Genomic DNA, 72089 nt, shown 5'->3' with positions numbered 1-72089 from the left:
ACAAAACTTCTCTCTGCACCAGAGTCGAAAAGAATGCATGCATAAGAGTTGTCGAGGAGGAACGTACCCGTAACAACTGTGGGATCAGCAACTGCCTCCTCCTGGCCCATTGCCAGCACCTTCCCTGTGTTACCGCCTGTTGTTGCCTTGGGGCAATTTCTTTTGAAGTGCCCAACCTCCCCACAGCCATAACAGGCTTGACCCACACCTGCTTCAGTAGCCTGGTTGGTTGGTTGGTTGAGCTGGTGTCTTGCAGAATCGCGTTGTATGCCCCTTTCTGCCACATTTGTTGCATTGCATTTCTCTACGAACTCCCAAATGATGGAGGTTTCATTTGTTGCACAAAGGTAGGTTTCCAGCATAGCGGCTGGGAGTTGTTGGAGTAGTGGGAACTTCAGCAGGAGTAGTAGCAGCGTGGACTGCCACTGTTTGTTGTTTCTTGGAGGGCTCCTGCGAAGACTGGCCCTTACGCTTGTTCCAGAATTTCTTCTTCCCACCACTCTCCTTTGGTGGCTCGGGAGCGGCTGTTACTTCATCGAGATCAACCCCATGGTCTATAAGGGTCTGCGCCAGGCACTTGGCGCTGTCAAAAGTGGTAGGCTTAGCAGCCGGGACATTTCCTTGAGTTGGGGGCGTCAATCCCCAAATGTACCTTTCAATTTTCTTGCTTTCCGGGATGACCATTCCCGGACAGAGGAGAGCCAGATCACAGAATCTAGCTGTGTAGGCAGCAATGTCGGAACCCTTCATCTTCAGGTTCCAGAGCTCGTGCTCTAACTTCTGCATTTCGCCCCTTGGGCAGTACTCCGGTAGCAGGAGTTCTTTTAAGCTTTCCCAACCCATGCCATTTGCTACCGGCAGGGTTAAGTATTTGACTCGACCATTCCACCAGGTCAGTGCTCTGTCGGTGAAGGTGCATGCGGTAAATTTCACCTTGTTGGTTTGGGAACAGGCACAAATTTCGAAGATGGATTTGGTCTTCTCGAACCATCGAGTTACGGCAATAACTCCACCATTGTCGTCGAAGGACTTGGGTTTGGCATTCATGAAGTCTTTATAAGAACACTCCTTTTAATGCCCCTAACCTCCATCATGACTTTGAGAATCGGGTCCACCTCCAGATCCACCAGAGCTGCCCTGATTTATCTGCGACATAGCAGCAGCCACAGCAGCCGTAACTGCTGCCTGGAACATAGCTAGGTCGAACTGAGGAGGTGGTGGCGGCAGAGGATCGTTGTTCCTTCTGCTGGGTCTCTTTCGGGGAGGCATCTTGTTCTAGAACCAATTAGGAAGAAGAGGATGGTAAGTCCCCTAAATTTTAAATCAAGAGATATGAAATAAGATACATCTCATCCTGATAAATAGAGGGTTCTACTAAGCGATGAACAGAGAAGGGTTACTAATGCAAGTAACTATCGCTAGAAAGATATAAGTAGCGACACTTGAAATGAATCTGTATACTGTATTCGGCTCTAGCTAAAATACCCCTATAGTATTTTAAGTTGTATGTTCTGTTCTATTGGTATCTTGATGGATATGGCTTGGTATGTTTTAGGCTTGCTGAAACACCATGGTCACTCCCGCACACATGTTGGTCATGTCTCAAATAAATATAGTTGATCAGGCTATACTGATCCAAGACATGATTACATAACTATCCAGGTTTAACCGCAACGTCCAACATCCAAATACTTTTGTTTTGCTCTACTTATGACACTGTTTCTGGTACTTATGTATACTTGTATACTTCTTATAAAAATACTTATATTTTAAAAGTATACTTTTAGTTCAGAGTACTTCAGCCCCTTAGTGTTTATAGTTGTATACCATGTAAGGTTCGGTATACTTAGTTCACTATAAACAAGAGCTCTGTACCAATCTGTCACACCCCCAAACCGGAACGGCGGAAACGTTCGGGGGTGGATGACGTCATGTATAGTATCACAACCATTGCATTACAGTAATCAAAGTAAACATAACCATTACATTGAATATATATAAAAAGGTAATTACATCTATTTAGTTCTTGACTTTATACAATCAAAAGTATAATCAAAGGAAGAAGACGTGACTCTATACGCTCCGTCTTCTCAAAACTCCAGGAGGTAGTTGTCTACTGTTTTCCTGAGAATACAAGCAGTTTTGAAAGAGTATCAGCATAAAGCTGGTGAGTTCATAAGCATGTTTTTGAAAATCTGTTGATGAATCTATAAAATATTCATATGTTTCCAAGAAAATCCATTATTTTCTAACATATGTATTTTGTTACTGAAACTCATTGAATGGATTGTGCATTGTTTGATTGAATAAGAAATCTTTGTTTGCATGAAAAACCCTAATCATCACTAGTATGTATAGTGCGTTCGGAAAGTTCTAAAAACTATAATATGTATAGTAGTTCTATTATTTTATAATAAAACTAATTCAAGTTGTTCCCATTCATACATTAATCTTATATTCTTAGTACCAAATTTCTGAGCTGTTATAACCATACTTGACCGTTGAATTTCCTGAACGATGTTCTTCAGGCGTCGGAATCGAAATGACTTTGTCACCCAGGCCTGCCGGCCTAACTGTAGCTAGCAGTAATGGTGTTGGATTGTCAATCACGTATAGATCTATACACAAACTCATGCTCTCCCTCTAGGAGACTCTGGTTATAATCTCAGGGATTTTGTTAGTACTTAAATAAGTACGCGAAGAATGCTTACTCATAAAATGATATACTAACGATTTCATGCAAAATAAAATGAATCCATTGAATTTAGTTTGTTGTCTACATAGTTCATAAATTACACTTTATATAGTTTCTATGTCTAGTTGCATTGAATCTTTGTCTTGTACCTTGATACGTTAATTGTTCCATAAACTATACCTAGTATAGTTTATATGTTCATTCGTGTATTCGATTCATGTTTTACATTGAAAGTTCTGTGATTTCGATGAAAAACTCCCCTTATGCTCAGCATAATACAAAAAGGGATAAGATATCTATATGTTTTATGAAAGTATAGGAAAATGTATGTTTGTATCCATTGTATCCGTGTTATGTTTATTGAAATCCTTTTGTATAAGTTTCACAAATCATTTATGTTTGGCTTGTATCCCCCTGAAAACGTTAAGAACAGTAAAGACATAAGGGGTATGAACTCACCTTAGGTGGGTAATTCGATTTGAAAGTTCGCGTGAGTAGTTCCACTAATGACTTCCCGAGACACAAACGAGTCCTAAAGACATATATAGGCATGAAATTAGTGTATAACGCACTAGTTATGATAGGGAATCACCCTAGGAACTTGGAGACACTTGAAACTAAGTGTCAAAATCATATGTGATCGAATGAGGGAGGTTTACGGCCACACAAAGGTGTATACGGCCATGGGTGTATGGCCCATGAGTGTACGGCCGTACACTCATGAAGAAGTGTGTATTTGAGGTGTTTTTAAGGTCCTAACTAGCATCAAGGGAGGGTTCTTGGTCCCATTTTAGTTTTAATGCAAGTTTAAGGCCAATAATGAGCACCAAAGAGGGTTTACGACCCTATGAGGTGTGTACGGACGTACATCCTTCATGTTCTTGCTAAGATTGTCGATCTTAAGGTGAAAAACAAGTGTTTCTAGTTGGTAACAAGCATAGGAAGCAGTTACTCATGATTTGGAAGCTTGAAGAGGGTTTACAGCCACCAAGAACTAGTGTGTGTTCTTGGTAAAAGATGAAGATCTAGCCAATGATGAAATTAATGAGATGAAAACATGGATTCACCACTAGATAAAGTAATGTAGCAACAAATCAAGGTGGGAAACACTTACATCTTTGAAGATCTTGGTAAGAAAGGTGATGATAGTTGAGAGAAAAACCCGAAATCTTGGCTTGGGAGTGTGTAAAGTGTTGAAAAATGGCTAAGTACCACTTATATAGGTGAACGTGTATGGCCATGAGGGGGTGTACGGCCGTACACTCCTCCTGAAGGAGTGATTGGCCCGAAATGCAACTTTATGACTTTGATAACACATCCCTAAACCTCAACCTTGATTTTACTAAGCTTAGGACACTCAAACAGACCCTAAACAATGCTAAAAGATAGCATAAATGAGTCTGACTTTGATTGAATTGAATGGCTTATACAAAAGAGAAATTTCGGGTTGTCACAATACAGCTCACAAATACATGAGCTAAATATCTCCAGTACGGAGGTAGCAATTTCTTAAGAGTAGGAGGGAACACCCCTTCATATCCCATTTTATCCAATATCTCTTGAGTGTGATCCATTTCAATCTCCTTTGGAAATTCTGGTTCATCATTAATCTGCAAAGCTTGACGGAGAATCTGCTCATTCACCAGGATCTTCTTTCCTTTGACAGTTGATTCAAGGGACTTTGTTTCTTTCTCATCCTTAAGAACAACAGCATTGCTTCAGAATTCTTTTATCAACTGCTGATAGATGACAGGACTGGTGGTGAGAGCAGTAGACAAACAGCATCTTCTCAGTCCATGGATCATGGATTTAAAATCGGAGTGAACTTCTGGAGGATCAACCAGGAAGATGGTCAAGTTGTGAACTTCAGCAAACTTAAGTCCTGCCATAATGATCTGCACAAACCAAGCTAAGTGAGAAAAACACAAAATTTAATCAATAAATATCAAGTGTTTCCTGTTTAATAATTAAATTTAAGCTTTCAATTGTGAGTAAAAAAATAAAAAAAATTATTTTAGGGCAAAGTTGGGGGTCTACGGCCGCACACAGAGTCTACGGCCGTACACGGGTGTCCGGCTGTGCACGCGAGTCCCGCCGTACATGCGAGTCCGGCCATACACCCTTCATCAGCCGTACAGCTCAGCAGCCTCGCACGTGTACAGTCAGGCGGGTTTGCGGTCCGAGGTTTACAGCCTGCTCGTTTGCGGTGCTCGGGTTCACGACTCAGCCTCGGTGCTCGGTCCAGCTTCGTTCTCGGCCAGCAGCTCCAGCAAGTGTCCGGTCATCTTCGCACATGTGCACGTCCTCGCAGCACAGCATCTTATTAAAAAAACGGGATTTTGGGGGTGCCAGGCTTCGAACCCTGGTCACCCGCATTCACAACAAACGCACCTTACCAATTCAACTAGCAAGCGCTTTGTTACAAACCTTTGCGATTTAATTCAAAAGGCATCCCTACTTCGACCAATTTCTCATTTTTAACAATTTTAGCCCAAAGTTCAAAATCTTTTTATTTTAAAAAATTCTATTTTCAACCAAAAATTTTAGTTTTTAATTTTTGACTTTTTCCTAAAATTTTGACTTTGACTTTTAAAGTTTGACCTTTGACTTTAAACTTTGACTTTCTCGTTTAACCTTCAAATTTTCAAATTTAGATTTTCGGTTTGACTTTTAAGTTTGACTTTTTAAGTTTGATTTTTTTAAATTTGACTTTTAAGGTTGACTTTTGAGTTTTTAGTCAAAGGGCATATTTTTTATAAAAATGAGTTCCTCAAACATTCCGGTCAATGAAGTTTCATGCTCTCAAACTTGCATTAAAACTGTTAAAAATTTACGTGAACACATCGATTTATTAAAAAGAGAAAATGAGGAACTTAAATATGAGGGGTACCAACTTAGGAAAGGCCTAAAACCATTAAAAGAACAATTAGAGGCCAAGACTAATGACTTTAAGAAATTACAGTCAGAGTACAGTGACAAATGCGTTCATTATAGATATCTTAAGAAAGATTTTGATGTTGTGACTGTCGAACTTGATGCATTAAAAGCAAAATATAAAGATGCTGAAATCAAAAACTTTAAGAAATTTGATGTGTCAAGTGAGGTAGTTGTGTCCATGATAGAAAAACAATTAACATTTAAAGATAATCAAAACAAGGGTCTAGGGTATCATGATGTTCCACCTCCTTTCAATGATCACTACACTTTCACCCCTCTAACTAAGGAAGAAATTGAAAATGAAGAACACCTTAAGTATGGACAACCCCTTGCTTCAGCTTCAGTTAAGACTGAACAATCAGGGCCAACTGAGGGTGTTGAGGTGAAGAATTCTAATATTTCTACTTCTTGTGCAGGTAAAGTAGCGGAAGATGAGAACAAGGAGAATACTGTTGAACAAACCAATGTCTCCTTGAACTCTGGACCTGTTGTTGTTGGATTAGTGTCTAAGTCCATAAGTATAATTGGTATATACTTGACCTGACCCGGCATGGTCCATTTGGGTTGCATGGCATCGGGACATTTGGATAGACCTTTTGTGAGAAAAAGATACTTGTGACATATTAATATACTATAAGTTCTAATATATTAATATGAAATCATATTATTTATTTAGTATTGATCAATAATTAATTTGGAATTAATTTAGTGATCAAAAGAGACTAATTAAATATATGGGGATTGATTGTGTAAATCATTGATTCTTATATATGTGGGCTTATGATCCATGATTCCTTATGTTGGGCTAAACCCATGGAGTGATCCATGGATGCTCCATGGAGGTTAAAACCCATGGAGCATAAGGAATGGGTAAAGTCATTGGTTACATGGTGTAACCCTAATGTGCACACTATATAAAGACCCCATTGGTTGGTGAAATTGGTACTAGTGCATACACAAGAGGGCAAACCAATTTATATGAGTCAAGTATCCTCTCTCATGGTTATTCCAAGATGTTCATGGTGTTGTGTGAACCATTTGAGGTGTCACACTTGGGGCACTAGGCTCTTAAGCTCCATGGAATCAAGCTACAACAAATAGGTATGTATTCTATCTAGTTTTGTTATTCTAGTACATATGATTGTATGCTAGTTAGGGTAATGCCTTGGAAAATTGACAATTGCATGTATAATAGAGAAAACATAGATCCAAGGTATTTAGGGTTGCATGTACACCATAGGAGTGTTAGAATGCTTAAAACCCATCAGTGGTATCAGAGCCTAGGCTTGTTTTCTTGTTATACTTGCAAAATCTACTTAAAAATCAAAGTTTTTTGCTGTCTGAACAGCAGACTCGCCGAGTCCATAAAGGGACTCGACGAGTCCAAGGAAAAATTCATCCAACTCGCCGAGTTGGTTTATGCACTCGACGAGTTGGACCCCCAGACAATATATCTTCGACTGTTTTGACTGGAATTGGACTAGGAACATTACCCTAAGCTGTTTTTGGACTTGTAAACCTGTTTTTGATGTGGTAATGTTCATGCTAATCCAATTTCAAAGATAATTGTCATAATTTCAAGATTTGTATTAGTTTTATGTTCATGCTAATTTCTTGAAGATTGATGATTTGAATTATCTTGTTCTTATGAGTTAGCTTAGATTAATAGGAAAAATTATCAGATAATGTGTTTTCAATCCATATTGATCTAAAAGTTATTCATAAAATGTGCTTTTGTAACTTGTCCTCAAGTTATATGAAAAGTCACATTTATGTTTTTTAAACACTCATAATATTTCCATAAGTTATGAATAAGGAAGAGTCACATTCTTTTCATGGTTTAGAGTCTTCCATAACTTGTCCTCAAGTTATGGAACTTGAAGAGTTTTTTAATTAAAACTACTTTAAACTCATAAGTTATGGAATTGAATAGTTTTTTAATAGTTTCAATACTTGCCATCAAGTTTTGGAATTTGTAATGTTTTGCTTATGAATGCTTTAATTCCAAATCAAACCCTAGAATTTTAAAAGTTTAAAATTCAACCCTTATACTATTATTATAATTTTAACTATATAGATATGTATAAGATAAAGTCAATGTTACCGTTAGTAGGCCTCATTCACGAAGCCGATCTATAAGGGGGGTATAAGGTTACTGCCTATAAAATGGCAGTTTAATGGGTGTCCACTCTAACCCACTGTTTCCTTGACTGGTGGAGGGTCGCTAGCCGAACGGGTAGGATAAGGACTATAATTCTCCCTTCATTAAAAGTATAATGATAGATACTAAGTAATTAAACACTTATAAATTCCCAATCTTAGTTACTTAGGAAAATGTGAAATGGTGCTAACCCATGAAATTACACTTTGCACCTTTGTTAAGTCGTTAGTGGAGCGTGTGTGGTTAACCGGCACACTAACATGGGACTGACAATGTGTGGCGAAGGGTAACATAAGTTTATCATAGATTGGTGGAGCGTGTGTGGTTAACCGGCACATCAATTAGGTGATAAAGTTGAGGGTACTAAGTCAATTTGCATGGTTATTCACACCTTGTTTGTGATCCTCGGCATCCCAGTCACAAATTTGAGAGGGCACAATCGAGATTCAAACATGCCATTGAAAGTTCAATGTATCTCAAAAGATCTAGGAGTTTCAAATTCAATTAAAACTTAATTATATTTCGTTTTCATGGTGGAAATTGGTAAATCGTTATTTACCTACCTTCAACTATTTTATAGCTTGGATTACGACATCCCTCTTCCGGTTATAAATAGGTTGTTAGATCCTAGCCTTAATATTTCATGTTGGGTGTTATATTAAGGACTTTAAATCAACTAAACTTGAATTTCTCCCATTATAGATGTCTAGTAAAGACAACTATGGTCTTCCCAAATCTTTAGGAACAAGCTTTCCTATTGAAGATGATATCCCACATGGCAATCAAGGTGAAAGATTAATCCCTTTGTTGTGTGTTAATGGGATTGGAAATCATGCTTCACTTCCTCCACCTCCTCCAATAATTCTCCCTATCCTACAAGTTTTAAGACTTGAAAAGTTCTAAGTCACTCAATTCCTATTGGCAAGCAAAGACTATATGTGCTTACATCTTGGAGGTTAAGTAACATATTAGCAAGCCGGGAGAGTCGGGTCTCGAAGTCTCTAGGTAGCTGGCTATTGACTTGGTTCTTCAATCACTCCCTGATGACAGATCACGACATGACCCTTAGTGATCTTACCTATTTGCTTGATGCTGCTAAATCAGCAATGATTTGGAGCATTGGTAAAACAAATTAGATTGGAAGATCTACTTCCCAAACCTAGTTGGACATTGACAATGGTGAAATTGGAAGTCCAGAAAAAGCTTTTTCTTCCCAATGGAAAGGGATTGGCCATGGTCAAGACATTTGGCTGATGGTAAAGAGAAAGGCTAAGTCTGAGACAATCAAGTGTACCATTTCCAAAGAGTCCATATGTTTCTTTTGCCAAAAGAAGGGGCATTGGTTGCGAAGCTGCCGAATTTACCTGAAAGTTCATAAGGATGGTAAAAGTAAAAAAGGTTTGACTTTGCTTCAGGTTAAAGTCCATTATCTAACTCTATGAAGTCTCTTTTGGAGATTCTTAATACATGATGTAATGTAATTACATTGATGTTTTGGAAGAATCAAAGGAAGCTTAAAGAAAGAGTGTGTTGATTCTGATCGCGAAGATGGATTTCGATCGCATGGTTTGATGATCAGAATTTTGAGCTGCTGCTTAAGAGTTATTATATGTTCCTTAGGAATAGATAACAACATGTTTTTCATATGTATTTGCATTGCAAGGATAATATTTTTCCGCAAAGGTTAAAGAATAAAAGAAAATTTTGATTTATTTATTTTAAGTATCCTTACAATGGCATTTGTGAAAAATTGTTGTTTATATTTTTCCATTGATAAGCATTATTGGAAAATGGATTTGATTTTTCCATTTGTGGTTGTGTCATAATTTACCAAATAAGGAGAGATTCTCATCACCCAAGTTTCAGTTGGATAGAAACTTGGAATCATGCAACTTGTATTGTGTGATGATTGAGAACTTTCATCTTTGGAAATTAAGACTAAGTCCTTGTTCACATGTATATGTGAGTCAAGAGAAGGACTAAAGGATCGGGTGCACTAGGGTGTGCGCTGATCAGGTCCACCACAAAGATTGATAAGATTATTCGTCATGATTTACTAAAGTTTAGTAAATATGATTATGCTTAAAAGTTTAAGTGTAATTCTGGAACATTGGAAAAGTTTCAATGTATGGCAGAACGGATGAGAAGAATCAAATAAGGCAGAAAGATAAAAGTTTCTCCAATCTGAAGAGATGGGAGAGTACTTGAGTATCTTGTTTTATGATTATCTTAGTGATTATGAAACCATATCATAATTGATCCTCTAAAGACTCCTTAGTGTATTTGTTTGACTAAGGAGAGGAATCATGAATTATTGAAATGGTTAAATCAAAAGATAAATCATACTTCGTTCCAAAATCAACACTTAGAGTCATACTCCAAGATTGTAACTTGAGTGACATAATCTTTAGAAAGTTTATAACACTTGTCAAATGTAGAGTAAGATGTTTCCTATTCTTGTACATTTGAAGTTGGTTAGTTGTGATGTTTTGGATAAAACAAAGACCAACTAAGACCAATTGTATGAAGTGTTTAGCTTGAAAAGAATCCGCACTAATTCTTGAATATTTGTTTTGTCAAGGAATGGTTCTTGACAAAGAGAATCTTATATGTCAAGAGGTCAGTGGGAGTCTTAAAAGATATTGAGATAGTTTCAAGAACTAATCAAGAGTATTGTTAACCACTAGCCCAAGACTTGAGATTTGTAACCTATCGTGTTGACATATTCTTATTTCTGTGTCTATTCCAGATAAAAGTTGACTTTGCATATGAGTTCTATAAGTTCTCAATTGGTTGCATAACAACCTGGAAGCAATGGTAGGCCCTTGTGCTGCCTGGTGGAAAGAAATTAAGATTGAACAAGTTCAATCCATATGAGTTTGGATTTGTCACTAACGTTGTCGTGTGATTATGGTTTTGACAAATTCACATGGATAGGAACACATGCACCATAAAAATCTAAGTGTCATAAGGTTTCTCTCCGATTCATGAAAATGATGGTGAGGAAACGCTTTCACTAAGTAGAACTTAAGTAGATAGTAATTGTGAGTTTTGCATTCTCAAAGTCATTAGTGGAGCGCGTGTGGTTAACCGGCACACTAACATGGACTTGTGAGAATGGAAAAAAGGTCTAAACATTATGATTACGGCATCCCTCTTCATAACTGTTTAGACACACATGTGAGATATCTAAGGAAAGGTGTATGTTTTTTATAAAATCTTATCAGAGCATCTCGTATCTAGAATCTGAACTTTGGTAAAGAAAGTCAATAAAGTATTGATTTCTAGAAGTCCAGTTGATTTCTGAGTACATGTCAAAGCTAGTGGGAGCATAAGTGTTGTGCTAGTAAGATAATAATCATTGTGCTAGTGGGAGCATGATTATTATGGTTAGTGTTGCAAGTTAGCAATGTTAATTATAGAAAACAAAAAGTTCAGTTTGCTTTGAAAAGTTGTTTTGCTATAATTAAGGGAGAGGATTTTATACTTCATTCTAATTCTACAAGCTTAGATTGAGATTTTAATCAACTTTAGTCAAGGATATATATGAATGTTATGTTGGAATGGTTCAACATAAGGAAATTCTATATATGTTGCATTCTCAAAATTCGATTATGATTACGGCATCCCTCTTCATAGTTCGAATTTTGAGAACATGGCAAATAAAAAATTTTATAGCATGAATCGGGTCCCATATGCTTCGGGTATAGGATCGATTCATGTCATATAATATTTATCCATTCTAAATTTTTCAAATGCCCAGGGCGTTAAGAGGGAAAAAGGAATAGAACTGGGTTTGACTAAAATGATTAAACAATTGTCGAGGACAATCTGAGGTTTACCAAAGATTGGTTGCTCATGGACAATTGGAAGTATATAGTTAGGACCATATTGACATATTCTGAAAAGAGGCAACTCTTGTTCAGAAGTGATGGTCAAAATGGAAATATGGAATTGTTTCCATAGGTGGAAGTTATTCTTTGAATCTGTGTAAGGTTAGAAAACTTAATGCAAAGAAGGATGTTCAAAGGAATGTACTTTGAATGTGGGACTTCGTTTCCATGGAATTGCTCTCCATTGGAATACTTTGTAATGTCTGGTGACAAGTGTTTGTGACTTTGTGCATAATCATTACAGAGGATCAGTGCATATAAGTTGAAAATCTAACAGATTTCGGTAAATGGCAGGAATTTGGAATTCTTACATTTTTCGATAAGGATTTGGGAGTGTGAAATGAGAATCATTGGAATTATGTTCAATCGATCTATTTCACAAAGTAAGGATCGTAAACAAACATAGTGTGCCTACTTTGTGTATGGCATAACTGGTGTTTAGAAAAACATAGTGTACATGCTTGGAGCATGGGACAACTAGTGTTTTTAAATTCAAGTATAAAGTTGATAAAATCGAAACAATGAATAATAAGTAATCAATATGGTGCTTAGATAAAAGGGTTTTTATTCACACTCAAGAGTTTGGGGCCATATAGGATTAGTATTATTCTTGTGTTTCACTTTGCATGTTTTGACTTCCAGGATAACTAGGTCGTTCTTCCGGAATGACTAAGTTATTCAAACCAACCACAGTCGATAATACGATGGAAGTAGGTATTAAGGCAAGACTGTCATGAAGCTGGTTTGTAGATGTCCAAGGCAGTGGACATAGCAAGAGTTGCTGCAACATTCATGAGTGCTCATAAGTTCTGAGTATTGGATTAAACCCATGCTCATTTGAATCACTTCATGAATTTTATCACGAGTGAATCATGAGACGATAATATCTTATATTCTTCAAACCTAGAGATATGAGTTGTTGACTATGGGTTGGTTATACATTGATTGCATGAAAACGCATTGGTAACTCGATGTTATAAAATGTGCCTTTGTGTATGATTCAACAAGTAGTTAGTACAAGCATATGAGTCAAATTTTATCCATTCCTTTTACCCTTAAAATGATAAAAGCGATATATGTGGGATCCTCGATGATTTATTGATGACACCCTAAGTGCTTGGCCAAGCCTGGACTGATTTGATTTGTTCAATTAGTCGGTCGTCATAAATCGGAAATCGGGAAATAACAAATGGACCGAGAGAATGATTATAATCCATGTCTCAGTCCATATGATATCTAGAATGGAGGAATATATGATCACTTATCTAATGGACGCGTCATTGATTTGTTCAGAGTTCGACAACGGCTTTTAAGAGCTACGATTGCTAGTCGGGTTATGAAGTCATACTTGCAATAATAGTTATTAGACTTATCCAAGTGGGAGACTGTTGGATTAGTGTCTAAGTCCATAACTATAATTGGTATATACTTGACCCGACTCGGCATGGTCCATTTGGGTTGCATGGCATCGGGACATTTGGATAGACCTTTTGTGAGAAAAAGATACTTGTGACATATTAATATATTATAAGTTCTAATATATTAATATGAAATCATATTATTTATTTAGTATTGGTCAATAATTAATTTGGAATTAATTTAGTGATCAAAAGAGACTAATTAAATATATGGGGATTGATTGTGTAAATCATTGATTCTTATATATGTGGGCTTATGATCCATGATTCCTTATGTTGGGATAAACCCATGGAGTGATCCATGGATGCTCCATGGAGGTTAAAACCCATGGAGCATAAGGAATGGGTAAAGTCATGGGTTACATGGTGTAACCCTAATGTGCACACTATATAAAGACCCCATTGGTTGGTGAAATTGGTACTAGTGCATACACAAGAGGGCAAGCCAATTCCTATGAGTCAAGTATCCTCTCTCATGGTTATTCCAAGATGTTCATGGTGTTGTGTGAACCATTTGAGGTGTCACACTTGGAGCACTAGGCTCTTAAGCTCCATGGAATCAAGCTACAACAAAGAGGTATGTATTCTATCTAGTTTTGTTATTCTAGTACATATGATTGTATGCTAGTTAGCGTAATACTTTGGAAAATTGATAATTGCATGTATAATAGAGAAAACATAGATCCAAGGTATTTAGGGTTGCATGTACACCATAGGAGTGTTAGAATGCTCAAAACCCATCAGTTGCTTCTAACTCAGTCACTCCGAACAAACCTGTTGTTGAGAAATACGGGCCACCAATTCCAGTGAAACAGAGTGCCCGTTGCAAGTGTGCTTGTGGGAACAATAAAAGACAAGGCAAGGATACGCCACCAGGGGCTGGAAGAAAAAACTTCCCAGTAAAGAAAAAGACATGTTTTCACTGTGGAACACCTGGACACATTGCCAGAAACTGTCCAAATCGCGCATACGTTCATTACTACGCACAAGGATGGCAGAACGCGCAAAGTGGGAGATTCCCCAAAAGAAACCCTTCAAGGTAAAAATCGTGAAATGGTAACTGGAATGCCAACAAGGGCAAGAGTTCAACTCCCAAGGCCAAGAAATAAACTCCCAACAACAAGAAGGGAATGCCGGCCAAGAAGCCAATTTCAAGAAATGTTGCAACGAAACCAAAACCGGCTAGGTCAAAGTCATCTCGACAGCAAACCTCAAGCTCACAAGCAAGTGCCTAGGCACCCATCTGATCAAACAAGAAATGGGTTAAACCCAACTACAAATGGGTACCAAAGGTTCAATCTCCCAAATCACCTAATGACTCTAATATTTCTTCATCTTCTGTTTGTGATAAGCAGGACATGTCGTGGGAGAGAGTTCCTTGCACAGATGACAAAGGTCAACCTAGTTTCAAAATGGACTGGGTTCCAAAGACCAACTGATCCCGCTCTGTGTTGGACCAGCTATGGAGGCATATCATCAGACTTCGATTTGTTGATAGTGGCTGTTCCGGGCACATGATAGGAGGCATCTCTCAACTGTGCAACACTCAGAACTTTGTTTGAGAGTATGTGTCCTTTTGCGGGAAGGGAAGAAAGGAAAGGATCACACATGGGGTTTGTGCTTAACGATGTGAAGAATTTTCGGATCTGTTCTGAGATTATGTGTGCTGTTCTCAGACCTTCTGGATGCAAATTCAATCGATGAATTACGGTTTGAGTTTTATTCTCGATACTCCTGAGTTTTTCTTACACTGATTCGTTTCAAAGACAATCTTTTCTTTCTTATAGTTTTTCATTTGTAGGTGTTGTTTTGGGAAGTGATATCAAGATAAAATGATAACGGGCAGTCTAAAACATGTGTAAGGGACTGAATCTGAATTGTCTAGACTCTGTGTTCAATGTGCTGGTAGGCATGAAGGATTTGACAGTGTGGATTTAGATAGGATTGTTTGGACTGACCATACGACGCTCGGGTAGATTGAGCAGTGAGATAAACACGGGAACCCAGGGGATACACTAAATTAATACGCATCTAGAACTGTGGTTCAACTTTTCCTTGATGTACGGACTTATGTCCTTAATTCTGGTTCTGATAGGGCAACTGGGGGGTTCTGATAAAGTAGGTATGTAGGAAATTATTTTTGTGCTTTCTATCTGTCAGTCATATGTTGCTTCCTCTGCGTGATTGGAAGAGATCCGACCTGGATTGCAACATATGCAACTCTAATTCTACGCACCTCCTTATCTATGAAATTCTTTCTATCTGTTAGCCATATGTTGTTCCCTCTGCGTGATCGGAAGATCCGACCTGGGACACAACATATGCAACATTCTACCTCTCAATCCCTCTATCTCTGTTAGCCATATGTTGTCCCCTCTGCGTGATTGAAAGAGATCCGACCTGGGACACAACATATGCATCTATTTCTAAATCAGGCTTCCTCCTTAATAATTGTCTATTCACCTAAAGTAATGAGTTCTTTGGAAGTTCTTGATAATCAGGGTATATCGGGAAGTGGGAAACACGTTCTAGTGCAACTAAAATTGAACCATTTAGAGGTTGTCTGTAGATCTCACTGCTTAATTTAAGTGGACAACAATATCCTTGGTTGTCTTCAGCTAAATGTCCATTTAGGAATATATATATCACAATGACTTATCACTTATAATTTGTCCAAATTGTCAACATCCTTTGTGTTTAAGTGGACCACAATACCGGTGATTGACCAGATCTAGACATGCAGGCGTGTGCTGATAAACGATATTGGATTGCTTGACAACTTTGATCCCAAATATTTTTGTTTTTATTAAATTTGTACATAGTTTTCTTCTATGCACAAATTTAGGGGGAGAATTAAAAAAAATTCAAAAATCAAACAAAAAATCAAAAAATTAAAAATCCAAAAATAGTGTTATTTCCGTTTTATTTCTTGTTCAGAAAAATCAAAAATCCAAAAATATTTTTGTTTCTGTTTTTATTTTTCTGATTTTTTTGTTGCTAAGTTTTCTTTTAGTTTTGTTTTGTCTTGAAAAGTGAATTCAGGTGTAGATGAGACTCATGGAGATTGTATCGAGATTTCTGAGCCAAGGCTTCGTTCGTGATCATCGAAGAATTCTCATTCGAAGGAGCAAGAAATGAAGATTATTCTTTCAACATTCAATCCTTCAACCCCAGAAGCAAGGTGAAGCTGACTTGAAGATTATGTGACAAGTTGCATTGAAGCCTCCTCAATAAATTTGTTGCTATCTTGTACCTGCTGAAGTGATCCAGAAGATTAGATCTCTCTGTTGTTCTCTCTGAAGATTCTCAAGCTGAAAGCGCTATCTTTCAAGAATCTTATCAAGAAGCCTCCTCACCCAATGTATGTCCAGAGTCAAATTTTGAAGAAAAGCCCAACTGCTCAATGAAGTCATTCATTGAAGATTCATCATGTTCATCTTGAAGCTGTGAAGAAATCGAAGATTAATGCTGAAGCCAAGCTCCCAATGAAGATTAACAAGAAGAGCCATCTACATTTTAGGGTGAGTTTGTTGGGTCATTAGAAAAGAAAGCTATAAACCAAGGGGGAGATTGTTGGGTCAAAAATATGGTTTATACTTTACTTTTCTAGGAAAATGTATTTTTATGTCTAGGATCGTAAACAGCTTGGTGTTTACGGCTATATATGTGTTTACGGTTGTGTTTACGGTCGTGAACAAGTTTACGGCGTCTCATATATATAGGGAGAGGAGTGCATGTGTGAGCAAGATAGTGAGAGTGTACGGCCAAGAGAGAGAAGAGAGATAGAGAGGAGCTTAAGTGTGTGTAAGTTGTGTGTGAATCTTGTATTTGGATCTTCATTCTAATCAAATCATACAAGATTCATCATCTTCTTCTCTTTCTTCTTCATTAGATTTGGCATCATCCGTTTTATTGGGATTCCGCACCATCAAACGGATCTGATTGATACACAAGCAGATTTGGGACTTACACTTAGATTCGATAAAAGGACTAAATGTGTTAAGCTGGGGAAAACTAGACGAGTTTTCCAGCCAACTCGAGAGTTGACTAGGGTTTTACCAACCTTCTCAGTACTATAGAAACTAGACGAGTTTGTTGGTGCACTCGACGAGTTGGGTCAACATGGACTGTTGACCTTGACCATTGACTTTGACTTTGACCATGGTTGACTAAGTTTACTTTTGAGGGCATTTTGGGTATTTTGGGATTTTGATGGAATTGGTCACATTGTGGTTGTAGGCATTTGAGCCGAGAGCTGAGATTCGGAGTTAGATCTTATCAGTTCAACACTACTTGTAAGGTGAGTGTTCCTCACTGTACTTGTTGGCTCGAAGGTACCAAGGCTGACCCTTTTGGATTGTTATCCTGATTATTGCATGATTGAGTATTGTTGGGATCTGTTAGATTTGTATCCTGGTAAATAGGATGATGCTATGCTTAGTGATTGTAAGATATGCTTGTTTGTCTGTTGACTGGTTATATGTTTATTTGTTATGTATATGTAGACATGTTATGTGTGGTTGGGTTGAGGCGGTCCTGATTTATGCTGAAGGCCAACAGACCCAGGGCGTCCCAAATAGACTGAAGGCCAGTGGGGCGTACCAGTCAGGCCGAAGGCCCGGAGAACGTTCCAGATAGGCTGAAGGCCCGAGGTGGCGTACCATTCCTGCTGAAGGTTCTATGAGCGTACCAGATAGACTATAGGCTGGTGGGTCATTCCAGTCAGACTGAAGGCTCTGTATGCATGTTGTTTATGATATTATTCTCGTTTTGTGTGGTGTTGGTATTTTGGGGAAACTCACTAAGCTTTGGGCTTACAATTTTGGATTATCTTTCAGGTACCTCAGAGGATCGTGGGAAGGCGAAGGCGTGATCGTGCACATCCTCATGTTTTGTTTCTTTATTTTGGCATTTATCTGGTGTTTAAACTCGTTATGAAAACTACCATGTAAACAATTATGATTTTTGGTTGATTGAAAATTTTTAAATTTTCATGAATTTTTATGAGTGTTACAAGGGCCTTGACGACTTCATAACGTTCTTGTTTGGATTTCATGTGAAACATTTCACAAAGTGACAAGTTCATTTTATATGGCCAGTAGTCGTCATAATACTTTTGGAGTTTAGACAACATAATGGCTATCATGATACAAGCAACCTTGTAGCATTGTTTACATGTTTAGCATTAACACTAATTTCTTCATGAGTAGTAGTTTCCATGCCAATTTCAGGAATTGGCTCATCGAGAAATACTCTTTGTTCTCATAACGAAGAATCTTTTTTAGATTCTTTATCCATTCCATGTAGTTTGGACCAGTAAGCTTTTCCTTAGACATATATAGTTTAAATAAAAACAGTAAATAAAATGAGAACGTGATAACAATATTATTATGTAATTATTTTGTTATGAACTTTGTAAACACAACTTTATGTTATTATTCAGCAGAGAATATATGAATAATAATATGTTAATATTAATATCAAATTTTACTGCAACACACACACACACACACACACTCTCTCTCTCTCTCTATGTATGTATGTATGTATGTATGTATGTATGTATATATATAAATAACATCTCGAAAATCAAGGGTAAAAATTTTATTTTAGTATATATATTCAGGCATTCCTTTATCTTTATCCAAACAATTAAAAATATTCCAGAGTAAAACAATTATCAGAGTAAATCCCGAAATCATGAATTGCGGAAAAACACGGGTGTATGCGCTGTGATCAAGTCGGCCCCTTCCCTTTCGAACCGGAAGTACCTGAAACCATAAACCACAAACTGTAAGCACAAAGCTTAGTGAGTTCCCTAAATACCACATACCATACATATCAAACGAGCCATACATATCCAGTAATCAATAAAAAGTGCTATGTGCCAATCCATAGTCTTGCCATTATGCTACGAGCCGTATCATGGTCTTCCTTGCCAGGCCAGAGGCCAAAACCATGGGTCTTACAGACAAGTGCCAGGAGCCACCTCCTATTCTTCCATGCAAGCATCAAAAAGACAACTAGTATACAATCTACAACTACTTAACTAATTAACTGCTAGAGTTCCGACTCTGGTCTTACATACAGATTGCCAGGAGTCGCCTCCTGGTCTTTCATACAAAATGCCAAGGGCTACCCCCGGGGTCTTCCGATAATATATAAACCAAATGGGCCGACATTGGTGCCTTCGACCAATAGAATAGTGAGGAGACTCACCTCGAATGCTGAAGCTCTTTGAAAGAAATCCCTAGATGTTGCCCTGACGACTCCTCGAGCTATCAGTATAAAATAACACCCAATTAGCAATTGGGTTCCATTCTATGACCCACAATCCATACTTGGGGTAAAATATCCATTTTACACTCTGGCCCAACTTGAACCAAAACCGAGGTCCAAATCCAATAAACAAACAGGCTCAAAACCAAAATATCCATAAAGGCCCACTAATGGCCCAATTTTCCAAAGTGGGCCCAACCTTATATGGTCCTTATCCTAAGCCCAATAATTTCCTTAGTCCAAAAATTCAATCTCAGATGGCCCAAAAGGCCCAAAGCAACAAGGTGACCAAAAGATGTGAATGTGACAACCCAAATCTTTTTCAGTCAACGAAGTCAAATCCCGTTAAATAAAAACTTCGAATTTTATTTATTTTGTAAATTTTGTCAAGCTCGTAAGGGTTGAAAACAACTTAGATTGTATAAATTAAATTTATATAAGTGTCGGGGCTAAAATCGTGCGAAAAATCGAGTTTTTCTTCGAAAATCAGCCAAGTCTCGTGCATCCTGGTGTTTATGGTCGCAAACACGTTTACGGCCGTAAACCGTTCACGACCTGGGGACCCCACCTCCGACCGTAAACCCAACATATATATATATATATATATATATATATATATATATATATATATATATATATATATATATATATATATGTGTGTGTGTGTGTGTGTGTGTGTGTGTGTGTGTGTGCGTGTGTTTACCCTCATTTCTACAATTCTGGCAGAAAACACTACTTTCTCTCTCTAAACCCACCAACCGAAAACTCAAGTTTCTCTCATCTATCCTCCGAAAAATCATCCAATCCACCTTGGAACTTGTTTTGGAGCATCAGGCATTCATCATTTCATCAAATCAAGCACTCTTCATTCTTGAGTTTACGGCCGTGAAATCTTCAAATCTTCAAATTTTTCCAAGAACACCAAGAATAGGCCGTAAACCATTCAAAGACCGCAAACCATTCAAGCGCAGAGAACAGTTCACAGCCGAAAACCTTTCACGGCCGCAATCAGCCCCAATCGTGAAACTTGGCTGTAAACCCACTCTTTCCATTTCGATCGAGTCTCGCTAACATTCCTAAACCAAAAGCAAGTGTTTTCTAACACTTTTATTAGTGGATTCACTAATTTAAATGCAATTATGTGTTTAATCATTATTAAGATTCCGTTAATTTCGCGTGCAACAACTCGAGGGTCCTCATTCGAGTCTCGTTGTCCGACACTTATACGCAACCAACTGTGAGTCCATACCCCTATACTGTTATTGTTTTTAACGTTTTCAGGGGGAATACAAGCAAAACTTAAAGATATCTTGTGGTTTTATAAAGGATTCTTATCAATATTAAAACTTATGCAAACGAAATAATCAAGAGATCATTATATTTTACAAAACACTTAGATATTTTATCCCTTTTGTAAAATGCTGAGCATAAGGGAAGTTTTGATCATACAACTATAATTGTGAAAGTTTTCGGTATAATACACAGAATGAGTACATAATTGTGAAAGTTTTCGGTATAATACAACTATAATTGTGAAAGTTTTCGATATAGTTTATGGAACAATTACCTTATCAATGCACGAAACATATATTCAATGCATACTAACATATAAACTATATAGGGTATAGTTTATGGGTCATACAAACAGTCATTTAAATTCAAAGGATTCATTTTATTCTACATCTAATCGTTAGTATAGCATTTTATGAGTGAGCATCTTCGCGTACTTACCTAAGTACTAACAAAAGTCCTGAGATTATAACCAGAGTCTCCTTGAGGGAGAACGTGAGTTTGTGTATAGATCTATACGGGACTGACAATCCCGCACCGCAACTGTTAGCTACAGTTAGGCCGGCAGGCCTGGGTGACAAAGTCATTTCGACTTCGACGCCTGAAGAACGTCGTTCAGGCAATTCAATGGTCAAGTATGGTTATAACAACTCGTAAATTTGGTACTAAATAATACGATTAATGTGTGAATGGTAATAACTTCAAATAATTTTATTTTAAATAATGGAACTACTATACATACTGGAGGATTCCAGGGTTTTTATACAAGAACAAACTATACATTACTGGTGATAGCCAGGGATTTCATACCATAGTTTTCATGCAAAACAATACTATACTATACCAATGGAGATATCCAGGCTTATAAACTAACACTTTCATACACAATTATAGAACACAGTAACGAACATACACTTTGGTCTTTGGGTTTAAGACTACTTTTTGAAACTAAAGAGAATATTGGATTTTCATGAGAGCATGTAAACATTTTAAAGATTCACAAATAGGTTATGATTTTAAAAACATAGTTATGAACTCACCAGCTTTAATGCTGATACTCTTTCAAAACCGCTTCTATTCTCAGGGAATCAGTAAGTCAGGTACTCCCGCAGGCTTTTGAGAAGACGGAGCTTTTAGTGTCTCGTCTTTTATACTTTTGGTTATATACTTTTGCTATATACAAGCTATATATCAAACGAATGTAAATATTTACATATTCAATGTAATGGTTGTGTTTACTTTGATTACTATGATGCAATTGCTGTGATACTATACATGACGTCGTCCACCCCCGAATGTTTCCGCCGTTCCGGTTTGGGGTTGTGACAGTGAAGCCCAAAACACAACAAATCCAAAGCCCAGCTGAGCGCTGTATGCAGGGCGTGCACCCAGCTACGCTGGGCGTACTCAACGAATCCAGATCATGACCAATAACTAGGTACGCTGGGCGTACGCTCAGTTATGTGGGGCGTAACTCGACTCATTTCGAAACTGATTTCATGGCTTAACCACTTAAGCACTTTGCACCCAAACTTCTGAGAACCTCAAAATAAAGCTCTTAATGCATAAATCCGGCACCTTTATGCATTTGAATGACTTAATGGGACCCAACAACCATCTTAATCCATTAAGACCCATTCTAATCCAACTAGAACATGCATGGACCAAAAACAAGGATCACTATACCATTTTTACGAACTTATAAACTCAGAAAGGGCAAGATCTAGCAATCTTAGCTCCTGGAGTGGCTCAAACTCACAAGGAGGACTCAAAACCCATAAATAAGCACAAATCTTGCCCTAAACTCATAAAGCATAACAAGAATCCAAGGTATGAACTTGATACCTTAAATGAGCTGGAAATGAATCCAAGAGTCTGGATCTATAAGTCTTCCTTTGAACCACAAGCTAGCACCAAGCATCTTTTCCTTGAAAATGAGCAAAAGCACACCAAAATGCATACTTAGATCTCACAAAAACTCAATTAGAGGTTAGGGTTTCCGAAATGAGGCTAGAAGTCAATGGAGGCTGAGAAATGAAAGAGCCTTGAGCTTATAAGGATGCTTAAATAGTGCCCAAACCCTAAAAATTAGGGTTTAACACTCTGCTCATTACGCTGGGTGTACCCCAGCTAACGCTGGGCGTACTCACCCAGGCATGCGTCACTTACCATGCACGCATGGGACTGATTTGCCATTCTTTTTCATTAGGGTCCATTTCTGCCAATAATTTCAAATTGTCATAACTTCCTCATCTTAGGTCCGTTTCCAACGAACCTTATATCTACGGAAAGGTGGCGAGAAGACATATGCTTCTAACAACACACCATTTCCTTAAACTTCTCGAACAAAACTCAAAATTCATAAAGGACCGAGTTATCAAATTATGATTATACCATTGGGCTCCGAAAACACCATCGAACACTTGGAGATTGGGCCGCAGCCCCGAAGAATGAAGCAAATCCAAAAACCAAGTGTTACAATATATATATATATATATATATATATATATATATATATATATATATATATATATATATATATATATATATATATATATAGGTTTAGGTTCTATGGAAGACAAAAAACCCTAAAAATAAAAAAAAAATGCATAAAAAAAATACTTAGATATCACAAAACTTTTTTTGAATTTTTGTTATAAAAAATCGTAGCTTTTTATTAAAATTCGCTGAAAAAAAAATAAAAAATCAATTTTTTTTTATAAGAAAAAAAAATTTCAAAATTTTTATCAGCGAATTTGTATAGAAAGCTGCGATTTTTTATAAAAAAAATTCAAAAAAAAAGTTTTGTGATGTCTAAGTATTTTATTTATGCATTTTTATGATTTTTAAGGTTTTTTGTTTTCCAAACACGTTTACGGCCGTAAACCGTTCACGACCTGGGGACCCCACCTCCGACCGTAAACCCAACATATATATATATATATATATATATATATATATATATATATATATATATATATATATATGTGTGTGTGTGTGTGTGTGTGTGTGTGCGTGTGTTTACCCTCATTTCTACAATTCTGGCAGAAAACACTACTTTCTCTCATCTATCCTCCGAAAAATCATCCAATCCACCTTGGAACTTGTTTTGGAGCATCAGGCATTCATCATTTCATCAAATCAAGCACTCTTCATTCTTGAGTTTACGGCCGTGAAATCTTCAAATCTTCAAATTTTTCCAAGAACACCAAGAATAGGCCGTAAACCATTCAAAGACCGCAAACCATTCAAGCGCAGAGAACAGTTCACAGCCGAAAACCTTTCACGGCCGCAATCAGCCCCAATCGTGAAACTTGGCTGTAAACCCACTCTTTCCATTTCGATCGAGTCTCGCTAACATTCCTAAACCAAAAGCAAGTGTTTTCTAACACTTTTATTAGTGGATTCACTAATTTAAATGCAATTATGTGTTTAATCATTATTAAGATTCCGTTAATTTCGCGTGCAACAACTCGAGGGTCCTCATTCGAGTCTCGTTGTCCGACACTTATACGCAACCAACTGTGAGTCCATACCCCTATACTGTTATTGTTTTTAACGTTTTCAGGGGGAATACAAGCAAAACTTAAAGATATCTTGTGGTTTTATAAAGGATTCTTATCAATATTAAAACTTATGCAAACGAAATAATCAAGAGATCATTATATTTTACAAAACACTTAGATATTTTATCCCTTTTGTAAAATGCTGAGCATAAGGGAAGTTTTGATCATACAACTATAATTGTGAAAGTTTTCGGTATAATACACAGAATGAGTACATAATTGTGAAAGTTTTCGGTATAATACAACTATAATTGTGAAAGTTTTCGATATAGTTTATGGAACAATTACCTTATCAATGCACGAAACATATATTCAATGCATACTAACATATAAACTATATAGGGTATAGTTTATGGGTCATACAAACAGTCATTTAAATTCAAAGGATTCATTTTATTCTACATCTAATCGTTAGTATAGCATTTTATGAGTGAGCATCTTCGCGTACTTACCTAAGTACTAACAAAAGTCCTGAGATTATAACCAGAGTCTCCTTGAGGGAGAACGTGAGTTTGTGTATAGATCTATACGGGACTGACAATCCCGCACCGCAACTGTTAGCTACAGTTAGGCCGGCAGGCCTGGGTGACAAAGTCATTTCGACTTCGACGCCTGAAGAACGTCGTTCAGGCAATTCAATGGTCAAGTATGGTTATAACAACTCGTAAATTTGGTACTAAATAATACGATTAATGTGTGAATGGTAATAACTTCAAATAATTTTATTTTAAATAATGGAACTACTATACATACTGGAGGATTCCAGGGTTTTTATACAAGAACAAACTATACATTACTGGTGATAGCCAGGGATTTCATACCATAGTTTTCATGCAAAACAATACTATACTATACCAATGGAGATATCCAGGCTTATAAACTAACACTTTCATACACAATTATAGAACACAGTAACGAACATACACTTTGGTCTTTGGGTTTAAGACTACTTTTTGAAACTAAAGAGAATATTGGATTTTCATGAGAGCATGTAAACATTTTAAAGATTCACAAATAGGTTATGATTTTAAAAACATAGTTATGAACTCACCAGCTTTAATGCTGATACTCTTTCAAAACCGCTTCTATTCTCAGGGAATCAGTAAGTCAGGTACTCCCGCAGGCTTTTGAGAAGACGGAGCTTTTAGTGTCTCGTCTTTTATACTTTTGGTTATATACTTTTGCTATATACAAGCTATATATCAAACGAATGTAAATATTTACATATTCAATGTAATGGTTGTGTTTACTTTGATTACTATGATGCAATTGCTGTGATACTATACATGACGTCGTCCACCCCCGAATGTTTCCGCCGTTCCGGTTTGGGGTTGTGACAGTGAAGCCCAAAACACAACAAATCCAAAGCCCAGCTGAGCGCTGTATGCAGGGCGTACTCAACGAATCCAGATCGTGACCAATAACTAGGTACGCTGGGCGTACGCTCAGTTATGTGGGGCGTAACTCGACTCATTTCGAAACTGATTTCATGGCTTAACCACTTAAGCACTTTGCACCCAAACTTCTGAGAACCTCAAAATAAAGCTCTTAATGCATAAATCCGGCACCTTTATGCATTTGAATGACTTAATGGGACCCAACAACCATCTTAATCCATTAAGACCCATTCTAATCCAACTAGAACATGCATGGACCAAAAACAAGGATCACTATACCATTTTTACGAACTTATAAACTCAGAAAGGGCAAGATCTAGCAATCTTAGCTCCTGGAGTGGCTCAAACTCACAAGGAGGACTCAAAACCCATAAATAAGCACAAATCTTGCCCTAAACTCATAAAGCATAACAAGAATCCAAGGTATGAACTTGATACCTTAAATGAGCTGGAAATGAATCTAAGAGTCTGGATCTATAAGTCTTCCTTTGAACCACAAGCTAGCACCAAGCATCTTTTCCTTGAAAATGAGCAAAAGCACACCAAAATGCATACTTAGATCTCACAAAAACTCAATTAGAGGTTAGGGTTTCCGAAATGAGGCTAGAAGTCAATGGAGGCTGAGAAATGAAAGAGCCTTGAGCTTATAAGGATGCTTAAATAGTGCCCAAACCCTAAAAATTAGGGTTTAACACTCTGCTCATTACGCTGGGTGTACCCCAGCTAACGCTGGGCGTACTCACCCAGGCATGCGTCACTTACCATGCACGCATGGGACTGATTTGCCATTCTTTTTCATTAGGGTCCATTTCTGCCAATAATTTCAAATTGTCATAACTTCCTCATCTTAGGTCCGTTTCCAACGAACCTTATATCTACGGAAAGGTGGCGAGAAGACATATGCTTCTAACAACACACCATTTCCTTAAACTTCTCGAACAAAACTCAAAATTCATAAAGGACCGAGTTATCAAATTATGATTATACCATTGGGCTCCGAAAACACCATCGAACACTTGGAGATTGGGCCGCAGCCCCGAAGAATGAAGCAAATCCAAAAACCAAGTGTTACAATATATATATATATATATATATATATATATATATATATATATATATATATATATATATATATATAGGTTTAGGTTCTATGGAAAACAAAAAACCCTAAAAAAAACCCTAAAAATAAAAAAAAAATGCATAAAAAAAATACGTAGATATCACAAAACTTTTTTTGAATTTTTGTTATAAAAAATCGCAGCTTTTTATTAAAATTCGCTGAAAAAAAAATAAAAAATCAATTTTTTTTATAAGAAAAAAAATTTTCAAAATTTTTATCAGCGAATTTGTATAGAAAGCTGCGATTTTTTATAAAAAAAATTCAAAAAAAAAGTTTTGTGATCTCTAAGTATTTTATTTATGCATTTTTATGATTTTTAAGGTTTTTTTTAGGGTTTTATGTTTTCCAAATAATCTTTCCCTATATATATATATATATATATATATATATATATATATATATATATATATATATATATATATATATAGTTAGATTCATGTGAGACCATCTTATTTTGTTAAACATGATGATGCATTCCTAGCCATTTATTTTAGAAATAAAAAAATATATTTTTAAAATGCAAGATAAATTAAAACTTTTGATTTTTTTTAAATATTAATTTCTTCAATTATTTTATCCAAAAAAAATTTACCGTTTTTTCTAAAAATATATATGGAATTTTATAATAGAATATTATACTGTAAATAATCAAATCGAATTTTTAGAATGTTAGAATATTCTACTAAAATATTACACTGTAAATATTCAAAAAAATTCTAATAGAATCATAGAATATTCTATATAATATAACAATTTAGTATAATATTAGAATATTTTAAAATATCTACCAATTTTACTAAAATATTAGAATATTCCAACATTCTAAAAATTGGATTTGATTATTTACAATATAGTATTCTATTAGAATATTTCACTTATATTTCTAAAAAACGGTATTTTTTTGTATTTTAATTTTTTTTTGGATAAAACAAATAACGAAAATAAAATTTAAAAAAAGAATTTTAGGATTTTCCTATTATTTTTTGCATTTTATAATTTTTTTTTATTTCAAAAATAAGTGGCTAGAATCACGTCTCCATGTCTCACAAATTTAGAATGGTCTCAATTATATATATATATATATATATATATATATATATATATATATATATATATATATATATATATATATATATATAGCAAAATAGTAACATTAAAATAAATATATAAATAATTATACGTTAATATTGAAATTATAATTTACTTTAATACTACATATCTAGAAATTCATAGCCAAATAATAAGATAAAAATAATGTTCTCATTATGAATAAAAAAAATAAACATGTGTCAATTGATCATTAGTTTCAATATATGTAGCATAGTTATGGATTATATATATATATATATATATATATATATATATATATATATATATATATATATATATAGAGAGAGAGAAAGAGAGAACCGTAATTAACCAAGAAACCAATGAATCATTTTTTTTTCAATATTTAGAGCTTGTTTTTTATACAAAAAAAACCTAAAAATATAGAAATTTATAATTTTTATCCATTTTCCAATAATATCATATTCGATAAAAAAAAATCGTCAAATTCACAGTGTGAATCTGAATTCACACGGTGAACTCGAAAAATATATAATTTATTTTTTAGCATTCACAATATGAAGTTTATTAATTTAGAAATTTTTAGTTTTTTTTTTCGATAAACAATAAGTTTTAAAACTTAAAAAAAATTAATTCCTTGGAAAATCAATAATTATGATTCTCTATTGAACTTTTGAATTTTTTTTTTCTCTCTCTATATATATATATATATATATATATATATATATATATATATATATATATATATATATATATATATATATATATATATATACACGGAAAAGTTATATTTATAAAAATTTTAAAAATATTGAAAGAAAAAAATGATTATCTAGTTGTAATATTCTACATATTGTAACATAATGTGTATATAAAATATCACGAATGATATTAGATATGTTTAATATTGTAGTAGAATTATGAGTAATATTGTACATATTCTACTCGGATGATGATAGGTAGAATAGATTACTTATTCACATCTTTTGATTTCTTTTGAAATAAAAACCTTCGATAAATATAAGTATAAATATTTTGTTTTTCATTTTTTATATGTTTTTAATTTTATATATAGTCGCGCGGTTGTGTGTGGTGAATAACGAAAGTTGCTTGTCTGAATAAATTCATTTGGTCTTTCTTGGAAGATTTTATTTATTTATTTGTTTTGCATGGAAATGGAAAGAAGTGGAAATATAATTTCCCTCTTAATTTTCGTTTCAATATAGAGGGATTCGAAGAAAAAAATTTATTATTATTTTAATTCGTTTATTTCCAATTCACCAATACCAAAATACAATGTTTTTTTTCTCTCTTATTTATTTATTTATTTTTTGTTTCGTTTTTTTTCTTTGCCAAAACTATTGGATACGATGTAAATAGAAAAACTAGAAACGAACAATTGACCAATTTTATTCTTAAATAAATTAAAATTATTGTTTTTTTTTTATCTATTACTCTAGAACGACTAGGTGTGGTATGAACTTTAGTTTGAAGCATGTTTTGGCTTAAAAGCGCAATGCAGTACTCCTCCTGAAACCTGATCACAATAACTTACGTTTGGTACAATAATAACGTCTTCCTGTCGCAACTATTATAACATTAACGAGAGGGAGATATATCCCTGGAAATCCATTAATGCATTAATAATTATGTTTTCTGTTATCTCTGTTTGTGTTTTTCGGCATCATCAGCGTTAGTTATGGCTGATGTTGATTTTTTTTTTTTTTTTTTTTTTTTTTTGGTCCTAAGGAATTTTTTTGTCCGGTTCCAATGATTTAAGAAACTTTAATCATCAATAATAGCCATATTTTGTTTTATCACAGTACAGTCCAATTATTTCCTGCCTCATCAAGTATTTTCTTCATCGGGTATTCTCATATCACAATATGTTATATGTAACAAATATAATTTTTTTGCGAAATGTGATATCATCATCCGAAAAACTTTTGTAGCTCAAATTTGGATTAGTTTGAAAGCTAACAGCTAGATGATAAAAAAAGTTGTTGAAATATATAAAATGAAATACATTAACTTGAAAAAAGTTAAGTTGTATTTTTTATAACTAATAAAAGGTGTAGTTTAGCGAATTTGAAAAAAAAAATCAATAAACTCGTTGAAAGATAGTTTAAAAATAATAGTATAAACTATTTTTTTTAGTTCATAAAACATACAACCTAAAAAACTCAAAAAATACTACTATTTTATATTTTAGTTGTAACATATAAGAAAAAAAAAAAGCACAATATATATAAGCTAAAAGTATTTACATATAGTTTGTATTTTTTTGATTTAAACCTCGATTTTTTTGGATTCATGGTATTTTTGGTCTAGTTTGTATATGGTTTTGTTCCCTTCGAAAATTAAAATAACTATTATCCTCTTTTATTTTATTTTTACATTTTTAATATTTGTTTTAATAATTTAATAACTAAAAATATAAAATACGGCCCATATATTCTCTCTCTCTCTCTCTCTCTCTCTCTCTCTCTCTCTCTCTCTCTCTCTCTCTCTCTCTCTCTCTCTCTCTCTCCCTCCATTTGGGTTTATCTATCCAATAACATCTTCATAAAACACTCAAAAATATCTTCCGCCACCACCACCGTCTGCCACCTCCATCTTCATCTAAATTTTTTCTACCACTTTATCTTCGTCTAAAAATCATCTCATAAACAAAAATCATACTCAAATATGTAACAAACACACTCATAAATCTAGTTGTGTTTCTGTTTCACTATCGGGAATGTAAAATCGATTTTGAATATTGTTAGAACATCCACATACAAATCGCTTTATGGTATTAACTCCTAATTAAAAATCAATTTCCTGAAATAAAAAAACATACACATACACATTGTGAAATTGATTTTTTGGGATGAACAAAAAACACACAAATCGATTTACAGGGTTAAGGTTTCACGATTTTTATGAAATTGATTTTCTGTTCAGAAAACACACAAATTTTTTTCTCCACCAGAAACCATCTCCATAACCCCTATTTTCGACAAAACCATCACCAACTTCCAAAACCCTAGCGCTGCCACCTTATCTCATATGAATTAGGGATTTCGGCGAAGAAGAAGGACGACAACGATCTGAAACCCTAACTCGTCGGAGGAGACGTTTTGCTCTTCTCTAGTAGCGTCGCCGCCCTTCTGTTCGTCTTCTCGAGTAGAGTCGAATCTGGAAGCCGTGCTGTTTTGCAACAGACGTGCTGCGTTGAGGCGACAGTTAGGGTTATGGTCTTCGCCGAAAAATCGAGTAGGGTTTTCGAAAAAGTGAAATACGAAGGGTTTATGACTCAAGAGTTCTCGATTCCTTCCATTTTCATCAGGCGGCGGTGGGAGATCTGGAAAGTCCATGGTTGCAAAAATCGGTCTAGGCGGCCGATTAATCGGCGCCTAGACGCTTGGCGGACACCATCCGCTTACGAATAGGTGTTATCGGGTAAGCTAGTCGGCCTTGGTCAATATCGGTCAAAGACGGTCCAAATCGGACTAATTCGTCCCAACTCGGACCCAAATCAGACCAAGTCAGCTCTGCTAACTCTAAAACACCCACCAGCTCAAAGGAGCCGGCTAACCCAAACTTAGATGGGTTTCATTATCAAAGCAGTTGGCTCCCCTCTTTATAGAATAACTTTTGCCTTCATCTCTTATCCCACCATCGATGTGAGAACTTTTAACTCTTTAGTTCTTGTGACAGGCTCACAGCTCCCTTGAACAAAAACACAAGCACCCTCTTCTTTCACGCGATCGTCTTCTGCTATGGCACCATTGAATAGGATATTCTGAGCCTCATACCGTTGGTACCACGGTCGGAGCCTCCTTCAACTCCCACTGAACCAGGTCGTGAAGCTCTTACACTTCCTTGTCGGTTTTTCCTTCGCAGGCCACCAGTCACTGCCACACTCAACACCTCTGCATCCGCCTTTTTTTCTGAAATTGAAATTTGTATGGAGTCTTTGATGGTAAGTTCTTCAATCTCGACTCAGATTAGTAGCAAGAACAGAATTCGAGTGGTATGATTATTGAAGATCAAATGTTTTCTTGTTGTTTTCTTTTAAATTCAATCTCGACTCATATGAGTTCTTCATTTCGTTTTCTCGTTGTTTCTTGATGATTATTGATCTTATCTCTTCTCCAACCTATCGATTACAATTCAATCTCTTCTATTCTTCGTGTATTTATGTCCGACCTAGTAATTTTTCGTTACAGATGGATGGATTATATCTACATGATATCTTTAATTGTTTTGTGTCTGAAATCTTCTACCCACCAAGTGTTCGATTAATTACCTGAGTGGATATTTAATTGTTTTCGTTACAGATGAAGGGTTATGCAGACAAACACTGATAGACAAACATGTAATATGAATTGATTGGTGAAATCATGCCTCACAAGAATGGATTGTGCATTGCAGGACATAAGAATGGATTGTTTATGAGCTCATAATGAAAGTGTTAATGTTGATAAGGTGCAACAACTTGCTGATACATTTATATGACAACTTGATACATTTATATGAGTAGATGGAAATGTGTATGGAAATGTGATGTATTAAGAGGATTGTTTTGGAAATGTGTATGGAAATGTGATGTGATGTATTAAGAGGATTCTTTTGGAAATGTGATGTATTAAGAGGATTCATTTGATAACTAGATACATTTGTATGAGTAGAATGGGTTCTTTTGTTTTAAGAATGTATATGGAAATGTGATGTATTAAGGATCAAAGAGGTTTTTTGTAATCATAGTTTGATGTTATAATGTTATATTTATTAATTTTTAAATACTTTTTAAATTGATATAATGTTATATTTATTAATATTATATTTAATGTTATATTCTTAGGATTAATGTTATATTTATTAATTTTTTAATAATTAATGGTCCCTGATTAATCCCCGCCTAGCCGATTAATCTCTTGACCCCGCTCCACCGATTAGCCTACGTCGAGCGATTTCTACAACCTTGGGAAAGTCAAAGGCGACGCTAGGGTTAACATTGGTTGTTGTCTCCAAAACCATCAGTTGCTACAATGTGGTGGTTGTCTCAAGAAACATCAGTTTCTGGAACTTTCTCATCGCCAGAACACTCATGTGCCGGAACATTCTCCAGAATCGGTGGTTGTATTTTTTTTCTTGTAAAAATTAGGGAAATAATGGATGATGAGTATTCAAAAGAGAGAGAGAGAGAGAGAGAGAGAGAGAGAGAGAGAGAGAGAGAGAGAGAGAGAGAGAGAGAGAGAGAGAGAGAGAGAGAGTGTGTGTGTGGATATGTGGGCCCTCTTTTATATTTTTATTGTTAAATTATTAAAACAAATATTAAAGTTGTAAAAATAAAAATAAAAGGGTATAATAATCATTTTAATTTTCGTAGGGATTAAAACCATATACAAACTAGGCCAAAATAATCATGAAGCTTAAAAAATTGAAGTTTTGACTAAACTTCCAAAAAAAATACATATCACGACCATTTTTGCAGTTTTGTATTTAAGTTTTTAACTATCGTTAAACAGATATCAATTTTGTTGGTGTAAGGCCCAACAATAGAGTTAAAAGAAAAGGAGGAACAAAAAATTGTTGGACATATAAGGACTTGCAATATCAAATTCTTTCAATTAAATACATCTCAATAGGTGGGTTCAACGGAATTAATTAGGTTTGTGACTCGTGAGTTGACTAGGTCTCATCCGAGGCACGACTCATCACTCGTATATGAGGCGTATGAGTCCTGGAACAAGTACGACATCCGTTTTTTATGTTTGATTCCCTTTTTTTAATCATTTCAAACCATACATGTATTAAGCGTAACACTTTTAAGGTGATAATTTTTTAATTTTAATTGGAAAATATAGTATCGACAACTTACAAAAAAATAAATTAGATAACATAAATGTGGACATAGTGAGGGCAAATATGGCAAATGGTGGCAACCGGTGGGTGCGTTAGTGCCATTCTGTGAAGGCGAGGGCTCGCAAAGTTGATGGATCGGTCGGATGGTGGGCAATTCCAACCCCCCCCCCCCACACACACACACATATATATATATATATATATATATATATATATATATATATATATATATAGAGAGAGAGAGAGAGAGAGAGAGAGATAGAGAGATCTAGGTTCAGATATTAAAAGTAAGTATTGTGTTATTGTATGCATCAATGTGGGCCAATCAAAATTAAATAATTAAATAAATAAATAAGGCTAATTTAGTAATTTGTTTAGTAACTTCCAAAAATAATCCCTATAATCATGGTATTGATTTATAACCTAAATAAATAAGGGGTCTTTGCTTTCAACAAATGGATCCACTTAAAAGATTAGGGCTTTTAAACCCGTGTTCCTTTTGATCGGGAAAAGATGGACGAAGTTGCGTTTCCAACGAGAGCAGGTCACGGAGATCCAAGAAATCGGGTGCAGGAATCGTTTGGGGGTTCTGTCAATTGGTGGAAGGCCGAGGTTGCGTTTCCGTTGGTGGTAATCGATCACTCATAGTGGTGGCTTATGACGATTGCAAACCCATTGCTCCCGAATGACATGCTCCGATGGTCGTCTAGATCGAGGAAGGACGTGGGCCGAAGCAGCGGGGCTACTTTCGTCCTCTATGGCTTTGAAGTGCGAAGCAGGGAGGGTTAGATGAAGAAGTCAGAAAAGTTCTCGGTTAGAACAAGAAATCAAATGGGGGTCTCGGTGGTGTTTGCTCGACAATCCCGGTGTTTCCCCCTTGTTTTGGCAGTCCCGATCAACGACAGGTAAAAAAATGTCTCCATTTTCTTCTGTTTCCTTTTCATCTACATTTCTAATATCAAAAATGCTAACAGGTAATCATCTCATTATGCTATAGTTTGGTTTAGTTGATGTTGTTTTTGTCTAGGTTAATGAGTCATTACTCTTGATTTCTTTGTTGGAGTTGATTAGGTCATGGAGGTTACTCGTTTCAGTCGATTTGAAATAATCGATCACGAACTCTCAAAATATTTGGGACAATTTGGTGTAAAACACAACAGAAAGGAAGCGAAAGTCGTAAGGCTTGATTTAAGGTATCATGTTCAACACTGCTTCTATACCAATCTTGCCCCTACCAAGCTCTTATCCTGTTCATCATCGGTCCATTTCTAGATGCCCTTTTGACCAATCAAAATGTTTTCGCTTTCAAATACACAAATCAAGTTCTGGTAAGGTTAAAATAGTCTTTCTGTATAATGTTATAAGCCAGTTTCACTGTTGTGGGTATGAGGCTTTGTTCTTACTTCTGTACTCTTGATACACAACCAAAACCCATTGAACCATCAACACAGTTTTCTCAAGTACATTTTTGACAATCCTCTAATAAGTGTGGAAAATGGAGGTAGTGTGACAAGTGAGGCAAGTCCTCCAAAACCACCAGTGTGGAACTCAGACAAGGATCTACACGCGTGATTTTTCAGGTATAAATACTTTCTATTAAAAAATAACACATGTGTTTTAAAAGAGAACTGGATTCGGGGATTTCTAGAACATTGTAAGATCCAATTCGTTTTCCTTTTTTTATAAGTCGAATCCTATTTTCTTGATGTAAACTGATGGGGGAGACTGGGAAAATGATATACACATCAAAGGTGACATGAGTTCTTGATGATCTTAATCTCGCCCCTTCTGATGTTCTAGAAGCATTAAATCGGTTCGTGTATTTTATACCATTCCAATTCTATCAGAATAGAATCACGAATTCAAATTCTATCGGAATGGAAACACGAATTCTAATTCTGTTGGAATGGAATATGGATTTTTTTCTCATTGATTATACATGTTCTGCAATTTTTGGTTATTGGTTTTGGTGCAGTTAACAAGTCCGCATATTTTTCCAAAGGAATATAGTTTTTTATTTATCATTTGCTAATGCGTTATTGGATTCTAAACTTCAATTGGATTTGTTTTCACAGAAGTTGATGCTTGAAGAAGTTGATGCTTGAAGAATGGACAACAAAATTAAAAGTGTTTCTTAGCAACATAATTCTTTTAGAATGAATTTGTGTATTTGTTAGATTTCGATGTTTTTTTACCGATTTGAAAGTTTTTTGTTTTATTCTTTAACAATAAATGCAATTCTTAATAATTGTTACATGTATTCTATAAGAATTAATGTAATTTTTGTTTTAATTCTTCAATTGTTGGTTCGAGAATTTGTTATTCTACAAGAAATTTTTAAAGTCATGATCAAGAAATATGTTCAAGAATATTTTTATTATTTTATTGTTATAGAATATTTTTATTTTTGAACATACTTAATCATGTTCTGTCAGAATGTCCGAATTAAAAACCTTATAATTAGTAAAAATCGGATTTTTAAAATTAATAGAATCTATGATCTTTTAAAATATGCAAATTTCCTTTATTAAATATATATTAATTGACTAAAATCCTCTTCTAGTTAAATTGGATGGTATTTTTCAATTATATTTAATTCAATAATATGTATTAATCACTTTCTTAAAATAAGTAAAATGATTGGCCCACATTTATGCATACAATAACACAATAATTACTTTGAATAGAATAACCTAAGCCTATATATATATATATATATATATATATATATATAGAGAGAGAGAGAGAGAGAGAGAGAGAGAGGAAGGATCATTTGAGAACCTATAGTTTCCCGAGAACCCGAGAACCAAATAAACGCCGTTAGATCAAAATAATAGAAGGTCAAGATGACTTGTGGCATTTTTGTAAATAATTGGAAAAATTAAACACGAGGGTATGGTGATGAAATTAATCGAAGGGCATTTATGGTACTGATCATTATCTCCACTGAATCAATCGATGTCTGTCTTTCTCCCTAATTCTTCAATCGTCTGATCATCCATCTTTCCCTCACACACACACACACACATGCACGCACATCTTCATTCTTCACTCTCCTCCATCGTCCTTTACCAGTCGTCATTGATTCATCTATTATCGGATTCGCCTCCTCAATTGACCCTGAGAAGTTGAAGTCGAAACAAAGCCCTCGATTGCGATGATTGAGACGATGTCCAACTCGATTACGTGAAAAATGAATTAAAATCATATAGAAAGCCCTCGATTACGTGAAAAATGAATTAAAATCATTCAAAAAGCCTTCGATTGCGAGAAAGTAGAACTCGTTAAACTAATTTTGACCGAGTCAAACATCGCTTTAAACGAAGCGTTCACTTTACATTACACAGACGCGTATTGTAATCAAGAAATCGCAATGCAGATTCTCGATTTCAATCTTACAAATGTTAATTTGTGGAACGCGCGAGGGTACACACTGCTGCCACCAAAATTGAGCATCACAAGGTATGTATTCTTCCTTAAATCGGCAACGATGAGCCTTTGATTAACCATATTTTATGTTTTTATCGATAATTGATCATTTGATCAGTTTCATGCCATCAATTTAGTCATGTTCGAATCATAACTGATTTGTAACGTTAATCGATCCAGTTTTACTCTGGTTGTATATCAATAGTTTCTTGATTGAATGAAACTAGTTAACAAACTGATTTACATTCATCACCTGGAAATTTTCAATGATTTGTTTTTTCTGAAATCTAACAAGATGCCATTCACCGTCCAACAATAGCATCCATGGCGAAGGGGAGCAGCCATGTATTCGAATAATCTAGTACAATAAGAAAGACAAGTAAAGGATTAAGAACATGCAGATTATGCTTCACTACCTACCATTCAGGTTCAAACATCCATCATTGGTTTTGGTTTCTCTTCTTTTATTTGTTGAAGCATCACTTTTATTATGTAGAGGTGGGTCCCAACTTCCATGGCTGCTGCTGCCTTGTTGTTCTTGGATCAATTCCAAATCGTATACCATAATACAATCCACAGGTGAAAATTCACACTATTTTTACATGACCCAGGGCTGAACAATTCATTTCTGATAACATGTGGAGATGACATCATGGAATTAGGAGATACTACTGGAATAACAACATTTGAATTTGTAACGTTAATTTCTTCTCCGGGGTGCTTGATAAATTGGGTTTTACTACTAGTACTACTACTGTCAATGGCGATGATGAAGATTTTGATATTTTCAGCAGTATTTGAGGAATGGAAATGGAAGAAAATTCTAAATTATATTTCACTCAACAGAATCCTACAATTGCTAAAGGACTTAATAGCACCGCTCAAATTCAAATCAGTTTAGACTTTTCAATTCCCTGTGAACACCCACCTTTCCATCATCAATCACTACCCATCAGCCATAAAGGTTTCTATAATATGTTGAATCCATACATCCCACAAATGGAACACATGTTAAGGGGTTCACCTTATAACATTAACACCTTCCATAATCATCATCATCGTCATCATCTAAACCCTGTAATCTAGTCACATTCTCTTCAATATGTTCGTAATCATAACATATGTTCTCATAGCTTCCCCAATCTTCGTGGGTTATAAGAAATGCTGCCACATGTCTTCTCATTTTCACCTATACATAAACAACATGCGATTGGAATCGGAATCGGATCACCACCATCTTATGTGGAGGAGTCTTGTAAACCAGATGTTGTTATTCCAGTAGTATCTCAACTCCCAGATCTTGATTCTTAGGTAATAAATAATTTCCCTAAATATCCCTTTTGTTTCCATAAAGAAAGATTATTATGGTTTACAATTATTTTCTACATTTATGCAACTTGTGTTTTTAGATACAGAAGTAGCACTTGACTATCTTTGGTTGAAATAAACAGCTGATGCCTCTGCCCTTCGGTTTCTAACCCGATTCTAAATGTGTCATTTGTACCAAAATATCATTATTTTCATTTCACCTTTGGTACGAGTTAAGTTTATTGCAACAGGATGCTAATTTTTTAATTTTTATGTAAGCTCAAATGTATGTGTAACTGTTATGCTGCTTTCATCCTATTCGGTTTATATATGTAAAAGTCATTTGGTTGTTTTTGTGATCAAGTAGATCAAAAAGTAACTATAGTTTTACATTTGCATAGTTACATACTTATTACTTAAACATAATTATCCCCTAGATGGTTTATCCTAATGTTTTTTTAATTGTTCTTACCAGCTTTTCCATTCAGGTTCCTATCAAGTTGTAGTTGTGAGAGCTTTCTACAATTGTAGATTTATTGGATTTCAGGTAATTCCCACATAATATTAAAAAGTTTATATAAAAAATGATGATGAATAAAGAGATTTTATGATATAAATGATGCCAAATAGTGATGCACTAACCAAACTATTTTTCACCATTAAATCACTTGAATAATCATAAAATCATGTAACTTATATGTAAATTACATATGAATTACATGTGATTCACATGTAAATCACAAATTAATCACATATGAATCACAAATGAATCACATATGAATTACATGTGAATCACATGTAATTCACATATGAATCACATGTAATGCACATGTAAATCACAAGTGAATCACAGATGAATTATATGTGATTCACATGTAAATCACATGTAATTCACATATGAATTACATGTGATTCACATGTAGATCACAAGTGAATCATATATGAATTACATGTGATTCACTTGTGATTTACAAGTGATTCATATGTGAATTACATGTGATTCACATGTAAATCACATGCAATTCACATATAAATCACATGTAATTCACATGTAAATCACGAGTGAATCACATGTGATTCACATGTAATTCACATATTAATCACATATCATTCACATGTAAATCACAAGTGAATCACATATTAGTTACATGTGATTCACATGTAAATCACAAGTGAATAACATATGAATTACATGTGATTCACATGTAAATAACATGTAATTCACATATGAATTACATGTGATTCACATGTAATTCACATATGATTAATTTGTGATTCACATGTAAATTACAAGTGAATTACCTATGAATTACATGTGATTCACAAGTTAATCACATATGAATTATATGTGATTCACATGTAATTCACATATTAATCACATGTAAATCACAAGTGAATCACATATCAATTACATGTGATTCACATGTAAATCACAAGTGAATTACATATGATTCACATGTAAATCACAAGTGAACCACATATGAATTACGTCTATATGCACACATGCATTTTGTGTAAGTGTTTTTCGTTAATTATTTTTAAAAATTTTCTTGTGAATTTCATATTTAAATCTTAAAAGATACAACCACATGTGAATATCACATTATATAATCACATGTGAATCTTACATGATATATACATATGCGTTTTCTTGCATTAATCAATTTTTTTTGAACAAATTACTGAAATAGTCCCTGTGGTTTGGCTAAAGTTGCGCGTTTGGTCCCTATGTTTTGTTTTGCACTCGGACCATCCCCACGTTTTCTTTTTATTACCCGTCTGGTCCCTAAGTCCGTTAGCCGTCAATTCCAAACGTTAAGTCCCCCACGTGCTTCGCACATGAGGGGTATTTTTGTCATTTTATATAAAAATCTATTAGAACACCCCTAAACCCTGATTCTCTATTTTCAAATACGCCCTTTCTTCGTCTCTTTCATTTCCTCTTCTTTGAAGTGTCGATCAACCCTAATGGAAAAACCTGCAAGTGTGGTCAAGTTGGTGTGATACGAAGATCGACTACCAAGAAAAACCCTAGAAGACTTTTCTATTGTTGTACTGGAAAGGTAAGGGCAATTTCTTCTTAAGTATATCTATATATCACATACCTTTAACACACAACAAATTACTCAAAATGCAGGGAGCAAAATGTGGTTTCATAGATTGGGTTGATGAGGACAACTTTAATGGTGAAAAAACTGAAAAAAGTATCTCCCCTGATTTGCAGAAGTCATTGGATGAGCTTCAACATGAGAATAGGGCGTTGAGGCTGTTATTAGTGTTCAGTTGGGTTTTTTTTGTGTCAATTTTAATTTACAAGCTTTAATTTATGCTATCAATGTACTTATCTTTTGTTTCATCAAGGCGGTTTTCTAATGGGATGGAATTTAGTGGTTTGTAATGGAATGGAATTGAGTGGTTTGTACTGGAATGCAATTGACTGTTTTATAATGGAATTGACTGTTTTATAATGGAATGGAATTGAGTGGTTTGTAATGGAATGCAATTAACTGGTTTTCTATTGGAATGGAATTGAATTGAATGATTGAATAGAATTGAATGGTATTGAATTAGAATGGAATTGAATTGAATGATTGATGGAATTGAATTGAATGATTGAATAGAATTGAATTAAATGGAATTGAATTAAAACAAAAACATAACAACAGATTATAACACTAATTGTTCATACCATAATTGAAAATAGAGATACATTAAAAGTCATACCATACATAGACAACAGGTCCCAAAAGTCATACCATAATTGTTCATAACACAGACACAAAACATAATGACAAATATAACAAACACAAAAGATCATAACACCATAATTGGTTCATAACACATACACAAAATATGAAAACACAATCATAACTTAAGCAATACTCTTCCCTTTCTTCCCAGCCTTCCTTGTCCTGCTTGAAATTCCATCACATGCACTTTGAGTTCCACTTTGCCTACCACCACCTATACTTTGAGCTTTCTTCCCAATATTCCCTTTCTTGCTTGAACTACCATCACCTACACTTTGATCTTTCTTCCCATCCTTCCCTTTCTTGATTGAACTACCATCACCTATACTTTTAGCTTTATTCCCAGCTTTCCCTTTCTTGCTTGAACTAGCATCACATGCACTTTGACCTTTGCAGCTTCTTTTATTATGACCAAGCTTTTTGCATTTTGAACATGTCACACTCTTGTCCTTCCTTGATGCCCTACCACCTTTCACCATATCTTCTAATTCAACAGCTGACTTCCTTCTTTTCTTCCTTGGTCTTCCAATGGGGACATGATGATTGGGAGGAAGCAAAGTGGTTGGACATGGAAACTTTTCCCACATTCTTCTTCCATTAATTGGTTCAATCTTGAAAGAATACATTTCCTTCCAAGTTTTTAACCAGTAAGTAGAATGAACCCATTCTTCAGGTACGCCAACGTTCTGCTTATTTTTTTGCATGTCCCATATAGCAACAAGGGCATGTTTACAGGGTATACCAGTGAGTTCCCATTTTCTACAAGAACATGTGTGCTGAGCCATGTCTACCACACATTGGTCCATCCATGGACCACTCACCTGATATTTTCCATTCCCACAGAACTTACCCACACATTGAGCTGCATCAGATTTGTTTTTTTCAAGCACACTTGTTGCAGTTGGAGTTAATGGTCCAACAGCCTTATCAATTACCTTTTGGACACTCACAATCCTTAACATAAGGTACTCTCTAATGTACTCAAGGCATGTGATAATTGGTTGGTCACGTGCTTTCTTAATTTGATTATTTATGGTCTCACACAAGTTATTCAGAAGCCCATCACAATGAGCCCTCCCTACAATATAAATAAAAAATTATGTGAGAAAGTGAATCATTTGGTAACAATTAACCCAACAAAATAAAACAAACCTGTGAAGTGTGCCCTAGACCAATGTTGAGGTGGAATAGCTTTGACCCATTTGTAGCAGTCATTGTTTAGCTTTCTTAACTCTTCCATAGCATGGTTGAATTCTTGTATTGTTGTTGTACTTGCACAGTTCCACTACATGTCCTGAAACACCTTTCCCATCCACATTTTCTTCATGTTTTCATGAATGTGTCGCAGACAAAACCTGTGTTCTGCACATGGATACAATGTACCAATTGCTTGCAAAAAGCCCTGTACAAAAAGTAAACAACATTAGATGTAATGTATACATTGTACAATAAGAACCAAGTCCATTGAAATTACTTACCTTCTGTCTGTCAGATATAAAGGTAAAGTTGGAATTAGCTTGCAAATCAATGTCATCACCCAAGCACCTTAAGAACCAAGTCCATGAATTTATATTCTCAGCCTCTATGACAGCATATGCCAAAGGATATGTACAGTTAGTTCCATCAAGACCCTAAACATAGTGAAGGAGTTAGTAATTTAAATAAAATGGAATAAAATGACACAAGATATGTGTTTACATCTTACCACTGCTGTGAGTATCATTCCAGGATAAGGCCCTTTCATAAAAGTCCCATCCAAACAAAGATAATCTCTTTTACCAGCTAGAAAACCTTTCTTTAATGGCCCTAGACAGATGTAGATCCGCTTGAAAGTTCTAGTCTCAAAAGCTGGGTTTGGCTCACTTTCGACCTCTATCTTAACTGTTGTCCCTGGGTTTCGAGTGTGAAGTTCTTGAACATAGTCTCGTAGTGTAGTATATTGCCCTGCATAATCGCCCCTTACTTGATTCAATGCTTCTGTTTTAGCCCTAAATACCTTCATCTTTGAAATATCTACCTGGTATTCACGTTGAAGTTGTTCTTGTAAAGCTCGTGTAGGGACTGTAGGGTTGCTTTCAATCTGCTGCACTATTTTCTTTGCCAAGAACTTGTAGGTACAAGCTTTCACATTTCTTGTTTGTAGACATCTATGCTCTTTTTCGTAGGTCTTGATCTCCCAGTCAACATCTTGTTCCCACTTGCTAGCATAAAGTACCCATGGACACTTGTTTTCTTCACTTTCTTTATTGCTTTGACTGGGCCCACATGGATCAAGTTGACCAAGGTCTGGGATAGTACCTTTACAAATAGCACTCACTCTGTTTTTGTTATTTTTTATGAAGTCTAGTTCCCTCATTGTCTCCACATCATGTTGTCTTATTGCATCTTTCAATTCTTCAGATAAGGTGAATTTTTGGTACACATAGAATGGATCACTAACTCTTGCTTCACTGTTTTCCATTGCCCTTCAGATTGCCTTAATTGACTTTCTTCTTTTGTTTCTCCCACCTTCATCAGATGATGACTCATATAAGAATACCTCATTGTTTACAACCTCAATATCAATTTCCCTTGTTTCTGTTTCCTTGACATTTGACCCTCCAAGATCACCCACCCACTCTTTATCTTCATCAATATTTAACAAAAACTCATTCATGTCTATCTCAGGTTCATCTAGGAGGTTGTCTAAGTCTAATAAGAGCTCACTATCATCACTATCACCACTATCACCACTATCATCAACATCATCTCTATTGTCACTTTCATGAGTAATCCCTCCAGGTTCTTCATTTAGAAATTCATCAAATTCATCAAATATACCTTGTGTTTCACATTGGGCATCAATTTGGTCACTTTCAGTTTCTTTTGTTGGCACAACACCTGGTTTACTTGATCTAATACAATCCCCTGTTTGAGTTTCCTTCCATTCCAAAAAAGCCTTCTACCACATGAAGGTTGATCAACGATTTCTTCTATCCAAACTTTACTAGGGGTAGATGACATTGTATATGTATGCAACATTGTTTTACCATGTTCAACATAAACTTCAATCAGTTTATGTTTACCCACGTATGTACCCAAATGGTTAATGTCACTGTCACTAGCCAATGAAAACAACCCAAAGTCCAAATCTGAAAAGGATCTTTTGAAGTGGTAATAAAGCAACTTACCCTCCTCAACACAGCCTAGGGTCTCCATCATCTCATCAATATCGTGCACACAAAATTCATCAATGTCCAATATATCAACATATCTTTCTTTTCCCTTGACGTACCTCCTTCCAGGAAACTTCGTAAACTCTCCACCATAGAATAATCTGATAGAGAAGATAGTTGGATGACCAGATGTAAAAGAGAAAGTTTCAACTTATTAGCTTGAAATTTGTAAGTGATAAATTTAACTTTTGAAAATAAGGGGTTACCGTAATGTTTTTCAACGTCTATTTCTTCCATGTTTGCTCTAATCCTCCAACCCACCATTGTTGCTTCGATGATTCTCGCAAAATTTTGAGGAGTTAGGGTTTCTACTCGATTTTGATGAGTTACAGATTAAGTGAGAGTGTGTGTGTGTGTGTGTGTGTGTGTGAAGGAGGTGATCGTAAAATGATCGGAATGAAGAAACGATTGGCATTGCATTTAGGCGCCATGTATAAAATGATGAAAATACCCCTCATGTGTGAAGCACGTGGGGGACTTAACGTTTGGAATTGACGACTAACGGACCCAGGGACCAGGCGGGTAATAAAAAAAAAACGTGGGGATGGTCCGAGTGCAAAACAAAACATAGGGACCAAACGCGCAACTTTAGCCAAACCACAGGGACTATTTCAGTAATTTGTTCTTTTTTTTATTTTCTTGTAGATTTTGAAGAATTTTTGGAAAATATTGAAGATGTGAAAAGTGATAAACTGAAGAAATATGGAAATCTTGATATGAAGAAATGATAACACTGCGAACCTTTGTAGTTTTTTATATTTTATTTTGTATCGAATAAAATACTTGTATTATCTTTATAGATTGATTAATAAAAATTAGATTTTTTATAATTACTTACGAATATTATAGTATAAGAAATATGCATATATGTATTTGAAAAATATGCATATATGCACCTAAAACGTTGATTTTTTTGTTAAAAAATGCAGTTTTGAAAAAAATGCAATTTTTTATAAAATCGCAGTTTTCATTTTTTTCTGAAAAAAATGCAGTTTTTCTGAAAAAAAAAATGCAGTTTTTCTGAAAAAAAAAAGTACAATTTTTTTCTAGAAAAAATGCAGTTTTTTTTATAAAAAATGCAGTTTTTTTTGAAAAAAATGCAGTTTTTTTTTTGAAAAAAAGATGCAGTTTTTTAAAAAATATATTTTTTTCATTTTTTTTTTGAAAAATTCATGTTTTTTGAAAAAAATTAAAAAATCTCCATTTTTTAAAAAAATTGAAAATTATTTTTTTTAAAAAAATAAATTCGAAATTTTGAGTTATTTTGTTAATTTTTAGACATTTATATTGATATATTAAATAACACAAAAAAATTAAACATTAAATGAGATTGGTAAGATGACGATCATGTCCTTAACGAATTACTTTTGATCTAACGTTCCACTTTTAGTTCTCGGGTTCTCGGGAAACTTTGAGTTCTCAACCGATCTCAACCCTATATATATATATATATATATATATATATATATATATATATATATATATATATATATATATATATATATATATATATATATATATATATATATATATATACCATCCTCAACAACTTCAAAAACCACAAAAACCTTTTATATTCTCTTTAATTTCATTCATACTCTCTTCAATTCTATTACAATTTTTCCCTTCATTTTTAAATAGATTTTAGTCCACCCCAAAAAAGAAATCGTCGAGATGAAGACTTAGGGCCGGTCTTGAGGATTCAAATGTCCAGGACGAGCCGGAAAAAGGCCCTTAGACCCTAACGTGTAATGAATTAAATTATATAAATTAAAGTTGTTTTTTTAAAACAACGATAAACTTTATAACAATAAACATAGAAAAATCATAGTATTTTAATGAGTAAGGATATATCATAACAACTAACTGATGACTCGTAAAACTCTCATAGCATTCTTGAAAACAAATTGGTTGATCAACTCTTCGTAGTCTATACTCTCTAAGATTTCATTCTCGATAGTTATCAACGCCAAACCGCTAGGTCTTTCTTGGGTCACTGTAGAGTGTAAGTAAGATTTCAAAAACTTCAATTTCGAAAAACTCCTTTCTGTAGATGCCATCATTACTGGAATAGTCAACATATTTTATATGCAATGCTTGCATTTGGGAAATAGTCAAGTTCTTTCAAATACTTCAAAACATCTATAAGGTTTCTAAATTTACTGGTTTCCAATGTTTCAAATAACTTCAACTTCATATAAAGTTCATCAGTATCAATATCCGATATTTCTTCAAACCTGAGTGCTTTTTTCAAGAAGATGACAAGACAAATTAAGATCTTTATCTTCAATTACCCTCAAATTATGTGGAAACAAAAAGCCAAATAATTTGTCATACTCTTTGAAATTTTCAAATCTTGTCTAAAGTGATCAACAATGTATAAGAAATAAATGACTATGAAATTTTCTTCAATTGTAAATAAAAGTTCTTTGCTACTTGAACTCTCATCAAACATTTTTTTTACCTTTGAATCAAACGCTTTTGTGGAAATATTGGATCAATACCGATTTTAATAGCAATATCGTCAACTTCATTAATCGCTTTTGAAAACCCAGTTTCTCTATAATCTTTGAAGTACTCAATCAATATGTTAATTTCCGTAATTGAATTATGAAGATGCATATCCTTTGATTGTAACTTTTTACTCACAAGATTTGTGACAACCAGAAATTTTTTTTGCCTTGTAAGTCCAGCCATTGAATTCAACCGTGTGTCAGACTCGTTTCTGCTAACTTTTAGCCCTGCTAAGAGTCTATTTGGATGTTTTAATCCTAGTACCTTAAGGGATAAAGTGTTAGGAAGTATCTGTTGAGTTCACTGTACATCATTCAAGCCATAAACTCCACCTCAAGGAGTTTACGGCCACAAACAAGGAGTTTACGACCGTAAACTCTTGGTGGCCGTAAACTATCCTCCATATATGAGAGTCTACTTCATTTTTTCTTCATTTCTTCAATTCCTAGCCGCAAAATTCCATTATCTCTCAAGTATCATCGAGATTTTCATTCCCGATCTTCAAAAATGTAAGTAATTATTCCCTCTAGTTGTTGTTATTCTTCTTACTCATGAATCACCCTTTGATTCCATCCATGTAAATCGTCTTTTTGAGTAGATCTTCAAGATCTTCATCTTTCACCAAGAACACCAAGAACACACACTTGTTCTTGGTGGCCGAAAACTCCTTTTAAGGCTTCAAAATCTTGAGTATTCCTTTCATACACTTGCTACCTAGGAGAATCACTAGCCTAAACGCCTGGAACAAACGATTTGAGGATGATCTCCAGGAGTTTACGGCCGTAAACTCCCTTGGCCGTAAACCAATTGCCCATAAACACCATAGACCGTAAACCCCTTGGTCGTAAACACCCTAGACCGGGAACAGCATGGCTGTACACTCCCTATAGTGGCCGTACACTCCCCTTAGATGAATCACATGTGATTCTAACACTTGGTCCAAGTGTTTCCTAGTCCCTAAAGGTGCTTCCTTGCATATGATTGCTTCTAAACACTATATTCATGCCACTATATGCCATTATATGTCATTTAGGACTCGTTTGTGTCTCGGGACTTCATTCGTGGAACTTCTCATCCTTACGCGCATATTCGTTTGAATCACCCACATAAGGTGAGTTTATACCCCTATAATCAATCTTTTAAACTGTTTTAAATGTTTTTAAGGAGGGAATACAAGTTGAACACAATGATAATTGTGTAAATGTTTGTTATAAACATCTTTCAAAAAGATTGCTTATGTCTTTTATAAGTGATCAAAACTTTTCAAAAACTCTTTTTAAGTTATGTTACTTTATAGTTTATAAAACTCCGGTTTTTAAAGCACAATCATAACTTAGTATATAAATGAGTCTTTTCAGTAACAGTTCAAGTAAAAACACTAGTAAACTATAATAGGTATAGTTAGGGGTTCAGTTCATACTAGATACTAGAGCATACTATAAAGAGAAACAGGGAGGTAGATACAATACACGATAACAGAACGAACATACTATAAAGAGAAACAGGGAGGTAGATACAATACAATAGAGAGACATACTATACACTATAACAAATAGAGCATACTAAGATACTATAACAGATAAAAAAATCATGATTTAATTAATTATACTAATGATTCCTGGTAACCTAGGAAGGGAAAGTATCACTAACTCATTGTTCTAAACAAAAGATGATAATAAAAGTAGTATAATATATATATATATATATATATATATATGTATATATATATATATATATATATATATATATATATATATGGTGCATCTACAATATGTCATGATTTATATATATATATATATATATATATATATATATATATATATATATGGGGTATATCTACAAAGTACCGGATATTAATAAATAAAACACATAAATATATATACAAAACTCACAACAGTATCGATAAAGGCGTTAAGAGTATAGGATTCATTACTGTTGGATTAGTGTCTAAGCCCGTAACTATATTTGGTAAGTATTTGACCCGGTTGTGCATGGTCCTTTTGAGTTGCCTTCACCAAAGCAACTTGATAGGATGATTTGTGGAGAAAGAGATTAATTATGATTTATTAATATATTATATGAATAATATATTAAAGAAGAAATCATATAGTTTAATTAATATTAGACAATAATTAATTAAGAAATTAATTATGTGGCTAAAAGGTATTAATTAAACTTTGGGGGAATGATATTGTAATTATAAGATAATTGCATTGTGGGCTGTGGATTCCTTTAGGGAAGGGGATTGGACGAAATCTATGGGAAGCCCATATGATTTTCGTCCAAGGGCCTTCTAGAAAGGTTCCATGGGTTGCTTAAGACCTAAGCAAAGAATTAGGGTTTCTCCTGAAACCCTAGCAGCCCACACAAGTATAAATAGATCCCCAGGGCACCCAAAAACATGGCTAAGCATTCTTGGAGTTCCTTGGATGGTTTTTGGTGCCTCCTTCTCTTCTCCTAATTCATCCTCTTGCTCTTGGTGTTTGTGAGCCATTAGAGGTGTGACACTTGTGACACTAAGCTTTCAGAAGCCAATTACAAGAAGGAATAGATTGTTATTGTTACATAACAATTAAAGGTAAGATCTAAACCCTAATTTATATGTTAAATTATTTATTATATGCTAGATCTAGGGTTTATGGCTTTGGATGATTATTGCATGTTCATTAGACAAACTAGATCCAAAGCTTTAGGGTTTGCATGTACACCATAGGAATGATGTAGTGCTCAATTCCCATCAATTACTCCTAGTAATTGTCAAATCAATAGATACTAATAACATGAACAAGTACTTCAGTATGTCAATTTAAAAGACAACTGTATACTTTCATTTTTCCCATTACTTTCATATTGTGACAGTTCCACTTGAAAGTTAATGCAAACTATTTTCGAGTTAAGATAGTTATAAACATGGGAAAACTTACATCTTTTCAAATGACAGACAGAACAATCGAGTCTAGTACATTTAGTAGAAAGGGGCCTATAATACTAACTTTATGATTCCTTAGTTTATACATCAGGAATATATATTAATCGGATCCGACAGGTAGTAGGATGTGTGCTTTCCGCTTCATTTCCTGTTCCTTGTTTGGTTGTGGGCTTAGAGTAGATTCACCCAGCCTACTATCTATCCGATCTTAGCTATATATATGTTCCGTATACACCAAGAAATCATAAGGGGTACCATGTATGGGCCAGGTCATAGGACACTAATTCAATGCACCGTTTTCTAGTACAAAACATACTTTTCAAATAGAACTTTTGGTATACAAAACTAGAAACTTACCAGTAAAGGTTTAATCCATTTTATTAAACCAGTAAAACTTAAAGGACCTTAAGTGGTTAATTCTATAATACCTTAGTTTATACATCAGGTTTATATATAATTAATACCCGGTAGGTAGTTGGATGTGTGCTTTCCGCCTCATTTCCTGTTCCTTGTTTGGTTGTGGGCTTATGGCAGATTCACACAATCAACTATCTATTCGATATTAGATTATATACAACTAGTATAAACTAAGTGATTATAGAAGGAACTATTGTGGTTACCATTTTTACTAAAAGAAATAAGGGTTTTCTTAAAGAATCTTTTCATCAAATATAAAGGAACTATTACAGTTAACTCCGTGAGTACCAAGTGAATACACTAGGGTTATATACAACAAAGACCTAACAACCAATGGGATGTGTGCCTTCCACCTCATTTCTTGTTCCTTGTTTGGTTGTGGGCTTAGGGCAGATACACACAACCGATTGTTTGTTTACTCTGAGTTTTATATAACTTGTATCCATTTAGTACTCATAGAAAGGATTGTAGAGTCATTTTTACTTATCTTTCATCAAAGCAGGAAATATAGGATTTTCTGGAGGAACAGACGAACTTTTCTAAACAGAACTTACAACTTACTACAACTTTCTTACAACTTACATTACATCACTAAAATCTTATGAACTCACCAGCTTAAATGCTGATCTACGCTTTCAAAATAACTTGTATTCTCAGGAAACCAATAGACAGGTACGCGCACTGGGATTCAGAAGATGGAGCAATATAGCTTCATGTCTTGTTTTGTTATTTACTTTGTATTCTATGTTATGTGAACCACATAATTTGTAAACACTTTCTTTCTAATGAAATGGTTGTTTATTACTTGCTTACTATGATGCATGACTTGTGATACTAAACATGACGTCCTCCACCCCCGAACGTTTCCGCCGTTCCGGTTTTGGGGTGTGACAAGATTCACCTAGTTTAATACTTGATACCAGAGAACAATTGATACCAAAAATTCAAAGTTACCAAAAAAATTTTCCTGCTAGTGAACTTGCTTCACTTGCTATTGTAGCATCATTATCCTTTTCTCCAACTTGAAGTAAAGCTTCCCGTACATCGACAAGTTGCTATTTAATAGCCTTTACACTCTCAACATGATTTTCCCAACGAGTTTGACAAAATGACTTATGACTCCAAGCTTTAATATTATCTTTCAAAATTTCCTACCTCTTAGTAGAATTTGCAAAGATAGCATAAATGAATTGGATGAGTCCAAAAAAGCTCTTTCCTTTAACACACTTGTTAGCCATATCACATAATGTAAAATTAAGAGAATGGAAACTACAAGGAGTGTATAATGCTCTAGGATTTAGATCTAAAAATCTCGTTTGCACTTCTTGGCGTTTTCCTTTCATATTTGCTCCATTATCATAACATTGACCATGTATATCAACAATTTCAAGACCAAAAGACTTCAACTCCTCAAGTATAATATCAAATAGTCCTTTTCCCGTGGTATCATCAACATTCAAAAACCTTAAAAATGACTCCTCGACAATAACATAGTTAGATGAGAACTTTAAATACCTCACTATTATAGTATTTGTTTTTGGTGACTTGAATCGGGAGTACAATCAAGTATGATTGAGTAATATTTTGCTTCCTTTATCTTCTTGATAATTGTTTTTTAATTTCTTGAGCTATCGAAAGTATTAGTTCATTTTGGATCTTGTATCCAAGATAATGCAGATGAAGCTCGTCACTTGTGATCCGCCGCACATGCTATTTGATAATTGGGTCAAACTCTTCCAACCTTTCAATGACACCCAAAAAAGTCCATTAGCGGTGAAATACAATTAACAAATAAAAAGTGGAATTAGTTATAATAATTAACAAAAAGGTATTTGGTGGAATTGGAACAAAAATAAATAAATTTACATTTAACTTTTTGATACGCTTTTCATTCGATCCACGAAATGCTAAATTATGTTTAGCAAGATACTTCACTACAGAAATGAATCTCAAAAGGACTTGTGTTGAGTAATCTCCTTAATTGAATTGCTAATACTACTAAAATTTATCAGTTGTTTCATTTAAATTCAATATTTTAAGCGTATCAAATCACTTATTCCTGTTTTTGAGATGATCCAAGGAAATTTTGTGTATTTTAGCTCTAGTGGTAACATGGTTCCAATCTGCATAACCTTCAACACCCAATTTACCTTTTGAAATCCCTTTTCTAAACACTTATGTCACACCCCCAAAGTAGACTGGCAGAAACGTCTGAGGGTGGATGACTTCATGAACAGTATCACAACATATTGAATAATAGCGATCAAAGCAACACAACCATCATAATTATAATTGGGAAAAATTAAATTGTATCCAAATATTGTTTGTTTCAATACCAATTACATTATGACAAAAGTGAATAGTGTGACGTCGTAGCGTCCCATCCTCAAAATCTTGTTATTACCTGCTTAACGATTTTCTGAGAATACAAGTAGTTTTGAAAAGTGTCAACAATTAAGTTGGTGAGTTCATAAGAGTTTTGTATGTGAAAATCTGTAAATTTTCCTTGTAAAATGATAGTGAATGGTTCCAGAAAATCCAATATTTTCTTAAAACGAGCTGTAGTCTTAAAAACCCTAAGACCAAAAAAATGTATAAGTATTCATGTACTTGAAAATAGAAGTATATGGTTTTATTCTTGTATAAAACCATTTGAACGTATGTTAGCCCCATAAACCAAATGTATTGTTAATACCCCATGTGAGTTGCTACAACCATGCTAAAACCGTAGTTGGCCTGCTGCGACGCTCTTCAGGCGTCGGAATGTAAGACAATTGTCACCCTAGACCTGTCGGTCTAGCTGTAGCTAACAACTTAGGTGCGGGATTGTCAGTCCCGTATAGATCTATACACAAGTGCCACGCTCTCTTACCGAGATTCTGGTTATAATTCAGGACTTTAGTGTGTACTCTGGTAGGTAAGGTGAAGACTATGTCTCGCAAAATTGTATTAACAGGTTTGCGTATAGTGTAATGAAAACCCTTTTGTAAGTGGAAATATTACATTTCCATAGTAATTACATAGTGTAATATAATTATACCTTTAAATAATTATTTGTTCGCCCCAAAAATGGTAAAATAGTGTTAATGACCCATAAACTACACCCATTATAGTGTTAATGACCCATAAACTCACCTTGACTGGATTTCTTAGTGGATAAAGAGATGAAGATGAGGGTTTTCAAGCTTAGAACACTTGAAGATGGTATTACCCTATGGATATTAACACATATTAATATGTGTAATTATAACAAAACTAGTATTTTCATGTGTTGAATAACTAGATTTATTGAGAAAAGCTTACCAAAAATTGAAGAACCAACTTATGGGAGAGTAATCTTGAGAGAATTGAAGAGTTGTTGAGAGAAAAATAGAGAGGTATGAAGTTGGACAAGATGAAGTGAAGAAATGGGGGGGGGGGACTTTTAGAGGGAGGGGGAGGGAGGGTGGTCGGGTGGGTAGTGGGGTATAGGGGGACAAGGATTTGACTAGGTATGTTTTGCCTTTTGGTTAGTGTAATTGCACATAAAATGCTAATTTATGGGGGGAACATCCTAGTTCTTTGTGTTTTTTATAAAAAAAGTGAAACCTTTATAAACTTTGCATTCTTTATAAAAATAGTGGTGTTTTTATAAAGAAATATGGTATAAATGATGTATAAATATTTAATTTAAATTATAAAATTTCAAATTATTATAATTATCATTATTATCAAAAATAATAATACGTTACACGGAAGTTAGGCTGAATTCCTAAATTCATTCCGTTAAAAATTGGGTGCTTAGGCCGGGTATAGAATTTGTCGCATTTGGTGACGAATTCAACAAAAGTTGGTGTTTGTAGCCTTTGTTATGAATTTTTTCCATGTAGTATAAGGTTTATGAATTCCACTACATCTTGTTTTGAATATTATTTATACTAAAATAATATAAAATTGAATTACCGAATTGTTACGATACTAACTTTATTTAGGGTTTATATTCGATAATTGGCAAGCAGAGAGGTACTTTTTATTATAACTTGTCAATGGTATATTAGAAACATTAGAGAATATCACATTTCTCCTTAAATTCTAATACGATTTGAGTTGACCTGGTTTACTTTTATTGACTTTGTTTGACAAAAAATTAACGGTTGTCACATCATCCCCCCGTTAGAAGGAATTTGGTCCTGAAATTAGCATTCCGAGTGGGTACTCAAGGGTTGGGGAAAAAGATGTGGGTATTTCTATTTCATCTGGTCCTTGCGTTCCCAAGTAAATTCAGGTCCTCGCTTGGCATTCCAACGAACCTTTACCATTGGTATGCGACTTTGCTTTGTTCTTTTGACCTCCATGTCCATGATTTCCACAGGTTCCTCGACACTCTTGTTTACTTCGATCTCGTCAAGTGGAATGATGAGGGTCTCATCAGATAGGCAGTTTTTTAAGCTGGACACATGAAAGGTGGGATGCACGTTGCTGAGTTCATGTGGTAGTCGAAGTTTGTAAGCTACCGGACCGATCCTGGAAAGGATCTCGAATGGACCTATGTACCTTGGATTTAGTTTTCCACGTTTTCCAAAACATATCATTCCCTTCCACGGTGAGACCTTCAACAAAACGCGATCACCAACCTGGAATTCCAAGGGTTTGCATCTTTTATCTGCATAACTCTTTTTTCGGTCCCGTGATGCCTTTAGTCGTTCACGGATCTGAACGATCTTCTCTTTAATTTCCCGTAAGATCTCAATGTTGGTGAGTGTGCTATTAGGCACTTGTCCTCTTGCTAGCTAAGTGTCACCCACCTCATCCCATCACAGAGGTGATATGCACTTGCGCCCATAGAGGGCTTCAAATGGAGCAAACTTAATGCTCGAGTGATAACTGTTGTTGTATGAGAACTCGATAAGTGGTAAATGGGTATTCCAAGCTTTACCGAAGTCTATCACACAAGATCTCAACATATCTTCCAACGTTTGAATATTTATCTCGCTTTTCCTGTCGGTTTGTGGGTGGTAGGCTGTACTCATGTCAAGCCTGGTTCCCAAGGACTTCTGTAACGACTGTTAAAAACGCGAGGTGAATCGACTATCCCTATCCGAGATAATGGACAGTGGCACACTGTACGTTCTCACAATCTCCTTGAGATACGTTCTTGTTAGCTTTTCCATCTTATCTGTCGCTTTGATTGGTAGGAAGTGTGCGGATTTGGTTAGTTTGTCTACGATCACCCAAATGGTATCGTGTCCATCCGTAGTCTTGGGCAACTTTGTCATGAAGTCCGTGGTAATCCACTTTCACTTCCATTCAGGTGTTTCTGGTTGTTGTAACAGCCCAGAGGGCTTCTGGTATTCTACTTTGACCTTAACACAAGTTAGGCACTTACCTACGTAAGTGGTAATCTCTTTTTTCATGTTTGGCCACCAATACACCCCTTTCAGGTCTTGGTACATCATGTCTGCCCCGGGGTGAATGGAGTATTTTGTCTTGTGTGCCTCATTCATGATCAAATCCCTAAGATCGCCGAACTTGTGTGTCCAGATTCGATTCATGAAATACTGTATTCCGTCATATCTAAGCTCAAAGTTCTTATCCAATCCCCGCAGTACTTTCTGGTTTACTGACTACATGTCCTTGGAAGTCTACCTTCCATAACTAGAACCCGCACTTTGAGAACTTTGCGTAAAGTTTCTCTTTTTGTAGTAATTCTAGTTTTGATCGCAAGTGTTGCCTATGCTCCTCCTCACTTCGTGAGTACATCAATATATTATCAATGAATACGATCACGAATTTGTCTAGGTACAGTCTGCATATGTGATTCATGAGGCCTAAGAATACCATTGGAGCATTGGTCAATCCGAATGGAATAGCTTACAAAATTATAGTGGCCATATCAGGTTCTGAAAGCCGTTATAGGGACATCTTCTTCCTGAACTCTAAGTTGATGGTACCCTGATCGCAAATCGATCCTTGAGAAGTAATCGGATCCTTGTAATTGGTCGAACAAATCATCGATCCTGGGAAGCAGGTACCGGTTCTTGACGGTCAGCTTGTTCAATTCCCGATAGTCAGTTCACATCCTAAAGGATCCATCTTTCTTCTCCACGAATAAGACTGGCGCTCCCCAGGGTGAGAAGCTTGGTTTAATGAATCCCTTGTCTAATAATTTGTGTAGTTAACTACACAATTCTTGCATTTCCGTCGGGTCCAGTCTGTACTGAGACTTTGCTCCGGGGCTGCTTCTGCGATTATGTCGATTCTAAACTTGACTTGTTGTACACGTGGTAACCCATGGGATATCTTCTGGAAACACATTAGGAAAATCACGGACTTTTGGTATGCCTAAGATTTCCTTCACCTTTTTCTTCTGCTCCACTATGTGTGCTAGAAATGCATAATACTTTTTGTGCAAGTGCTCCTACGCCTTGATGCGCGAGATGATTCGGAGGCCCTTGCAGTTACAGCAGTAGGCTCCTGTATTGCTACCTTTGCTCCAATGGTTGAGACTCTACCTTGATCACCTCTACCTGAACACTTTTCCTTAGGACAATCCCTCTTGTAATGTCCAGTTTCGCCACATCCCTAACAGGCACGGGTCACCCTTGAGTTGGATGTCTGATTGTCACCTTGGGAAAGGGTCTTATAAAATTTGGCAGTGTGCCCCTTTTTTTTACAGTTGAAGCAGTACATCTTCCTACATTCGCCAAAGTAATGATAAGGGCACTTGTCGCTTTTTGGGAGATTTCCATCGTATTGTTTTGGTTGGTTGATGGCTGTAGGGGTGGTAATGGCGAGGACTGCCACCATTCCCTTCTTCTTCTGGGGGCCTTGTTGGGGGTTTTCTTTCTTTCTATTCCATAATTCCCTCTTGTTGTTCCTATCCTTTGGGAGGGTCGTCTTTCTAAACCATGGTTTTTCCTGGCGGATGCCTTGGTCAGTCTACTGATGAGCGATGCGCTGTCAAGGGTGGTTGGTCGAGAAGAAATGGCCATCCCTTGGATTTATGGGGTAAGACCCCAGATGTATCTCTCTATCCTTTTGTACTCAAGAGTAACCATTCCTGGACACAAGACAGTCAGATCATTGAAGCGGTTAGTGTAAGCCGCTATCTTAGAATTCTACATGGTGAGATTCCAGATTTCTTGTTCTAAGTCTTGCATCTCACTCCTCAGGCAGTATTCCTCTATCATCATGACTTTCAACTCTTCCCAACTCATGGCGTTCACATTAGTGACAATCATAGTCTTTACATGGCCATTCCACCATGACAGGGCGGAATCCATGAATGTGTAGGCAATGAATTTCACATTACACTCATTCGTGCAGGAGCTGATCTTAAACATTGATTCAACCTTCTTGAGCCATCGTGTTAGTTCGATCACTCCCCCGTTTCCATAGAAGTTTTTGGCTTTACAGTTGGAAAATTCCTTGTATGAGCAAATCTGGGAGTTTTCTCTGCTGTCATTATGAGAGTTGTGGTTATTGTTTCCTGATCCTTCATCCCTATCGGTATTAAATTTTGCTACGACAGTCGCCACCCCTTTGTGCGATCATTTCTTCGATTGCAGTCGCGCCCGTTGATGTTGGTATTCGAGTTCGAGTTCGAGTTGGCGGTGGTGTTGGTATTGGGTTTGCCCCTGAACGGAGTCTTGCGCTTCGCCTGGGTGGCATGACTCTGTTCCAAGTATTAAGGTTTGAAACAATTTGTAAGCGACTAAAATTGTTACTACTCGTATTCCATAAGTATGTCGTGTTATTGTTGTTGTATGATTCCCAATGTCTTGACCAACATTGTCAGAGATGTACTTAGTTTAGTAAATGGTACTAGTAGTAAGTATCTTATACGCAATGCACATTCTTCACATATTCAATAAGATCGGAATATTCCATTGACTTGAGTTTCAATCTTATTGGAAGGCATACATAGATTTTGTTTCACTACTAGTAGACGTAAGGAAGTACAATAAGCCTAACACAAGATGTGAGTAGTGTAATCACTAACTCACTAGGCTATACTAGTCTATCATATACAAAAATGATGCACAAGGTGCCCCACCATCTCACACATCTCGCAAGTGGCCTCCTCCGCTCTCTGTTCCGCTGTGACTGCCCTAGCTGCAGCTGCAAGGATTTGTTGTCTCATGGCGGCCATCTCCTCCTCAAAGGAGTGTAGGCGGTTCGTAATGTTCTCCTGCTCTGCTTGTAGGTTCAACATGGCATCCTTATAGTATTCTTGTTCCTCGTGGATGCGTCGAATTCGCACCGTCATGTTATGCGATTCGCCACCAATCTCCATTACCTCGTCAAGGAGAGCCTGAACCTGAGTGTCCAAGCGGGCCACGCATGGTATAATCAAAGGTAGTGCTCGATTTGTGGGGGTGCTAGGGCCCGAAGCATGGTATAGTGGGTGCATGCCGAATGTGGATCGTCGACCGTCTTCTCTAGCCCATGCATGCAGATGGGTTGCCCATTGTGGGGGCGCATCCTGGAAGGAGGGAGGTGAAAGGGTCTCATGCCTGCTCCTGATAGGGTAAGGTGTTGGGTTTTTGAGCATTCTAACACTTCCTAAGTGTACATGCAACCCTAATAACCTTGAATCTATGTTTTCTCTATAAACATGCAAATTTCTTTTTCAAGGTTATTTCCTAACTAGCATGGCATGGGGATTACATAGAACATAAAACTAGTAGAAATACATACCTTGTTGTTGCTTGGATTCCTTCAAGACTTTGTGAGCCTAGCACCCGAAATGTTGTGCCTCAAATGCTTCACACAACACCACAAGACTTGGAATAACTTGAGAGAATACTTCTAGCACTCAAAATCGGTTATGCCCTCTCTAGTAACACTAGGTCCACTAGCTCTCCATTTTGCTAGCCATAGGGTTCCTTTTATAGTGTTGTCACAATTAGGGTTTACACATGAATGCCCTTAATTGTCATGACTCTTGATTTCTCATGACCCATGGGTTTGTAACTCCCATGGACTATCCATGGAGCTCCATATGGTTATAACCAAACCCATAAACCATGGATCATTAATCCACCATAAAAGAATTGATGATTGTCATAATCAACCCTATATATTTAATTAGTCTCACTTTGATCACCAAATTAATACTAGATTAATACTTGATCAATACTAATTAAATAATACTATTATTAATATATTAGAACTTATAATATATTAATAATCATAAGTGCCTTATTCTCTCATTTAGTCTATCCAAGTATTGCAATGCCATGCAACCCAAATGGACCATGCCAGGTCGGGTCAAGTACATACCAAATAAAGTTATGGACTTAGACACTATATCCAACAGTCTCCCACTTGGATAAGTCTAATAACTATATTTGCAAATATGACTTCAAAATCCGACTAGCAATCGTAGCTCTTTCAAAGTCTCTCGGAACTGAGATGATGATGATATGCCATTTAAGATAAGTGATCATATAATCCTCTGTTCTCATGATATCAGCCGGACAAACACATGGAACATGGTCTTACTTATTGTCCAGCATTTGTTTCTCGATCTCTGATTTGTTTCGACATAGAACTAAATTGAACACATCAATTAGGTTCTGACCGGGCCCGGTACATAGGTCAAAACCAAATCATCGAGGGGCCCAGATATCGCTTCTATTTCTAGAAGGAACAGATAAACTTCGACTGATATGCTTGTACTAACTACTTGTTGAATTATTCACAAAGGCACGTTTTATGACATCGAGTTACCAATGCGTTTTCGTGCAATCAATGAATAACCAACTCATAGTCAACAACTCATATCTCTAGGTTTGAAGATTTATATGATATTACCGTCTCACGATCACTCGAGATAAATTCCATGAAGTGATGCAAGTGAGCGTGGGTTGGATCCAATACTCAGCCCTTATGAGTACTCATGAATGTTGTAGCAACCATTGCATTGTCCAAAGCACTTTAGACAAATCATACAAGCCAAATTCATGACAGTCTTGATTCATATCTACTTCCAACATATGACTGACTGTGGATGGTTTGAATAATATAATATATACCATAACATAATTATTCTGGAAGTCAAAACATGCAAAGTGAAACACAAGAATAATACTAATCTTATATGGCCCCAAGACTTTGAGTGTAAATAAAACACCTTTTATTTAAGCACCATATTGATTACTCATTATTTATGTTTCGATTAATCAACTTTATGCTTGAATTAAAACATTAGTTGTCCCATGCTCCAAGCATGTACATTATGTTTTTCCAAACAACAATTATGCCATACTCCAAGTATGCATACTATGTTTACATATGGTCCTCTCTTTGTGAAATAGAGTAATTGACAATATTCCAATGATGCTCATTTCACAATTCCAATCCTCGTTGTAAATGAAAGAATACCAAACTCTTGCCATCTACTGTAATCTGTTAGATTCTAAACTTATATGCAATGATCCCCTTGTAATGACTATGCACAGAAGTCACAAAGACTTGGCAACAGAAATTACAAAGTATTCCAATGGAAAACAATTCCATGGAAATGAAGTCTCAAATTCAAAGTACATTCCTTTGAACATCCTTCTTAGCATTAAGTTCTTTAATCTTACACAGATTCAAAGAATAACTTCCACCTATGGAGACAATTCCATATTACCATTTTGACCATCACTTCTGAACAAGAGTTGCCTCTTTTCAAAATATGTCAATATGGTCCTTACTCTATACTTCTAATTGTCCATGAGCAACCAATCTTTGGTAAACCTCAGATTGTCCTCGACAACTTTGCTTAATCATTTTAGTCATTTCCAGTTCTATTCCTTTTTCCATCTTAATGCCCTAGGCATTTGGAAAATTTAGAATGGATGAATATTATAGCACATGTAATCAAACCTATACCCAAAGCATATGGGACATGATTTATGCTATAAATTTTTTTATTTGCCATGTTTTCATAATTCGAACTATGAAGAGGGATGCTGTAATCATAATCGAATTTTGAGAACGCAACATATATAGAATTTCCTTATGTTAAACCATTCCAACATAACATTCATATATATTCTTGACTAAAGTAGATTAAATTCTCAATCTAAGCTTGTAGAATTGGAGTGAAGTATAAAATCCTCTCCCTTAATTATAGCAAAACAACTTTTTCAAGGCGAATTGAAACTTTTGTTATCTATAATTAACATTGCTAACCTGCAATATTTAACATAATCGTCATGCTCCCAATTGCATAATGATTACCAGCATAACACTTTATGCTCCCACTAGCTTTGACATGTACTCAGAAATCAACTGGACTTCTAGAAATCAATACTTTATTGACTTTCTTACCAAAGTTCATATTTCTGATAGTAGATTGCTTTGATAAGACTTTATCAAAAACATACACCTTTCCTTAGATAGCTCACATGTTTATCTAGACCTTTTGCAATTCTCACTAGTTAGTGTGCCGGTTAACCACACACGCTCCACTAACTATATGAGAATGCAAATATCACAACCGTTATCTACTTAAAATCTTCTTAGTGGAAGCGTTTCCTCACCATCATTTTCATGAATCGAAGAGAAACCTTATGACACTTAGATTTTATGGTGTATGTGTTCCTATCCATGTGAATTTGTCATAACCATAATCACAGGACTAGGTTAGTGACACTTCCAAATTCATATGGACTGAACTTGTGCAATCTTAATTTCTTGCCACCTGGTAGCACAATGCCCACCATTGCTTCCGGGTTGTTATGCAAACAATTGAGAACTCATAGAACTCATAAGCATAATCAACTTTCAACTGGAATAGACACAGAAACAAGAATATGTCAACACGATAGGTTACAAACCTCAAGTCGTGGGCTAGTGATTAACAAAACTCTTGATTTAGTTCTTGAAACTATTTCAGAATCATTTAGACTCCCACTATCCTCTTGACATATAAGACTTCTCTTTGTCAAGAACCATTCCTTGACAATACAAATATTCAAGAGCTAGTGCGGATTCTTATCAAGTTAAACACTTCTCACTATTGGTCTTAGTTGGTCTTTGTTTTATCCAAAACATCACAACTTACCAATCTCAAATGTACAAGAATAGGAAACATCTTACTCTACATTTGACAAGTGTTATGAACTTTCTAAAGACTATGTCACTCAAGTTATAATCTTGGAGTATAACTCCAGGATTTGTTTTTGGCACGAAGTATGAATTATCTTTCGATTTAACCATTTCAACAATTCACGATTCCTCTCCTCAGGCAACAAACACACTAAGGTGTCCTTAGAGGATCAATTGTGATATGGTTCCATAATCACTAAGATAATCATAAAACAAAATACACAAGTACTCTCCCATCTCTTCAGATTGGAGAAAATTTTATCTTTCTGCCTTATTTGATTCTTCTTATTCATTCTGCCATACATTGAAACTTTTCCAATGTTTCAGAATTACACTTAAACTCGTAAGCATAACCATATTTACCAAACTTTAGTAAATCATAACGAATAATCTTATCTACCTTTATGGTGGACCTGACCAGCACACAACCAAGTGTACCCAATCATTTAGTCCTTCACTTCACTCACATGTACATGTGAACAATGAATTAGTCTTAATTTCCCAAAGACGAAAACTTCTCATTCATCATACAATACAAGTTGCATGATTCCAAGTTTCTATCTAACTGAAACTTGGGCGATGAGAATCTTTCCTTATTTGGTAAATTATGATACTACCACAAATGAAAGAATCAAATCCATTTTCAAATATTGCTATTATTGGAAACATATAATCAACAATTTTTCACAAATGCCATTGTAAGGATACTTAAAATAAATAAAATCAAAACTTTTCTTTATTTTAAAACTTTGCAGAAAACTTATCCTTACAACCCATATGAAAACCTTGTTGTTATCTATTCCTAAGCAATATGTCTCAACTCTTAAGTAATAGCTCAAAATTCTGATCACCGAACCATGCGATCAAAATCCCTCTTCGCGATCAGAATTAGCATATACTTCCTTTAAGTTTCTTCACTTTTCTTTGATTCTTAAAACATCAACATGTGACCCAGTCACATCATGCAATAAGAATCTCAGAATAGAAACTTAATAGAGTTAGACAATGGACTTTACCTGAAGTAGAGTCAAACATTTGACTTTACTATCCTTATGGACTTTTAGGTAAATTTGGCAGCTTCGCAACCAATGCCCTTCCTTTGGCAACAGAAACATATGGACTCTTTGGAAACGGTACACGGGACTATCACAGACTTAGCCTTTCTCTTTACCATTTGGTCAACCGAGTTGACTATGGCCAATCCCTTTCAATTGGGAAGAGAAAGTTTTTCTGGACTTCCAATGTTACCATTGTCAATGTCCATGGAAGTTTGGGAAGTTGATCTTCCAATCAAATTTTGCTTTACCAATGCTCCAAATCATTGCTGATTCAGCATCATCAAGCAAATAGGTAAGATCATTAAGGGTCATGTCGTGATCTGTTATCAGGGAGTGACCAAGTCAACAGCCAGCTACCTTGAGACTTCGACACCCTACTCTCCCGGCTTGTCAATATGTGACTTAATCTCCAAGACCTAAGCACATATAGACTTTGTTTGCCAATAGGGATTGAGTGACTTAGAACTTATCATGTCTTGAAACTTGTGGGATAAGGAGATTTATTGGAGGAGGTGGAGGAAGTGAAGTATGATTTCCAGTCCCACTAATGCACAACAAAGGGATTTATCTTTCACCTTGGTTGCCATTTGGGATATCATCTTCATTAGGAAGCTTGTTCCTAAAGATTTGGGAAGACCATAGCTGTCTAAACTAGACATCTATAATGGGAGAAATTCAAGTTAGTTGATTTAAAGTCCTTAATATAACACCCAATATGAAATATTAAGGCTAGGACCCAACAACCTATTTATAACTGGAAGAGGGATGCCGTAATCCAAATTATAAAATAGTTGAAGGTAGGTAAATGACGATTTACCAATTTCCTACCATAAAAACGAAATATAATTAAGTTTTTAATTGGATTTGAAACTCCTAGATCTTTTGAGATACATTGAACTTTCAATGGCATGTTTGAATCTCGATTGTGCCCTCTCAAGTTTGTGACTGGGATGCCGAGGATCACAAACAAGGTGTGAATAACCATACAAATTGACTTGGTACCCTCAACAATATTACCTAATCAATGTGCCGGTTAACCACACACGCTCCACCGATCTATAATAAAGTCAAGTTACCCTTTGCCACTCTTACTAGTCCATGTTAGTGTGCCGGTTAACCACACACGCTCCACTAACGACTTGGTAAGGTACAAAGTGTAATTTTATAGGCTAGCACCAATTTCACATTTTCCTAAAGTAACTAAGATTGGGAATTTATAATGTATAGTTACTTTATAATTCATTATACTTTTAACGAGTATTTAAAGTCGTATCCTACCCGTTCGGCTAACGACCCTCCACCGATCAAGGAAGCGGTGGGTGAGAGTGGACACCCATTAAGTCACCATTTTATAGGCAACAACCTTATACCCCCCTTATAGACCGGCTTCGTGAATGAGGCCTACTAACGGTAAGAATGACATATTCTTATACATATCTATATAATAAAATTATAATAATAGTATAAGTGTTGATTTTTAAACCTTTTAAAAATCTAAGGTTTAATTTGGAATTAAAGTATTAAAGTGTAAGACTTTTCAAATTCCAAAACTTGAGGGCAAGATTTGAAACTATTCCAAGTCTCTTCAATCTCTTCAATTTGTAACTTATGAGTTTTAATGGTTCATAAAAATGAAGACTCTTCATTTTATGAAACCTCTTTAGTTCTTTAATCATAATTAAAAGAAGTGACTTTTGGTTATCCATAACTTGAGGACAAGTTATGGACACCATCATTAGCATTAAGATCATGAATTAAATAAGCATGTAAGTTACACAAAATTCCTATGATCTTCTAAAAACTCATAAGAACAAATATTCATATCAAACAATTTCAAGAAAATCATATAAACATATACAATACTTGAAAATTGATAAAAGTCATGTAAAATGGGTTAACATAATCATTATCATTTTGAAAAACAGATTTTACAAGTCCAAAACAGATTGGGATAATGATCTTAATCCATTTCCAGCAACAAAACTCGAAAAAACTGCCCAGCACGCTCCTACTCGCCGAGTGCACTATTCTACTCGGCGAGCAGAATGAATTTGTTCATGGACTCGGCGAGTCCTCCCCATGGACTCGGCGAGTCCAGTCGTCAGAATGCAGAATTTTTCGATTTTTAAACAGTTTTGCATCAAGTATACAAAAAACAATCCTAGGCTCTGATACCACTGTTGGGTTTTTGAGCATTCTAACACTTCCTAAGTGTACATGCAACCCTAATAACCTTGAATCTATGTTTTCTCTATATACATGCAAATTTCTTTTTCAAGGTTATTTCCTAACTAGCATGGCATGGGGATTACATAGAACATAAAACTAGTAGAAATACATACCTTGTTGTTGCTTGGATTCATTCAAGACTTTGTGAGCCTAGCACCCCAAATGTTGTGCCTCAAATGCTTCACACAACACCACAAGACTTGGAATAACTTGAGAGAATACTTCTAGCACTCAAAATCGATTATGCCCTCTCTAGTAACACTAGGTCCACTAGCTCTCCATTTTGCTAGCCATAGGGTTCCTTTTATAGTGTTGTCACAATTAGGGTTTACACATGAATGCCCTTAATTGTCATGACTCTTGATTTCTCATGACCCATGGGTTTGTAACTCCCATGGACTATCCATGGAGCTCCATATGGTTATAACCAAACCCATAAACCATGGATCATTAATCCACCATAAAAGAATTGATGATTGTCATAATCAACCCTATATATTTAATTAGTCTCACTTTGATCACCAAATTAATACTAGATTAATACTTGATCAATACTAATTAAATAATACTATTATTAATATATTAGAACTTATAATATATTAATAATCATAAGTGCCTTATTCTCTCATTTAGTCTATCCAAGTATTGCAATGCCATGCAACCCAAATGGACCATGCCAGGTCGGGTCAAGTACATACCAAATAAAGTTATGGACTTAGACACTATATCCAACATAAGGTTCATTAACGATCTCCCCAACGCCTGCCTCCTCGTATGATCCCTCCTCAGAATCCTCCTCCTCATAATCCATCTCTTGGTACTCTTCAGGATCCTGTTCTGGATCCTCCTCATGAACCTCTTCTGGCTCCTCCTCAATCCATCCGTTGGTTGCCATGGCAGGGTAGTAGGGGTCTTCATGGTGAAATCTGGCCATGTCATCAGTGCAAGAATAGAGGCATAAGAGACACATAAAGAATCTAGGTGTATGGTTCTATAGTATCATAAAATACTCCTATAGTATTTTAAACTATATGTTTGATTCTAGAGTTTCTTTGTATGGGATGTTGGTAAGTTTTAGACTTGTTGTTCACCATGACTATTCCCAAACATACGTTAGTCATATCTCGGATAAATATAGTTGATCATGCTCTATTTATCCAAGATCTGATTACATAATACCTAGGCCTACTCGTAGTGTTCAACTTATCTTAATACTTTTATATGGTTCTTGTTATGACACAATTCTAGTATGTAGGTATGTACTTCTACATTACTAAAATATCATTATATTTTAAAAGTATACTTTTTAGTCAGAGTGTTTTAGCCCCATTGTATTTATAGTTATATATCTTACATGGTTTGATATACTTAGTTCACTATAAACAATGCTATGATACCAATCTGTCACACCCCCAAACCAGAATGGCGGAAACGTCTGAGGGTGGATGACTTCATGAACAATATCACAACATATTGAATAATAGCGGTCAAAGCAACACAACCATCATAATTATAATTGGGAAAAATTACATTGTATCCATATATTGTTTGTTTCAATACCAATTACATTATGACAAAAGTGAATAGTGTGACGTCGTAGCGTCCCATCCTCAAAATCTTGTGATTACCTGCTTAACGATTTTTTGAGAATACAAGTAGTTTTGAAAAGTGTCAACAAATTAAGTTGGTGAGTTCATAAGAGTTTTGTATGTGAAAAATCTGTAACTTTTCCTTGTAAAATGATAGTGAATGGTTCCAGAAAATCCAATATTTTCTTAAAACAAATTGTAGTCATAAAAGCCCAAAGACCAAAAAAATGCATAAGTATGTTAGTCCCGTAAACCAAATGTATTTTTAATACCCCATGTGAGTTATTACAACCATGCTAAAACCGTAGTTTGCTTGCTCGGGCGTTCTTCAGGCGCCGGAATGTTAGACAATTGTCACCCCATACCTGCCGGTCTAGCTGTAGCTAACAACTTAGATGCGGGATTGTTAGTCTCGTATAGATGTATACACAAGTGTCACGCTCTCTTACCGAGATTTTGGTTATAATTCAGGGTTTTAGTGTGTACTCTGGTAGGTACGGTGAAGACTATGTCTCATAAAATTGTATTAACAGGTTTGCGTATAGTGTAATGAAAACCCTTTTGTAAGTGGAAATATTACCTTTCCATAGTAATTACATAGTGTAAAATAATTATACCTTTAAAAAATTATTTGTTCGAATCACTTCTGTGTTTCTTCTTCTTCTTCTACGTTTTCTGTCAAACGATCAAACCAAACACAAATTCTTCCCTTTGATTTCTATCAAACATTCAAACAAAAACAAAATGGGAAAAGAACCTGTTAACGAACGGAAGCAACACCCCATCCTTCCCTCTCCCCCTGTTGAACATTGAAACCAAACACACCAAAAAAAACCTTATCGATCACTATCAAACATCAAACAAAAAAAAATAAATGAATCAAAAGGATTACCTGTTGCTTCTTCGTCCTTACCCTTCAATCCAACTATTTCCCAATTCCTTCGTGTTTATTTCCGGTCGAACCAGGAGAAGAGCAGCAAAGAAAAGCCCCACCAAATCCTCGATCTGAAAACCCTTGAATCTACCTGAATTGTTATGGACTACATGTAAACAATCGTAATTCAAAGAAAGGAATCACGATTTTTGTTGGGAAAGCGAAACCCTTACCTGCGTAAGCTGGCGAATGCGAAGGCATGAATGGAGAAGTTGTCGGGGGTAGCGGGGAAGCCAGCGACGGAGACGAGGCAAGTTAGAGGCTGGCGAAGACCAGAATTTGGTGGTTCGTTCTATTCAGATCGATCTAAAGGAATCAAATCACAGATATCTCTTTCTGCTCTCTCGATTTTGCCCTAATTAACTTTTTTGTATTGAAACAGGCCATCCCAGATTCAGTTGCAGAGGGGGAATAGAAACAGGATAATCGGAAGCGAAGAGGAAACGAGAATTCCAGTTTCAGCAAACCCACCGATCAATTTGAATGACACAAAGGATTGTTAAATCTGGAGGTGGATTTTAATAGTGTTAATAAGAAACCGATCCCTAAAATAAAGGGACTATTTATAGAATTGATTTACCAAATTACTAAATTACCCTCATTGATTTATTTAATTATTTAATTTTTTATTTAATTTTGATTGGCCCACATTTATGCATACAATAATACAATAATTACTTTAAACAACTGAACCTCTTTCTCTCTCTCTCTCTCTCTCTCTATATATATATATATATATATATATATATATATATATATATATATATATATATATATATATATATAGAGAGAGAGAGAGAGAGAGAGAGAGGGGTAAGTTCAACTGAGAAAAGAAAAAAGGTTGAGAATGAGGGAATCATTCTCGGCCACTCATTTATTTTTTCCGCAAAAGCCTCCATCGTACCGGCAGAAATGGGAAAGGATTACACGTGTGTTTTCCAACAACACATGTTTCCTTAAACTATGCTAATCATTACCTTGATATATATACAAAAACATAGTTTTTTTTCGTTTTCTTATTTTTAAGGAGCTATTTTTATCGAAAAATGATTTTAAATATATCAAAATTCATAATTTGTTATTCTCTATAAATAGGCATTCATATTGATATAGTTTTAAGATAAACTAAAATTTTTATTTTTTTTTATAGTTTCAGCTATCGTTATTCACAAATAAATAAAAATGAATCATATTTTTACTACAGTACATTCGTTATTCACTTATGAATAAAAGTATGTTTAATTTTTTTACAATTTAAGTATCATTCATTTTCAGTATATTCATATGTGATAGTAGCCAGCGAGGCCTAGAAATTGACGAATTTCTGTAGGCGTCTTCGGTGCTGACCAGTTCTCAATGGCTTTGATTTTGGAAGGGTCCACGTGTGTTCCCTCTTCGCTAACCACGTGCCCTAAGAATTCGACTCTTTGGATCCAAAATTCGCATTTCGAGAACTTCGCATAGAGCCTCTCCGATCGTAACGTTTCTAAGACATGTCGAAGATGTTGACTATGCTCCTCCTCACTACGAGAGTAGATAAGTATGTCATCGATGAAGACAATGACGAACTGATCCAAGTAAGGACGACACACCCTATTCATTAAATCCATGAATATTGCGGGTGCATTGGTCAATCCGAACGGCATCACTACAAACTCGTAGTGTCCATAACGAGTTCGGAAGGCTGTCTTCGGAACATCCTCCCCTAGCACTCATAGCTGGTGATACCCGGTTCTCAGGTCAATATTTGAAAATAAATTCACCCCTTTTAGTTGGTCGAACAAATCGTCTATGCGAGGCAGAGGGTAACGATTTTTTATGGTCAGTTTGTTCAGTTCTCTATAGTCGATGCACATACGGAACGATCCTTCTTTCTTCTTGACGAACAAGACCGGTGCTCCCCATGGAGAGAAGCTTGGTCTAATGAAGCCCTTGCTGAGAAATTTGTTAAGTTTACTGGATAGATCCTTCATCTCAGCTGGTGCTAGACGATAGGGCGATTTGGCTACTGGGGTAGCCCCTGGAACTAAGTCGATTCTGAACTCGACTTGACGTTGCGGAGGTAATCCTGGGAGTTCTTCTGGAAAGATGTCGGGAAAGTCGCGTACCACTTGAATGTTCTTTATGTCCTTTGTCTCTTGGCTCACATCAACAACATGAGCAAGGAATGCACGACATTCCTTTCGCAAGAAATTCTGGGCTTGAATGATCGAGATGAGGCGAAGGTTTGTGCCGGGTTTGTCGTCGTAGATAACTAGAGTTTCGCTAGACGGCAAATTAAGACGAACAGCCTTTTCGTAACACATAATGTCGGCACGATGAGAACTCAACCAATCCATGCCGATTATGACGTCGAAACTTTTAATTGAGACCGGCATGAGGTCGATTGGAAATGAATGGCTATCTAGTGCTAGTGTACAGCCTATGTATATGCAGCTAGTGCTCTCTGTTTTCCCGTTAGCCATTTCTACAGTGAACGGTTCTTTAAGTGCATGCGATTTATGTTTAAGCAAGTGAACATATTTCTTGTTTACGAAACTCCTCTCCGCTCCACTATCAAACAGTATGCTTGCATATGAGTTATCGAGGAGAAACTTACCAGTGACCATTGTGGGGTCGGCAACCGCTTCCTCATGGCCTATAACCAAAACTCTACCCACTCCGCCGACATTCCCTGCCTTCGGGTAGTTCCTTTTGTAGTGGCCCGCCTCGCCACAACCGTAGTAAGCCTGGCCCACACCAGCGTCGGGGACTTGAGTTATTGGTCATGCTGTAGCCTTGCAGAAACGGGCAGTGTGCCCCTTCCTGTTGCAGTTAGAGCACTGCATTTCCCGGCAGGGTCCATTGTGGTGGAAGCTGCATTTGTTGCACTTCGGCAAGTTTCCTACGTACTGCTTTACCGGTGCAGCAGCGGCAGGTGCTATCGCAACATGAACAGCTACGACCTGCTGCTTTTTGGCAGCTTTCTTCTTCTTCTTGTCATCCCAGAACTTCCGCTTGTTGTCAGCGGCTTTGGATGGTTTTGAGATGGCTAGGGTTGTTGTTGTTGACAGGGTTCGGACCCTATGGTCAATGAGCCTTTGTGCCAATCGCTTGGCACTATCGAAGGTAGTAGGGTTGGAAGCTAGAACATTCCCCTGAAATGGAGGCACCATCCCCCAAATGTACCTTTCCACCTTCTTCGCTTCAGAAGGGACCATTCCCGGACATAGCACTATCAGATCGCTGAATCTGGCAGTGTAGGAGACTATGTCGGAGCCCTTCATGGTTAGGCTCCAGAGCTCCTGCTCTAACTTCTGAACTTCGTCCCTCGGGCAGTATTCCTCGATCATGAGCTCCTTAAGAGCTTCCCAGCCGATAGCATTTGCCACTGTAATAGATAGTGACTTGACATGGTTGTTCCACCACGTCAGGGCTCAGTCCGCGAAGGTGCAAGCGGCAAATTTTACCTTGCTCCCTTCCGGACAGGAGCAGATCTCAAAGATCGACTCTGTCTTCCCGAACTATTGCGAGAGGGAAATGATTCTGCCAGTTCCATTGAAGGCCCTGGGTTTGCAGCTGAAGAAGTCCTTGTATGAGCACTCCCTAGAGCGCACTGGAGTTTCAGAAATAGTGGGAGGCACATTCATCCCACTCCCACTGGTGCCGGTAGTGTTGAATTGTGCTAGGGCTGCCGTAACAGCCGCATTCACAGCAGCTTGAATAGCTGCTGGGTTGTATTGAGGAGGAGGAGGAGTTTTATTCAGAGTTATTGGAGTAGCGCGCCTGTTCGATCTGCGCGGAGGCATCTTGAAGCTATAAAATCACAAAGATGAAGATATTGGTAAGAATAAAATAGAGAGAATGATGAGAGTGACACATGGACTAACTCTCCATAGCCCAACAAAACAGATGAAAGCATGATTGAATGGAGATCTAGTACTAGAAAGATGAAAGTTTTTGGATAATTTCCATGA

At 35.8% G+C, this 72089-nt stretch overlaps 1 protein-coding gene across 1 annotated transcript; it reads right to left on the bottom strand.

Annotated features, from left to right (window-relative positions):
- Nucleotides 1-42449: 42449 nt before the first annotated feature.
- LOC145157375 (uncharacterized) lies at nt 42450-43625 on the bottom strand. The gene is made up of 3 exons (XM_079076423.1): nt 42870-43625; nt 42643-42795; nt 42450-42566 (listed from the first exon to the last, which is right to left on the bottom strand). Exons 1-3 carry the CDS (start codon nt 43623-43625, stop codon nt 42450-42452), a joined length of 1026 nt encoding a protein of 341 aa, XP_078932549.1.
- Nucleotides 43626-72089: the final 28464 nt, after the last annotated feature.

Source organism: Lactuca virosa, chromosome 2 (assembly GCF_052849685.1).
Source record: "Lactuca virosa cultivar CGN04683 chromosome 2, Lactuca_virosa_CGN04683_v6, whole genome shotgun sequence".
Taxonomy (NCBI): domain Eukaryota; kingdom Viridiplantae; phylum Streptophyta; class Magnoliopsida; order Asterales; family Asteraceae; genus Lactuca; species Lactuca virosa.
The sequence above is the reverse complement of the archived record's forward strand: the minus strand, read 5'-3'. Positions and strand labels throughout refer to the sequence as shown.

Coding starts and splice junctions, on each gene's coding strand:
- LOC145157375 (XM_079076423.1), bottom strand. CDS start 43,625: ATGGAAAACAGTGAAGCAAGAGTTAGTGATCCATTCTATGTGTACCAA. Junction 42,796..42,869: donor GAATGATACTCACAGCAGTG/GTAAGATGTAAA, acceptor CACTATGTTTAG/GGTCTTGATGGAACTAACTG. Junction 42,567..42,642: donor TTATATCTGACAGACAGAAG/GTAAGTAATTTC, acceptor CTTTTTGTACAG/GGCTTTTTGCAAGCAATTGG.